The sequence below is a fragment of the Telopea speciosissima genome, chromosome 1, assembly GCF_018873765.1.
Source record: "Telopea speciosissima isolate NSW1024214 ecotype Mountain lineage chromosome 1, Tspe_v1, whole genome shotgun sequence".
Taxonomy (NCBI): domain Eukaryota; kingdom Viridiplantae; phylum Streptophyta; class Magnoliopsida; order Proteales; family Proteaceae; genus Telopea; species Telopea speciosissima.
This window is the reverse complement of record NC_057916.1, coordinates 42,689,031-42,761,119: the sequence shown is the minus strand read 5'-3', so window position 1 is coordinate 42,761,119 and position 72,089 is coordinate 42,689,031. Positions and strand designations below refer to the sequence as shown.

General features: G+C 41.3%; 2 protein-coding genes and 1 pseudogene across 2 annotated transcripts; 1 reads left to right on the top strand and 2 right to left on the bottom strand.

Annotated features, from left to right (window-relative positions):
• Positions 1-6,881: 6,881 nt before the first annotated feature.
• Positions 6,882-10,499, bottom strand: LOC122665217 (terpene synthase 10-like). The gene is made up of 7 exons (XM_043861311.1): positions 10,260-10,499; positions 9,902-10,166; positions 9,422-9,794; positions 8,183-8,401; positions 7,646-7,784; positions 7,296-7,544; positions 6,882-7,212 (listed from the first exon to the last, which is right to left on the bottom strand). The coding sequence occupies exons 1-7, from the start codon at positions 10,482-10,484 to the stop codon at positions 6,913-6,915; spliced, it is 1,770 nt and encodes a 589-aa protein (XP_043717246.1). The 5' UTR covers positions 10,485-10,499; the 3' UTR covers positions 6,882-6,912.
• Positions 10,500-32,066: 21,567 nt separating this feature from the next.
• Positions 32,067-40,677, bottom strand: LOC122649858 (annotated as a pseudogene).
• Positions 40,678-62,059: 21,382 nt separating this feature from the next.
• On the top strand, positions 62,060-62,932 carry LOC122649824 (protein FAR1-RELATED SEQUENCE 1-like). Its single transcript, XM_043843071.1, has 2 exons — positions 62,060-62,463; positions 62,551-62,932. The coding sequence occupies exons 1-2, from the start codon at positions 62,060-62,062 to the stop codon at positions 62,930-62,932; spliced, it is 786 nt and encodes a 261-aa protein (XP_043699006.1).
• Positions 62,933-72,089: the final 9,157 nt, after the last annotated feature.

Genomic DNA, 72,089 nt, shown 5'->3' with positions numbered 1-72,089 from the left:
AACATTTTCAAACCACAAGAAAATGTCACCGGATCTGGGTTTGCGTCCAATATGTCATAGATTGTCTCTCTCTTTGATATTCTCCCAAAAGAATGGACAATGGACTCCTTGTTGGGCATCTCTTTTGACTACATCCAGACACCATGAATCCAATGCACTGATATATAGTCAAAGAGACATCGACCTATGGTTCACCAAAATGTATAGTGCATGACTGCTTCGATAAGGACCCCTCAGGTCTAGGGACTAATCGTGAACTACTTAAGAGAATTTCAATTTCCTTTTAAACCGACAATATCATCACATGTGAAATTCTTGAGTGATCCTGTTCAATGTACACACTATATGTATACTCATACTTGCGCCTTGGAATCAACATTCCTAAGCACACACAGTGTGACCGCCATATAAGACAAGGTGCCCAATCTCGTCCCTAGTGGTGAATAATTTTAGGTAAACAAACCTATGGACAAGCTAAGCTCAATATATGATCATGCCAATAAAAAAAAATTAAATACTTTAATTTAAATAATCAAGTTTGTACATCCAAGCCAATCTCCCATAAACCTAATGCCCATGTTCTTAACATGTTTCTCACATACAATAGGTGACAAACACTTTGTCAAGGGATCAGAAATATTATCTATAGAGTCAATCTTAGCTATGGCTATATCACCATGTTGTATGATCTCACGATTCAAGTGATACTTTTGCTCCATGTGCTTGCTCCGCTGATGAGCTCTAGGTTCCTTTGCTTGTGCTATAGCTCCCTTGTTATTACCTAACAATGCAATAGGATGCTCGACTAACTCAGGAACCACCCCTAGGTCAGTCAAGACGTCTTCTTCGGCTGCCTCACTAGCTGCCAAGTATTCAGCTTCAATTGTGGAGTCAGTTGTTGACTTCTGTTTGGCACTCCTCCAAATTATAGCTCAACCACCTATCATAAAGACCATCCACGATGTAGACTTCCTATCAGCTATGTCAATCTAAAAGTCTGAGTCTGTATAACCCATAACTGACAGCTAATTACAACCATAAACTAGGAAGTAATCCTTGGTTCTCCTTAGGTACATGAGGATCTCTTTAACAACAGTCCAATGCTCTTGTCCTAGATTGGATTGATAATTGCTCATAATCCCTACCGTATGACAAATGTCTGGCCTAGTGCACACCATGGTATACATGAGACTCCCTATAGCAGAAGCATAAGGGATTCTCTTCATAGCCTCAATATCCTCAACAGATTGAGGACACTATGACTTAGAGAGACCGATTTCGTGCTTGAGAGGAACATTTCCTCTCTTGGAATCCTGCATGTTGAACCTATTTAGCACTTTGTCAATATAAGTAGACAGTGATAAGCCTAACATCCTATTCTTGTGATCTCTCACAAGCTTTATCCCTAGGATGTAACTGGTTTCACCTAGATCCTTCATTTTTTTTTTTTACTAAGAGGTTTTTTGCTAAAGATCAAAAAATGAATTATATTACTATCACCAAACCAATAGAATGAAAGAAAACACCATTGAGCTACTAGTCCACCTTTGGCATGGCCATCAGCAGAGTAGTAACCCAATCAAACAAAAGTAAAATTACCAGAACCTATATGTAGGTTTCATAAGAGCATCCCAGGTAATATCATCAGTTAGAAAAGAGGGGAAGCTATCCCAATCTGTGTTAGTCGATGTAGTTGTTGCATGTTTCGCCAGTCTGTCTGCGACACTGTTAACCTCTCGAAAGCAATGGGAAACTCTCTAAGAGATGTTTTCCTGGTACCGCTTGTAATGCCACCATCTTTGTTGATAAATCCATGATATACGCTGATTTAAAATGCACATCACCACTGATAGAGAATCACATTCCACCCAGAGCTTTTCCACATTCAAAGACATCGCATGGTAGATTCCTGTGAAAAAAAGCTTCAAACTGAGCAAGAAAATTGGTTGCCACTCCTATATAATTTGCAAAGCATCTTATAGGGGTCCTCGAATGATCTCGAAAGATGCCACTCGCCCCTAATCACCCTGAAATCCCCAACGAGAAGCCATTAGTGTTTAATTTAAAGCAGCCCTGATCTGGAAAAGACCAACTAAGCTCAATAATATGAGATGGGAGGGATGGAATGGCCTTCACCTTCAAATTTCTAGAAAGCCGTAACTCAGGCACTGACTTCATAGACATGGTACTAAACTGGAGTAATCCGTCAATGCAAACAACACTTGTCTGATCACCATCTTATGTGAGCCGCACCTGTTGTCAAACCTCTTTTGTTCCATTCCAACCACAGGTGATAAGGAATAAGGGTATCCAAGCATTCCACAATAAAACAACCTTCGATTTTCTCTTTCACCAAGAGAATAATTCCTCAATCAAGGGAAAGCCACCCCATTGGACATCAAACATCGTAAGCACCTCTGTCCAAACACTCACACTAAATTCACACTCCAAAAAAATATGGTTGACGGACTCAAGACTGTTTCAACAGAGCTCGCACCTTGAAACCACAGGGTCCTTCCTCTTCATCACTAGATCATCGGTTTGTAAGCTGCCCCAGGCCAGCCACCAACTGAAAGTTGGGATGTGAGGTAGGAGGCCTTTCAACCACACAACCCCGCCCAGCCTTTAATTGAAGCTCAATTCCTGATTCCCTCCCATTCCAATTGCACCGATAATTTTCCAAATTCAGCAAGGGACAAAACTCTCTTATCATCCACCACCACTGAAGGCAGTTTAGTAGCTCTAATCTGATTACAGACAATGGCCAGCTGGGGAGAAGAAACTGTTGGCAAGCTCCAACCATCTGCAATAAAATTTGAAATGGAAGCCTTCAAGTGACGAGAAATTTGCACATCATTAGCTAGCAGATCCAAAATTTTGTTACCCCCCAACAAACGGTCATACCAGAATTTGATGGATGATCCATCCCCAATAATCCATCGCTCGAGTTCTCCTATAAAAGACCAAACCTTTCGTAATCCAAGGAGAATCGAAGAAGAATTCAGCTTTCATAAGGACCCATCATTAGATAAAAACCAGCCTCTCTAGAAATTCGCCAGAATTGATTAAACGAGGAGATACAATATATTAAACAGAGGGAAAAAAAACCAAATTACAAGAAGCACCAAAAAATAAAATCCCCACCTACGGCAAAGCCATCAGTGAGGAAATAAAAAATATAATACCCATTATGGGTAAATCAATCTGAACCACGTCTTTACGGATGGAAGTAGTCCCACATCATTCCCAATGAGCAATATATCATCCACATAGAGGACAAGAAAACACACGCCATTCCCACTGATTTTCTTATAAACGCATGGCTCATCAATGTTTTGTTCAAACCCAAACTTTTTGATAGTTTAAACAAAACGGATGTTCCAGCTCTTGGAAGACTGTTTTAGTCCATAAATGGATCTCAACAATCTGCACACCATATTTTCTTCTCCTGGAGAAGAAAACCTTATGGCTGATTCATGTATATGACCTCATCTAAATGTCCATTAACGAAAGCGGTCTGTACATCCATCTATCATATCTCATAATCATTGTGTACAGTGATCGATAATAAAATCCTGATGGATTTAATCATCACCACTGATGAGAAGGTTTCATCGAAATCAATACCCTCTTTTTTAGTGTATCCCTTCGCCACTAGTCTTGCTTTAAATTGTTCCACTTTTCCATCCACACCTCTCTTCCTCTTGAAGATCCACTTGCATCCAATGGGCTTTACGCCTTGAGGTGGATCCTCAAGAGTCTAGACATGGTTAGAGTTCATGGAGTCCATTTCGGAGTGCATTCCTTCCAACCATTTTGCATAATCAACATCCTTTAGAGCCTCAGAGTAAGTATAGGGATTTGTGTCCGAAGCATCAGACACCATGTGGAACTCTTCCACTTTTTAATCTTCTTTCATAAGAAGATTCAAACAAGTTAGAGGCCTGATAGACCTCCCATTGCATCGAGGCTCTTGAGGCTGTTGTTCTTCAGTGGGTATGTCAACTAAAGGTACTATAGGTGTAGAAGATTCTTGGTCATTAGTTATATCTTTAATGACTACTGAGTCAGATTCACAAGAAATCATATCATCCTCTAAGAATATCACGTGTTTACTTACTATAACCTTATGTCCAACAAGGTTATAAAAGTAATATCTAATAGTAGTTTTAGGATATCCAAGAAAATAGCATCTATCGATACGAGATTCCAACTTGTCTATCTGTTGCTTACGTACATGTGCAATGCAGCCCCATACCCTAATATGTTGTAGACTGGGCTTGTGGTATACCACAACTCAAAGGGTGCTTTGGGTACAGATTTTATTGGCACTCTGTCAATATATAGATTGCAGTCTCCAACGTGAAACCTCAAAATGATAAAGGTAATTATGAATAACACAACATAGACCAGACCATATCCAATAGGGTTCGGTTTCGTCTCTCTGAAACACCATTCTGTTGAGGTGTTCTTGGGGCCGTCAATTGAGATATAATCCCAACATCTTTTAGATAGGGATGTAAATGGATCGGATTCGGCTCGGATAGTGCTATATCCGCATCCGCATCCAATTAGCTATCAGACGGATTTGGATAGTGCTAAACGGATACGGACACGGATACGGATCAGATATTTTATCCGTTTACATGTAAATATAGCTTTTGGGATAGCAATAGCCTATCCGTATCCGCATCCGTTTAGCTTTCGGACGGATTCGGATAGTGCTAAACGGATATGGACACGGATTCGAAAATAGAATTTGGCTATTCATTTACACCCTTATTTTTAGATAGTCCCTGAACTCATCTAATAAGTACTCTCCTCCTCGATCTGATCTGAGACACTTGACACACTTACCCAATTGCTTTTTAACCTCATTGCGAAATTCTTTGAACTTTTCAAAGGTTTTCGATTCTTGGTACATTAGGTATATGTATCCATATCGAAAGTGATCATTAGTGAAGGTTACAAAATACTCATAGGGATACCTCACTTGAACGTTAATGGGTCAACATACATCTAAATGTATCGATTCTAACAAATCTTTAGTCCTCTTGCCCTTATTGGAAAAGGACTTCTTGGTCATATTTCCTTGCAGGCATGATTCACAGGTTGGATAAGGCTCTACCTTTAGACTATCTAAAGGACCATCCTTTACCAATCTGTTTATCTTGTCTATTCCACTATGACCTAATCTCAAGTGCCAAAGATAAGTTGAATTGTCTTGGGCTAATTTTCTTTTAGTAGTAATATTAGAGATTTCATTTACATTAAGAACTGGTTTCAAGAGATATAATCCATTATCAAGGAAGTCAGTAGTAACATATGAACTATTCAACCGAATATATCACTTAGTTCCAAACTAAAAAGTACATCCATCCGAAACTAGCTTCGAAACAGAAACAATGTTTCTCCCAAAACTGGGAACATAAAAACATTCTCTTAAAACCAAAAAGTATTATCAAAAACGTAAATAAAAATCTCCAATGGCTTCTGCAATGGCCTTAGCCCCGGTACCCATTCTAAGATGAAACTCATCCTTACTCAGCTTTCTTGTCAGCTTGAACCCCTGCAACATATTGCAAATGTGGGTGATAGAACCAAAGTCCACCTACCAAGTGTTAAATGGTTCTTCTAACAAATTAGACTCATAAAGGACAAAAGTTTCAGAAATACCTTCTTTCAACATATTTTTTAGAGATGCCAAGAAAGCATGACAGTTTCTCTTCCAATGTCCCTCATTCTTGCAATAAAAGCAAGGTCCCTTTTCAGTTTTCTTGTTCTTCTGAATTCCCTTGGATTCTATCTTAGGGGTCATACCCTTGTTGGCCTTCTTCTTCTTCTTACCCTTTGGCTTACAAGAAGAAGAAGGCTTTTGTTCTATTGTTAAGACCTCCGCTTTGCTTGTCTTTGATGTTGCCTCAACTTCTTACAATATATTGCCAAGCTCGGGAAGTTCTACAGAGATTTTATTGATGTTAAAATTGATAATTAAAGACTCGTAGATATCCCGAGGAAGAGAGTCGAGTATAACATCAGTTTTATATTCCAACTAGTGAGTTGTTCCTAGGGTTTCTAGTTCCTGGAATAAATTTCTTAACTGTATGGCATGGTCAATCACTGGAGTCCCTGGAGTCAACTTTGTAATATGGAGAAGCGAGACTAGTTGATGGTGGGCATGTCTATTCCGCCTACCATACAACTCTTTCAGCTCCTCCAGCATATCCTTTGTCAAGGTAAGATCCTTGACAGAATCAGCAATGGTCTTATCAATAGAACTCAAAACAAGAAGCTTGGCCTTAGAATTATTCTGCCAAAACAACTCATAGGCCTTTACAAGTTCAAGGTTCTTGTCTTTTGGGTATTCAGGCTCATCTTGCTCTAGGAGAGAGACATTAGACCTTCTACGGTCAGGAGCAACTTAATGTTCCTCCTCCAGACAACATAGTTTGCGCCAGTTAAAGTGTGGTCTTTGATAAGGTTAGCATAATTGATTTGGGAAGACATTGTAGCAAATCTATACAATGTACAAAACAATAAATTAGCATGATCTAAAACCATTAAAAAGAAGGGGCATTTTCAACGGTCATTCACACCTTAAACTTCCCTCCAAGGTTTGGGGTGTGCATTGGAACAAATCAACCCTTATGCACATAACTATGCCTGTCGAAGTTCATCACATACATGTTGGTTGAGTGGGCTATTATGTCCGTCACGTAGACTTCCAATGATTTATGGCCACCTGAGTGTCATGTCCATTTTATTATACGGCTTAAAGTATTAATACATTTATTAGGACTATAAGCCAATTAATACGGTTCTGATAGCTAAAAATAGGAGGCAATGTTATATTAGATAATCGACTATTAGAAAGCTGAAAGTAAACTATCATCAACATGCTTTGAGTTTGAGCTACAAAGCTCCAATCGTAATAGGTTTTACTATCAAGGATAACACATGGTCCTTGCTTGTGCTGTTCTCGACACCAAGTCCATCTCCATATTGGTATATACAAAGTGGTGTTCGGGCAAGATTTAGACAGAATTTGACAAATTGGCTAGAGAAAGGAGAATTGATGATAGATTTGTTCATCAATTTCCATGTCTCCATTATCCTATCTCTAATGTATTGACAGGCAACTTGCTCAGAAACTTTATGCTCATGCATGTAACAATGGATTGACGATGAAACATCGCCTCTCTCTAGCTCGGCCTGCAGTAATGAACCCAAAAAATATTATTAGGTTCTGTGCATGATTTCCTAACAATGAAGAAATATAGAGAAGGGTTAGATACCGATGAAGTGGCCAGATCATTCGAAAGCCTACAGATCATGGCAGGACCAAATATTAGGTCCAGATTGCTCCCCAAGCATTCAAGTACTTCTTCATTAATCTCTTGTCCTGTAGCAAAGAATGCATGTAAAAGAAATACTGTTCCAGAAGATGAAACCCATCCATTCTTCAAGTACTCCTCAGTTGATGGAATTTTTCTGCTTTGGTACCACTTGGCCTCAACGAACATTGCCTTAATGAAATCTGCCCACTGAGACAAATTGGAAGAAAAAAAAAAACATGGAAGTTTTAGTAAATTGATTTCAAATTCTATATGTGGAAGATGATACTTTTGTATTAAAGACATGATACCGTTTTCTTCAGGTATGGTAAGATATCCCAACCCTGTTCTTTGAGAATGTCATAGGCCATTTCATTAGTGGTGTTGAAGAGAGCTAAGAAAGAAATTTTCATATAGTCAGGAAGTTCTTTCATTGCCGCAATATCCCATCTGAAACAAAATAAATAGGCAATCATTGTTGTAAGTCATATATATCTGCTTTTTATTTTTATGTTATCAAAGAACAGAATAAGGTTGCTCCATTGTGACCAAGTGGTCACGGGTTCGAGTATGAAAATAGCCTCTCTAAGAAAGTAGGAGTACGGCTGTGTACATTATGACCCTTCCCAGACTCTGTAGTGGCAGGAGCTTCGTGCACTGAGTACGCCCTTTTTATCACAGAGCAGAATAATCTTCCAAAGGGAAAGGAAAATACAAATCTTCAAATGATAGTTCATTCAATTTATTAATTAAAATTGATTCTGTTTAATCGATGATTAGCTTCAGTTTCAATTAATACTAACCTCTTTCTTACCCACAAAAAAGAAAATTTTGAAAAAGATACTAACCTCTCAACTGCTTCAGTGAAGAGCTTAAGTTCATCAAGAGAGCCATGGGCATCATAAATGTCGTCAATTATTAGAACAAAATTCATGACTTTTGTAAGCCAATTTCTGCAGCGCTCATACTGAGGCTCATAGGTAACCCCTATACTAAACAAGAAACTCTCCATAAGACGGTCCCTTGCAAAGTTCAATTTCACTGTTAAACCAAGATTTTTCCACCACCTAAATAGCAAATCAAATGATTTAATTAGTACATGTCACAATAAACAGAGATACACACCAACACAAAGACTCTACAACTCTATGGTGACAACATGAGGGAGGATATTTCAAAAATCTTAATTAACTGGGGAAAAAAATACCCCTTAGTACTGCATCCCCACATGCAATATAACATGGTACTATTTGAAGTTTCATTGTCTAGGCAGGTGGTATATTTCAATCACGAGATTATCTTGTGTAGGAATTATATGTCTAAATATTGAGATATCAAACTTAAATGAGTTGAAAGTTACTTTTTATGGTAAAAGATTTAAAACAATTACTTACACTGCTTCTTTTAGAAACTTGTAGCAAAAACTATGCTAAAAAACCTGATGGGCTAAGTCGTGTCATTTGACTATGGTGCAACCGAGAGTATTGTGAATCGGCCTCCAAATTAAAATAGCCCACTGGCTCCCCTAATAATTGTACACTCGATTATAGACCCCTTCGAATACTACAGGGTTGTGTTTAAACTAAAAGAAAAACAGTCACAATAGGATCACTTTTAAAATTCAACAATAACAAATAGAAGAAATAATAACACATGCTATTTCTTCTATATGTTAAATAGAAGAAATAATAACAACACATGCATTTGCACCAAAAAAACAAAAAAAATAACAACACATGGACATGGATGACTCAAGTAGCATTTGATTGATTGATTGATCCTCGAGAAGGCTAAATTTCCCATTTATTTATGTACGTACCAAGACACTTTGAGAGGACGAGTTAAGTTGTGACTTTAAGAAAAACAATTAAGAGGAAATTTTAAAAAACTAAAGAAAACAATGTGACTACGTACATATTATAGCAACCGAAAAGATTAAGAGCATTGAAGGAGAGGCTTAGCAACTTAAAAACATTCATGGATAAACATTAAGGATCTTGACAAAACTGAAAAAACAAGTGTTTTGAATCTTCATTTATTTTAAAATATTATTTTCAAATCAACATCTTGCCATGTCCTAGTTATACCTTGATGCAAGTTCGAGATCTATCTGATGTACTGCTTGCACCATGTTGAAGTCCAGCTTGGCCAATTCAAGAATGATAGGATTCAAATCCTCTTGTCCCTGGTATGCATCAATAAACCACCTTGTCTCTGCCCTAAGCATCCTCCAATGCAAGGGAAATTCCAAGGAATGCTTCACTTGGGTCTCAAGTTTTGAGTCTTTGTAGTCCTTTATGTCTTCAAGATGTCTTTTAGTAAAGTCTCTGGCATCATCCAAGATGCTTTCACCTTCTGCACCTAAGTATGAAGCTTCATACAAGCTCAGCATTCCCATAGTGTCATCACAGAGGGACTCTTGGAATTTTCCTTTTTCATCCAAGAATCCACTAAACACATCTGCAATCATAAGATCTTGTTATATATTATGGGGTAATTAAAACTAAATTAAAGAAACAACTTTTTCTGATGTCACTCAAGAACAAAATTAAGAACCTTAAAACTACCTTGGGAGAGCAGATATCCATGTTGCCTGAGGAGCCTAAACTGGAGAGCTGTAGCATATAAATCAACCTTAATCCACTTATCAGTATTTCTGTCATTGTATATTGTTTGCAAGCTTCGATCTATCTCTTTATCGAAGAGGTGTCCCAAACCCAGCCTTTGCAAGACATCGATCAGCTTGAGCTGAGCCAATGGTTCAACCTCCTTGTTAAGCATCACCCTGACATCTTCTGTAAGTTCCTTAGCTCTTGATCTGAATGTTTCATCCTACATATATAATGGATTTCTATAATAAGCATTTAAAATCAAGGAAACCAACATGAACAAACTAATTAAGGATAATTAATTAATTAATAATACCACACAACCGCTACGTAAGGATTGGACGAAATCATAATCCCAAATGGTAGGTTGGTAGACAACTGATGGCTTATTATTGTCTTGTGCTTGGGAATGGATGCTGGCATTAGCAACACATCTGATCTGCCTATTCGATCGAACATTGCATGGAGCTCTTAGTATGACAGATCGAGTAGGACGCATTGAAACAAAAGGAGGGTTCCAAGCATGACATTGAAGAGCCATTTCTTGACTATTGTTATGCTGTAATGCTTTGGCCTAAATACTATATTTATATATATAATACACGAAAGAAATAAAACAGAGAGTAGACTGGCCTTGTGTGCAGCATGTGTTACACATGTATACATAATGCATATTGAAGAAGACAAATTAAAATACAGGGAGGAGATTCAGAAAGAGGGGACTGGATTCATGCACGAAACCCTTCTCTCATATTATAAATAGAAAGAGGGCATGGGTGGTCCAAATGATTAAAACCCTTGTCCCTCTTACACTATTCTTCAAGGAGGGCAAGGGTTTTTAATTATTTGGACCCATGTTGGTAAAAAAGAAAAGCAAAGGAAGAAGGTTTGCTACGCAAAAGAAGAGGGTTCTATACCCTACCGATTTTGTAATACTTTGCCGATCCTGATATTGTATCGATATTGTATTAGTGATATAGGACAGACAAATGGTAAAATGGTCAAAAAGTTCTATTTTTAAAAAAAGATCAATGGTAAATTTGTCTAATAAGGTTGATCATTGCCGAAAATGATCCGATACCATATCAATTTCTGAATTAACCGTTCCTATACAATGCACTAGAACCATTTTGCTATGTTGGCAGAGTACACTGGCCTCTGTGACCTTTCTTGTCCGTAGTGCAAGATATCGGAATGAGAATTGATTTCTGCCACAGAAAATTAAAAAATAAAAATAAAAAAAGTATGACCATTGTTTGGTGGTTGGGTTAAACTAGTTCTTGTACACTAGATTCCATCTGTGTGGCATCCAGCGTACGACAATGAACCATTCTCCCATTGTTTATTTGGGCCTACAAAATTTTGGATCATAGGTCTCTCTATTTGACAACATTGTCAAGCTGGAAAACATTGAAGAAACCTAATCTCTTTTTTCTATTCTCCCCATGGCCGTGGACCTTTCAGCCGAGCCACCCACGTAAACTCCACATCTAATTTTTATTTTTTCTCATTGCGATGATGCTCAACAGACACCTTATCAAATCAACGACGAAGACTTGCCCAAAAAAAGCCCAAGAAACTCGTAGGAAATTCATGCATCCCTCAACTCAGCTCCCAATGACTGGGCTTCGGCAGATAAAGCCGAAGTCTTCTTTGCGTTCCCTTTCTTCTTTCTCGTTTCTCTCCCATGACCTTTTGCGCTCGTGGTTAACGTGTGGTCAAAGCATCACGTGTCTAGGACTGAAAAGTGAGGGATTTTTGTTTTATTTCGACAGATGTTGCGATAAGGAATCCTCAGGCTGTTCTCTCGAGAATGACCTGCACAGAAGAATAAAAGGGCAAGGGAGAGCCGGTTTCGATGCCTAAGTTGAATCCCCTTATTTGGATTGTACCTGGTTATTTATAATTTAGAGTCGAGATTGAGGCAGTTATGGAGAGTGGAATAGTAGGTGTTCTTGTTGGAAATGGTGTCCATCAAATCCAAATAAATGATTAATTTTAATTAATTCATATTTATTATTAATATATGGCGATTGTGTGTCCAAAGGTATGACCTTAAATTGTTCGTGACTAGGGACGGAGTTGGGCTCTTTGTTTATATGGTTGCCGTATGTGTAGTTTTGGGAATGGAGATTTTAGACACAAATGTAGGTACAATTTAGTTGTCTATCAGACTTGATCAATTGAGAAACCGGCATGGTCTATTGTTGGATGTTTAATGCAAATGGGTTCTCAAGATAGTTGTATGGTTCCTAGACGTGGGAGGCCTTTATCGTTGCAGACCAACACAATGTACGTTAATGTACAAAAGGTTAATGCCTACATATGACTAGTTACACATCACTTTGTTGGATCCACTATGTCTGCCTATAGCTGAAAGTGACGCTTTATAAGGAGTACACGTCCCATGTATGGAGAATATCTCAAAAGAGAATCTTGAACTTGATTGGACAGAAATTTCGAGCTTAGTGGTTTGTAAAGTGTTTACAAAAGAATTTATAAAATTATTATTGTTTAATAAATATATTTTATAAATGCTTTATTGCGTTGTTTTGTTATCCAATCAGTAATCAAGATGCTTTATACTAGTTGTTCAATGGATAAGTTAGTAAATTAATTTAATTTCATGTACGGAGGTCCATTGTGAGATGTTGTAAAGTGGAAGGACCTATACGTAATGTTTTCTATCAATTACGAGTTTTAGTGATTATTACCAAAATTAACTAAAATGGAGAGCAGTTGCATATAAACCATCCTTAATACACTTATTAGTATTTCTGTCATTGTATACCTCTAGCAAGCTTCGGTCTATCTCTTTATCAAAGAGGTGTCCCAAACCCAGCCTTTGCAAGACATGGATCAACTTAAGCTGAGCCAATGGTTTAACCTCCTTGCTGAGCATAACCCTGACATCTTCTGTAAGTTCCTTAGCTCTTGATCTGAATGTTTCATCCTACATAATGGATTTCTATAATGAGCATTTAAATTCAAGGAAACCAACATGAACAAACTAAGGATAATTAATTAATACCACACAACTGCTACGTAAGGATTCGATGAAATCATAGTCCCAAATGGTAGGTTGGTACACAACTGATGGCTTATTATTGTATTATGCTTGGGAATGGATGCTAGCATTAGCAACACATCTGATCTGCCTATTCCATCGAACATTGCATGGAGCTCTTAGTATGACAGATCGAGTTGGACACATTGAAACAGGAGGGTTCCAAGCATGACATTGAAGAGCCATTTCTTGACTACTGTTATGTTGTAATGCTTTGGCCTAAGTACTATATATTTGTATATATATGTATATATATTTATTGTAATAATACAACATTACTTTTTTAGAGAAAATCAGTGAAGAGCAACTCCAGACCAAATTTTACCGCTACACTTGTAGTAGGAATGTTTCTGGTACAAAACATTCTTAACACAAGGTTAGCAGAAAAGGAAATGAGATCTTAAAGGGTATTTTCAAAAATACTAAAACCTAAAAGGGTATTAAGGCACACAAAAGGAAAATGAATTATTCCATTTCCTTGACTATCAGCCTTGTATTCCGAACATTCTTGCTACAAGTGCAACAGCAAAAAATTTTCCAACAACTCCTACCAACAAAACAGGATACAGGATAAGATTGATGAAAAGGGGAGGGGATTCATGCATGACACCCCACCCTTACACTATTGTTCAAATAGGTGGGCAAGGGTGGTACCAATGATTAAAACCCTTGCCCTCCGGGGAGGGGATTCATGCACGACACTCCATCCTTACACTATTGTTCAAATAGGAGGGCACGGGTGATATCAATGATTAAAACCCTTGTCCTCCTTTAGGAGGGCAAGGGTTTTAATCATTTGTACCATATTGGTCAAAAAATAAAGCAAAGGAAGAGGGTTAGCTACGTTGGCAGAGTCACACTGTACTTGTGACCTTTCGTTTTCCTAGAGCAAAATATCGGAATGTGAATTGATTTCTGCCACAGAAAATGAAAACAAATTATGACCATTGTTTGGAGTCTAGAAAACAATAATAAACCTAATCTCGTTTTTTTTTATTGTCTCATGGCCATGGGCTTTCGATTTGGCTCTTGTCCTGCAGTGGCGGGAGCTGGAGCGTCCAGCCCAGCTAAACGACAACAAAAACAGGGGTTGGGTGGTCATTTAATAGGTGGGTCTCACCTGGGCCCCACATGTGAAATGACCAGCAAAATATCGGAATGTGAATTGATTTCTGTCACAGAAAATGAAAACAAATTATGACCACTGTTTGGAGTCTAGAAAACGATAATAAACCTAATCTCGTTTTTTTTGTTGTCCCATGGCCGTGGGCTTTCGATTTGGCTCTTGTCCTGCAGTGGCGGGAGCTGGAGTGTCCAGCCCAACTAAACGACAGCAAAAACAGGGGTTGGGTGGTCATTTCACAGGTGGGTCCCACCTGGGCCCCACATGTGAAATGACCAGCAAAATATCGGAATGTGAATTGATTTCTGCCACAGAAAATGAAAACAAATTATGACCATTGTTTGGAGTCTAGAAAACGATAATAAACCTAATCTCATTTTTTTTATTGTCCCATGGCCGTGGGGTTTCGATTTGGCTCTTGTCCTGCAGTGGCGGGAGCTGGAGCGTCCAGTCCAGCTAAACGACAGCAAAAATAGGGGTTGGGTGGTCATTTCACAGGTGGGTCCCACCTGGGCCCCACATGTGAAATGACCAGCAAAATATCGGAATGTGAATTGATTTCTGTCACAGAAAATGAAAACAAATTATGACCACTGTTTGGAGTCTAGAAAACGATAATAAACCTAATCTCGTTTTTTTGTTGTCCCATGGCCGTGGGCTTTCGATTTGGCTCTTGTCCTGCGGTGGCGGGAGGCTGGAGTGTCCAGCCCAACTAAACGACAGTAAAACAGGGGTTGGGTGGTCATTTCACAGTGGGTCCCACCGGCCCCACATGTGAAATGACCAGCAAAATATCGGAATGTGAATTGATTTCTGCACAGAAAATGAAAACAAATTATGACCATTGTTTGGAGTCTAGAAAACGATAATAAACCTAATCTCATTTTTTTTATTGTCCCATGGCCGTGGGGTTTCGATTTGGCTCTTGTCCTGCAGGTGGCGGGAGCTGGAGCGTCAGATCGCTAAGCGGCAAAAGCAGGGGTTGGGTGGTCATTTCACGGGTGGGTCCCACCTGGGCCCCACATGTGAAATGACCAGCAAAATATCGGAATGTGAATTGATTTCTGCCACAGAAAATGAAAACAAATTATGACCATTGTTTGGAGTCTAGAAAACGATAATAAACCTAATCTCGTTTTTTCTATTGTCCCATGGCCGTGGGCTTCCGATTTGGCTCCTGTCCTGCAGTGGCTGGAGCTAGAGCGTCCAGCCCACCTAAACGACAGCAAAAATAGGGGTTGGATGGTCATTTCACAGATGGGTCCCACCTGGGCCCCACATGTGAAATGACCACCCCACCCCCTGTTTTTGGGTGATTTCCATGGGCTAGACGCTCCAGCTCCCGCCACTGCAGGACAGGAGCCAGATCCGTGGGCTTCACCCACGTAACTCATCTGTTTTTTTTTCTGAACCCATATCAAATCAACAACAAAGGAATTCCGGAATTAAAATCTTGTGCAGTACCGGTGGGGCGGCGATGCACATCCGGTGGCACAACAGAGGCCACGTATGCCATATGTGCCACCTGACCTTTGCTGTGCCATTGGATATGCACCGCCACCCTATCGATACTGCAGAAGAGTTACGTGCTCCACTTTGAGATTGGTGTGTGGTTTGTGGGATTACATTTTCATAACAAACAATAAATAAAACTCATGCATCCTTAAACTCTCCTCAATATTATTGGACTTCGGCAGTAAACCCGAAGTCTTCTTTCCGTTCCCTGTCTTAGATGTACATGGATTCTTTCCCTTGACCTTTTGCGCTCGTAGTTAATGTGTGGTCAAATCATGACTTGTCCAGTAATTAAAAGAAGGTTGCCTCTCTGTTTGGGAGGAATATGTTTCATCTATTAAAGAAGGTTGCCTCTCTAATGTGTACATGAAAGAGGACCAACTATGATATCTAGTTAAGGACGTTAAAATCTGATTTTTAATGTGGGGATTTGATCAACAATCACTTAAAATTGTTATTTTAACTTTGGACCTCTTTGGTATCACTTTTCATATTCATTTTGGTATATTTAAAAAAATCATTATTAAAATCGATTTTGATAAAAAATGAAAAACTGATTGGTAACTACTAGACATAAAAGAATATAGAATGAGAAATTGTTTGGTAAATACCTATGTGTAAATAATTTTCATAACATTTTTTAATTGGTGGATGAAGAGATTTTCTTCTTCCCTAAATCAACTCTAAACAGAAAAAAATGAAGAGATTCTCTCTGCCTCCAGAACCACAACTGTCTCGGATAGATGGATAAGTAGAGATTAGAAATCAAAAAAGAAATGAACATGGTTCTAAGATTCAGAATCAGATCATCGATTTTGATCGAATCGTCTGGATACGAACCCAATTAAAGTCTGTTTCTAAGGTTCAGGTAGAATCAGAATCGGTCGTCGACGATCCTCTTCCTCAAATAATGCCTCTAGATGAATCACCTTTGCCACTTCTAATTTTATTAAATGCCTTAATTAGCAAAGCCTCTTAATGAGACAACCCCCATTTTCCTCCTTTGAATACAAATTATCTAGCTAACATTTAAGGTGTGACCTCACCACGACATTCCCAAAACTCCCCCAACTCAATCTCTTAACTCTTATCTATAAAGAAGAAAACCCCATAACTTCTCTCTCTTTGGGATACTTCAATTCAATATCAATTAAGAATGTCAGGCCAGCCAAACAGGAAGGCTTAAGTACTCTCTATCATTCCAAGATGAGAGTTATTCAATTCTACTGATTCAAGAAACATCCATCCAAACTTTTCAAATGTTCCAATTAAGGGTAAAAGAGTAAAGTTATTTGAGTTATTGGAGAATGTCTAGGCACTCTTCCAATTGCTTATACAGATGGTATCTTCTAAACCAGGGGAACCACACTACCAAGCCATTCACCGCCCTAAATCACCAGAGTTCTCGGTTTAAGAGAGAACCAGAGTTCTTGTTGCAGGACTTATACAGATGGTATCTTCTAAACCAGGGGAACCAAACTACCAAGCCATTCACCGCCCTAAACCACTAGAGTTCTCGGTTTGAGAGAGAACCCCCAGAGTTCGAAGAAGGAGGGACTTGACTTTCTATTTTAACGACCAAATGTCTATTTTACCCCTCATATTTGCGTCTTATGAGCATGCTCATTAAAGGGCGAAAAAATGAAGGAAATATAGATTTTGACCATGATACACCATGTTTTACCTATCTAATCCCTGCTTGACACGTGGAATGACTTGGATTACACGTAACCCGGCCCACGGCCAGAAAAGAGAAGACAACAAACGAAATGGTTATAAAGGTCTAGACACGTCAACCAGGCCAATTGAGAACTTCCAAGTAGGTGGAGGTTGATAACCGTAATTCAAGTGTAAGAAGATCAAGGATCCCGAGATCTAAGAGGAGAATCCCCCTTTTTTTGAGGGATTTCCTAATCCGAGCATGGGGGGACCACTTAACCAGAAAGGAAAGCTCTCCAGCGGATCCAAGGAGGATCAGAGACAAGGAATTGGGAAGAAAACTGTAGAAATAAGGGTCCTTGCACCCACATAAATTCATTCTTTGATCAATAGAGAAATCAAGAAACACTAAAGATTAGTCTTTGTTCTCCATAATCTTTTCTAGTCCAGGCTAGCTTGAAAGTTGCAGTGTTTGAGGATCTTTCCTCGAGCAACATTCTTTTTGCAACATTCTTTGACGCTGTCTATGGGAACGAAGAACAGAAACCTGCAAGAATTCCACCATGACAAACACCCGGCATCAATCGAAGATTTCTAGGGCCTCTGCTGCTCCTGTCGTCGCTCAGGGAGGAGCTCTGGGCGGACCTGCAGGCTCCCACCATGAAGTAGATGATCCAATCCTTGAGGTGAATGAATCACAGCATGAGGGGTCTCAACCAAGACTCCCCGGAGACCCACCACGGTATGTAATGACAGAACAAGTCGATGTGCTGGAGGCTCGATGGTAGGATAAGTTGGATCAGATGGTAAAACTGCAACGCGATTTCTTACAAGGGATCCAGGTACCACCGGGTCCACCACAAGCAAGGGAAAGAACCCCTTCCTTGAGCACAGCGAGAACCACAACAACGCGAATAATGCTCGACAGAAGGATAAAGAAGTCCAAGGGAACAGTAAGCGACAAGGTTCCCAGATGACCAAGGTCGAACAAGCTTTAAACAATAAAGTTTTGGAGCTACAGGATCAAATTTAGGAGGTCATGAGAGGGAAAAATCTAGCCCTAAATCATGACTTCCAATTCACTACCGATCTGGCCTTTATAGATGAGATCCGAGCGGAACTTCTGCTAAAAGGATTCAAGATGCCTGCGATTGAGCAGTATGTGGGCACGGCAGATCCAGAAGATCACCTGGAAACTTTTAAGTCATTGATGTTTTTTCAAGGCACCTCGGATGCAATAATGTGTAGAGCGTTCTCTTCTACCTTGAAGGGGGCGGCGAGACAATGGTTCTCGTGCCTCCGCCCATGCTCCCTAACCAACTTCATAAAGCTTGGACGGGCTTTCTTGCTCACTTCATGAGTAGCAGGGTCCACAAGAAGACAACCACTAATCTTTTGGCTATAAAGCAGCGCCTCGATGAGTCAATCATGGACTTTCTCACGAGATTCAACAAGGAGGCGCTAGAGGTGTGAAATTTAGACCAGATCGTGAAGTTCCAGGCTCTGCACAGCGGCATTAGTGATGTCGAGTTAAAGAGATCCCTGATCATGGACAAACCGGCGGACATGTATGAACTCTTCTCATGCTGCGAAAAGCAGATCAACCTTGTCAAAGTTCTCACAGCCGAACAAGAAAATGAAGGCAAACCCGAGAAGAAAAGCAAAGAAAAGAAAGATGCACAAGTTGGGGAGAACTGCAGAGAACAAAAGGAGGGTAAGAGAAAGAGAGATGACAAGGCCTGGGTTACAGAGAACGATACAGGACCAGAGTCGGTTTACACGGCCCTCATACATACCCGGGCATATATCCTAAATGAGATTAAAAACCATGTGACCATGCATTGGTGCACCAAGATGGTCAAACCTGCGTACGAGCATAATAAGAGCAAATACTGCAACTAGCAGGGGAATCTGGGACCAAATCAGTCTTATCGATTCTAAGCAGATCAGAATTGATTGGAATTGATCCCAAAAAACCCTAGATTCGGCTCTTATATTTGAAAACTGGTTTCAAGGGATATAATCCATTATCAAGGAAGTCAGTAGTAACATATGAACCATTCAACCGAATAAATAACTTAGTTCCAAACAAAAAAATATATCCAGAAATAGAAACAATGTTTCTCCTAAAACTGGAAACATAAAAATAATCTCTTAAAACCAAAAAAAATATTATCAAAACATAAATAAAAATCTCCAATGGCCTCTGCAATAGCCTCAGCCCCGGTACCCATTCTAAGATGAAACTCGTCCTTACTCAGCCTTCTTGTTAGCTTCACCCGTGTAACATTTGCAAATGTGGGTGGTAGAACCAAAGTCCACCAACCAAGTGTTAAATGGTTCTTTTGACAAATTAGACTCATAAAGGACAAAAGTTTAAGAAATACCTTCTTCCGACTTATTTTTTAGAGATGCCAGGAAAACATGATAGTTCCTCTTCCAATGTCCCTCCTTTTTGCAATAAAAGCAAGGTCCCTTTTCAGTTTTCTTACTCTTCTGAATTTTCTTGAATTCTACCTTAGGGGTCGTACCCTTGTTGGTCTTCTTCTTCTTCTTACCCTTTGGCTTACAAGAAGAAGGCTTTTGTTCTGATGCTAAGACCTCCGCTTTGCTTTTCTTTGATGTTGTCTTAACTTCTTGCAATATATTGCCAAGTTTGGGAAGTTCTACGAAGATTTTATTCATGTTAAAATTGATAATAAAAGACCCGTAGATATCCCGAGGAAGAGAGTCGAGTATAAGATCAGTTTTATATTCCAACTGGTGAGTAGTTCCGAGGGTTTCTAGTTCCTGGAATAAATTCCTCAACTTCATGGCATGGTCAATCACAGGAGTCCCTGGGGTCAACTTTGTACTGTGGAGAAGTGAGACTAGTTGATGGTGGGTGATGAGCACATTTATGTGTGAAATCTTAGGGCATAAAGCATGCATTTTACCACATTGAACAGAGTTACTCGGGTATTTTTCTATGTTTTTCAGGTTTTAGGTCATTTTATGCTATTCTGGGATATCGGGAGTTGTATCTCCTAATCTACACGAAAAGTCACCATATTTCTTTCCATGACTGTAAAGAGGATTGAATTTTGAGCAAGATGGATGTGATGTATTACAAGTACACGTTCGTTTAGGCCATCATGCAAGCGATTATTATTTTTGGGCCAGAAAAGAATAATAGGCCAGAAAATGAGTTGAAGTGCAAGCCCGAGCCCAAAACCAAGGAAGATTGACTAGCATTGATTTTAAGAGGGCGTTGGACGAATTTTTGAAGAGGAGATACTCTCCTATTTTCTCTCCCCTCTATTTATTTCTCTCTCCTAAATTCTCTCCTCCACATTTTCTCTCATGTACTTTCCTTTTTTTAATTATTTTATTTTTCCCAAACCCTTCCATGGCTCCCATCTCTCCTATTTTCTCTCCCCTCTAGTTATCTCTCTCTCCAAAATTCTCTCCTTCTCCACGTTTTCTCTCATCTACTTTCCTTTTTTTTATTATTTATTTTTTCCAAATCCTTCCATGGTTCACATCTCTCCTCTAACTCCCCACCATGTTTTCTCTCTCCATCTATTTTAAATTCCTAAAATCCCATCTATTCTCTAATTCTTCCACATGTCTATCTTGTTGCACAAGTATGTGTCCATCAAACCCGGTTCGGTCCGATTCAACCCAGTTCACCTTTGTATTGAACATTTATACATTTTAGTTTAATATTGTCACATGCGATATAAACTTTTTGAGCATTATGTGTTCGTAAGTTATACTTAAAATGGTAGTCACGACTAGGGTTTGGGCTGGGCACCCTTATCATATGGTCGTCGCATTGGGTATGCCTAGACATATGATGATAGGGTACAAATGCGAATGCTCACATGTTTGATGTGTGCATTGGCGAAGAATCTACTTTGTCGATTCCCTCATGTATTACTGCCAGATGTAGGAAGGGATAGACATGTGTCACCGACACCCTGTACTTGAGGGAACCCTGTCACTACAAAGTGTGATCGCATTCTTTGGTTCATTAATGACTGAGACTCAAGCGAGTCAAAGCCGGTGTTCTGGGAATGCATGAACACTTTGTGAATGAAGGAGTTATCCAACACGGTCACCACTGCCAGATTGGGGAACACCAAGATAGAGACTGTCTGTGCATGGTCGGATCAGAATCTGGATCCAGTGCCGTTTTGGAAATGGTTTTGCAAAAATCTATTTTACATAAAATGATAAATTATTTATAATTATTTGAACAAAGTATTTTATCGAGTTTTGCGGGACCCGATCAGGTGCACAGACGCTCTTATATGGACATGTACTATGGATTGGGGTTTGGCAGTACATGTGTACATGCCCTAGATTCCATAATGATGGTGTTGATTAGTGGGGGGGTTGTATATGATAAATTGTTATCATATAGGGAGTTATTTGGAATTTACTAATTTAATTGGGATTTTATTTAATTAATGGATTTGGTGCTAATTGTAATTATCCATTAATAATTAAATAAAAAATCTAATTAATACTTTCCCTATTTGATTCTGATTCTTCACCTATGTAGCACTTTGAGTTTAAACAAAATTGCCAGATTGAGAGAGAGAGAGTCAGACTCTCACTAGGGCTCTATTAAATCTATGTAGGATTTAATTAAATCCTATTATTATAAATAGGGGACCAACACGCAGGAGGGAGGTGCAGCTCTCCATGTTTTTGGAGCAGACACTCTCTCTCCTGCATTTTTGGTTTCTCTCTCTCCCTTTTGTGATCTCTCTTCTTCTTCTTGCTTCTCTCACCTGTGTTTGAGAGTTAGGGTTTTTGAAACCCTAGATCTGTGCTGAGGAGTTTGAGGGCATCTTGGATTGGCGTGTAGAACCTTGGTAGCACCATTGGAGGTTCAGATCTATTTGCTTGGAGCGCTCACTGGAGGAAGAACCACTGTCTATTGGAGGAGCAACACTTGAGACTCACCAGGTTAGCAATTCTTTATTAATTCCTTCAGTTCATTGATTATTAATAATTATGGGATGCGGAAGAAACTCAAATCGATTTAATTCCGCTGCGCATTCGAGTATGGGATGGACCCCTCTTGCCATGTGATGGACTAGAGATGAATTTCTCCGTCCCTATTGTGATAATTAATTTTATGGGACCCAATAGGGAAGGAGAAACCCTAATAGGGATGTACCAGGGTTCCCATGGGCGACCATGGGAAACCCTAAAATTTAATGGGGCACCCATGGAACACCATGGGATAACCCAGGGCGTGCAAAATCCTAATTTTGTAGTATATTGGTTTTCTTAGGGAACCATGGCTTGATCCCTGGACCGTTGTTTTACCAACAGTGTGGTATCAGAGCCACCTTTCCCACCCATGAATATTAGATAATTAATGCTTTAATATGGTTATCATGAGTGGGATGCAAATTGGCACATGGGTGGTTAGAATATGGTTGTTGTAACAACCTTCCCAAGTGTACATGTGTAGTTACAAGGTTGTTAGTGTAACAACCTACCCATGTGATGATGGATTTGGTTTGTTTTATTTATTCCCATTATTGAAGCATGTATCCAATTAAGGAGTGATTATTAATTTTATTAATTTAAATTTTTTAATCATGATTTATATGTGGGGGGGGGGGGGAGCGCACGCTGCCAAGCCTCTGCACACGCCCTCTCCCTATTGCCTGCCTATGTACGCATTCCCTTTGCGGGCTGTTGCCTGCGGGCAGCAAGCCTACGGGCTACAGCCTACAGGCTACTGTCCGTGGACAGTAAGCCTACGGGCAGCAGGCCTACGGGCTTGGCCATGGGCTGCTGCCCGTGGGCCTTGGGCTTGAGGGCTGCGCAGGGAGTGCCTACAACCTGCGCATGTGGGCTGCATGCACCCCCCTTGTTTTCCCTCCAGTTTAACAATATATAAAAAAAATAAAAAAAATAAAAAATAGATTTTTCAAAATAGAATTTTATTTATTTGTTTTGTTTTTTGGAGGATGAAGATGGGTGAAGGGATTCCCCCCTTTATCCACTTGTAATTAAAATTGTGATTTTAATTTTATGGGCTTAGATATTTGTTATCACATATGATGTGGTGGTTCAATAATTGATGGAATCCATGTTATAATTTTTGTTTACTTGCTTTATTGCCCATGCATGAAATTATATTATGATGTGATTATGGGAATGACATTCTAATAAATGGATGGATTATTTATGTATGTGATACATGAGGTTATGAGTGGATGTGATGCTTCTCTTTCTTTCTCTCTCTCCCCCTATCTTTTTTATAAACAAATGTACTCCACCCCATGGGCAGCCCAAATGGTGGGTTGGTTTCTCCATGCGGGGTTTCTTTATTATTATGGAAAGGAAAGTGTATAGAACTTTTTCCTAGGTTTCCATTATAATTTTAGAGGAGCTAGGACTCCTAGGGCATGTTGATGGTGATCCACATGTGGTGCTCAAAGTTTATGGAGATGCAAGTCACCTACTTTGAAGATGTGATCGGGCGGAGGAGATGATCGAGGCGTGGCATCTATGGCATGATAAATGCACCCAAAGTTATTAGTTTTATTTTTATTGGGAGGGTTCTTTAATTGCTTATGATAAAAATGTCACTATCCCATAATCACTTTTAATTAATATTGATTAATTATAAATGTTTAAATCTGTCCATGATATGTGAGAGTTGATAAATCCCTCTTTATTCACAATACATGTATGATATGAACTAGTCTTAATCGGTAGACATGCCTATGGCCTCCTATTGAAGATAAATGTAGAAAGTGTGTGACATGACCCCGCATAAGCTGACAGGACATTGCCAAGACCTCTGTCACACATTTATCTATATTTACCTCTATCTAGATACGTTAGGGTATGGATAGTGAGAGGGCACTGCGACAGTGGGCCATCTTTCATGATTCCATGATTCTAACTAATGCAATAGGTAAGTATATGACTTGGGTGTGTGTCAGCCGACAGGATCTGGACATGACACCCAGGTGGCCAAAAATGTTGGAAGCCCATGAGGCGGACAGCTTAGTCCACACTACCACGGTGTGTATAATGACTCCCGACAGGATAAGTTATGCATACAAGGGTTGTAGGTATCCAATTCATCTTTTCGGTTATGAGAAAAACCCAAATCATGAAAAACCATTGATGTGTGTGCTCAATTTATTATTTTCAATGGCCATTAATTGGTATGTGGTTATTTACTTGTGCATGTATAGATTAATATATGATGGCTGCCGTTAATTCTAACCTGTTAACACTTATTAGCGAATACAAACTTAATGGTACAAACTATGTCGATTGGTATCGAAGCATTAAGTTGCTCCTGACTGCTGAAGGACTGTACACAGTTCTAGATGAACAAGTTCCTCCTCAACCCGACCCAAACGATTTTGAGGCAAATGAAGAGATGCAGAAGTTCCTCATGAGGGATTCCAATGCATCACTCTATATCCTAGGATAGTTGGAAAAGTTAGTTGTAGACTCAGTCAAGGATATACGTACTGCTGGGGGTAAAATGGATAAGCTTGCTGAATTGTTCAACAGGCAGTTGACACACGCACATTCTGATGCGGTGAGTCAAATTCATAACTCCAAGTTGTCCCAGGGGACTCTAGTAATGGATCATGTAATGAAAATGATCAATCTGTTTGAAAAACTGGAATCCATGGAGACTGATTTTAGCCTGCGATACAAGACTGATGTGATTTTAGCATCACTCACTTCTGCCTACGCACCTTTTAGGATGTCCTATAAGATGTCCGAGAAGGAGATGGAGCTCACCGAGCTTGCTAATGCACTGGTAGAGGCTGAAGCATCCTTGAAAAAGGGCAAGGCTGAGGTCAATGCAACTGAGGCAAAACCTTCTTCAAATGGAAAGAAGAAGAAAAAGGGAAGTAAGGGCAAGACCTTGAAAGCCAAGGGTGGGAAGTCTGGCAATAAAGGCAAAGGCAAGTGCTTCTATTGCATGAAGGAGGGTCATTGGAAAAGAAACTGTCGTGCTTACCTGGCTACTGTGAAAGACAAAAAGTCGGATGTAACGAAGACTGCTAAAGAAGGTACATGTGATGTTCACGTTCTTTATGAGTCTAATTTGTCTTTTGAACCGACCAATTGTTGGTTGGTGGATAGTGGTTCCATTGTTTACATTTGCAATGATTTGCAGGGGTTCAAGGAGACAAGGAACCTAGAAAGAAATGAGGTGCATTTTCGGATGGGCACTGGAGCTGAGACCATGGCAATGGCTGTGGGAACTTTTATTTTGAATTTTAGTTCTGCTTGTTTAGTTTTAAAGGATTTCTATTATGTACCCTCTTTTAAGAGGAAGATTATTTCAGTTTCAAAACTTGTTTTGGACGGGTATAGCTTTTCCTTTAATACTAAGTTAATTATTTGTTTTAATAATTCCTTTGTGGCATCCGGTTATATGAAAAAGTAGTTTGTATTTTTAGAATGCCCTGTTAGAACGAATGTTGTTTCAAATGTTGATTTGAAACGGAAAGCAGCTCCAGTGAACTCAACATACCTGTGGCATCTAAGATTAGGTCACATCAATGTGGACCGAATCAGTAGATTAGTGAGGGATGGACCCTTAGAGAGTTTGAGGGTGGAACCATTCCCCATATGTGAGTCATGCCTTCAGGGCAAAATGACCGAGAAACCCTTTAGCAATAAAGGTGCTAGAGCCACAGATCTGTTAGAGTTGATACATACTGACGTGTGTGGACCCATAAACATACAAGCAAGATATGGGTATGAATACTTTATCACATTCATTGATGATTACTCAAGATATGGTTACATATACTTGATGTGTAGAAAATCGAAAGCCTTTGATAAATTTAAAGAATTTTAAGCCGAGGTCGAAAGACAGCTCGATAAAAGCATCAAGTCCTTACGATCAGATTGTGGAGGGGAGTATCTATCGGATGAGTTTAAAAATCATCTCATATCCCAAGGGATAGTTAGTCAGCTAACTAATCCAGGCACACCACAACAAAATGGTGTATCTGAACGACGCAATCGAACCCTATTGGATATGGTCCGGACGATGCTCACTTATAGTGAGCTGCCTCTCTCTTTCTGGGGGTACGCTTTAGAGACAACGATATATATCTTGAATAGGGTTCCATCTAAGTCTGTAGCCAAGACACCCTTTGAGTTGTGGAAAGGGCGAAAGCCCAGTATTCAACACCTTAGGGTATGGGGTTGCATAGCACATGTGCGAAAGCAACAGACAGACAAGTTGGAATCCAGGACTTCGAGATGCTATTTCTTAGGCTACCCCAAAGGCATGATAGGCTATTATTTCTATGACCCAGTTGACCAAAAGGTCATTGTAAATAAACATGTCACATTTCTGGAGGAAGAAATGATGACGCAGAGGTCCGAACCAGTAGTCATTAAAAAGCTATCAGATAGCTCAGAAACGTCACTTCCAGAAGTGAGACCAACTGACATACCCGCTGAAATACCAACACCTGAAGAACCTCGACGCAGTGGGAAGACTATTAGACCACCCACTAGGCTTACTCTTCTAACCGAAGAGGAAATAGTGGAAGAGTTCCACATGGTATCGGTTGAATTGGATGATGATCCGATGACATACTCTGAGGCTCTAAAGGATGTTGATGCCACTAGGTGGTTGGAAGCAATGCGCTCTGAAATCGATTCAATGCATTCCAACAAGGTCTGGACTCTAGTCGATCCACCACTTAGCGTCAAGCCGATTGGATGTAAATGGATCTTCAAGAGGAAAAAGGGCGTAGATGGAAAGGTCGAGAGATTCAAAGCAAGACTAGTGGCAAATGGTTATACCCAGAAAGAGGGTATAGACTATGAGGAAACCTTTTCACCAATAGCGATGATGAAATCCATTAGGATTTTATTGGCTATCGCCGCACACTTTGATTATGAGATCTGGCAGATGGATGTGCAGACTGCATTTCTAAATGGATTCCTTCAAGAGAAAATCTACATGGAACAGCCAGAGGGGTTTTCTTCCTTGGAGGAAGAAAGAAAGGTATGCAAATTGTAGAGGTTCATTTATGGGCTGAAGCAGGCTTCCAGGAACTGGAACATCAGGTTTGATCAATCAATCAAATCGTTTGGTTTTGATCAAAACATGGATGAACCATGCGTTTACAAGAAGATCAGTGGGAGGGCAATATGTTTTCTTATTTTATACGTAGATGACATATTGTTGATTGGTAATGATGTAGGTTTTCTTTCATCAGTAAAATAGTGGTTATCCACAACGTTTTCAATGAAAGACCTTGGTGAAGCTAGCTATATCCTTAGGATCAAACTCGTAAGAGATGGCCAGAAAAGAATGCTAGGCTTGTCATAGGCTATCTATATAGACAAAGTCCTGGCCAGATTTAGTATGGAGAACTCCAAGAGGGGAAGTGTTCCCTTCAGACATGGAGTCAGTCTTTCCAGATCTCAATGTCCTCAGTCTCAGACAAACATTGAAGAGATGAAGAGGATTCCCTATGCCTCAGCAGTAGAGAGTCTTATGTACGCTATGTTGTGTACGAGGCCGGACATTTGCTATGCAGTAAGTATGGTAAGTAGTTATCAATCTAACCCTGGACACGAGCATTGAAGAGCTGTCAAGAATATCCTCAAGTACCTAAGAAGGACTAAGGAATATTTCTTGGTTTTTGGATCTGATCAGTTGTCAGTATTGGGATACACAGATTCGGATTTCCAAATTGACAAGGATGACCGAAAATCCACGTCCGGGATGGTATATCTAATGGGTGGAGGTGCCATCATGTGGCAAAGTGCGAAACAAAAGTCTACAACTGATTCTACTACCGAAGCAGAATACCTTGCAGCTTGTGATGCAGCAAAAGAAGGTGTTTGACTGAGGAAATTCCTATTAGATTTGGAGGTAGTCCCTGATCTTGTCAAGGGCCTATTCCCCTGTTATGTGACAACAGAGGGGTCATTGCACAAGCTAAGGAGCCTAGGGCTCATCAGAGGAACAAGCACGTGCAGCGAAAGTATCACCTCATTAGAGAGAGTATCCGACAGGGTGACGTGAGTATCTCCAAAATTGACACAACTGAAAATGTGTCTGATGCCGTGACAAAGGGTTTGTCACCAGGTGTGTTTGAGAAACATATGGAGGGCATGGGTTTAAAATGTATGGGGAATTGGCTTTGATGTACAAGTGGGAGATTGTTGGACAAGTGTGTGTCCATCAAACCCAGTTCAATCCTGTTCAACCCGGTTCACCTTTGTATTGAACATTTATACATTTCAGTTTAATATTGTTACATGCGATATAAACTTTTTGAGCATTATGTGTTCGTAAGTTATACTTAAAATGGTAGTCACGACTAGGGTTTGGGCTGGGCACCCTTATCATATGGTCGTCGCATTGGGTATGCCTAAACATGTGATGTCAGGGTATGAATACGAGTGCTCACATGTTTGATGTGTGCATTGGCGAAGAATCTACTTTATCGATTCGCTCATGTATTACTGCCAGATGTAGGAAGGGATAGACATGTGTCACTGACACCCTGTACTTGAGGGAACCCGATCATTACAAAGTGTGATCACATTCTTTGGTTCATCAATGACTGAGACTCAAGCGAGTCAAAGCCAGTGTTCTGGGAATGCGTGAACACTTTATGAGTGAAGGAGTTATCCAACACGGTCACCACTGCCCAATTTGGGAACACCAAGATAGAGACTGTCTGTGCATGGTCGGATTAGAATCTGGATCCAGTGCCATTTTGGAAATGGTTTTGCAAAAATCTATTTTACATAAAATGATAAATTATTTATAATTATTTGAATAAAGTATTTTATCGAGTTTTACGGGACCCGATCAGGTGCACAGACGCTCTTATATGGACATGTACTATGGATTGAGGTTTGGCAGTACATGTGTACATGCCCTAGATTCCATAATGATAGTGTTGATTAGTGGGGGGGTTGTATATGATAAATTGTTATCATATATGAAGTTATTTGGAATTTGCTAATTTAATTGGCTCTTTATTTAATTAATGGATTTGATGCTAATTGTAATCCATTAATAATTAAATAAAAAATCTAATTAATACTTTTCCTATTAGATTCTGCTTCTTCACCTATGTAGTACTTTGAGTTTAAACAGAACTGCCAGACTGAGAGAGAGAGAGTCAGACTCTCACTAGGGCTCTATCAAATCTATCTAGGATTTAATTAAACCCTATTATTATAAATAGGGGACCAACACGCAGGAGGGAGGGGCAGCTCTCCACATTTTTGGAGCAGACACTCTCTCTCCTACGTTTTTGGTTTCTCTCTCTCCCTCTTGTGATCTCTCTTCTTCTTGCTTGCTTCTCTCACCTGTGTTTGAAAGTTAGGGTTTTTGAAACCCTAGATCTGTGCTGAGGAGTTTGAGGGCATCTTGGATTGGCATGTAGAACCTTGGTAGCACCATTGGAGGTTCAGATCTGTTTGCTTGGAGCGCTCACTGGAGGAAGAATCACTGTCTATTGGAGGAGCAACACTTGAGGCTCACCAGGTTAGCAATTCTTTATTAATTCCTTCAGTTCATTGATTATTAATATTTATGGGATGCGAAAGAAACTCGAATCAATTTAATTCCGCTGTGCATTCGACTATGGGATGGATCCCTCTTGCCCTGTGATGGACTAGAATGAATTTCTCCGTCCCTATTATGATAATTAATTTTATAGGACACATTAGGGAAAGAGAAACCCTAATACGGATGCACCACCCATGGGAAACCCTAAAATTTAATGGGGCACCCATGGGACACCATGGGATAACCCAGGGCGTGCAAAATCCTAATTTTGTAGTATATTGGTTTTCCTAGGGAATCATGGCTTGATCCCTGGACCGTTGTTTTACCAACATATCTCCCCTCAACCCTCTCTCTTTATTTTTTTTTCTCTCCCATTCCAATATGTTTTCTCTCCCTAAAAAAGACCCATTTTTCCTTAAATCCAATTCTTCCCTAAAATCTCTCTCTTCTCCCATGTGCTGCCCACGGCTATCTCAACTCCCATCCTATTTTATTTCTAAAATCCCAAACCCCCTCTCACTCACTCCACGATCTCATCTCTCTCACGGACTCTCTCTCTCTCTCTCTCAATTCTCTCGGTCTCTCTCCCTCCTATCTCTTATCTCACTTCTCTCTCGGTTGTATATTTATTTTTTTTTTTTCTCAATCTCCCACAATTCCACTCTCTAACCGTGCTTTCCCTCCACCCCTCTCTTCCTTCTCCTGCCCTTATAAATACATAAGGGGGTTGGGCTGTTGTTGGTGTTCATTGCTAATGAGAATTCTAGTATTCTTCTTATTTTTGACTTTTAGTTTTCTAGTTTTATTTGTCTGAATTTTATTTCAATGGTTGTAATTCCTTTTTATGTAAGTTTAATTCAAGGATTGCTCTTCAAGCAAAGTAGGCTTCATCAACAACATTGGTCCAATGCTCATTCAACATATTCAATTGCATGTTTGGTAAAAGGGAGTATCGATTCTAATTTTTTCTTTCTTTTATTTTTATTCTCTCTATTTCTTCCATCTCTTTATTTCATTCTCATTCTCATCCTATCTATTTGTTCCATTCTATTGAGATTTTATTTTTTGTCTACTCTCATCCTCATGTCTTATGTTAGATTCTTAGTTTGATAATTTTTATTTTATTTTTCAGATTAGGTAGATGTGAATTCAAGTTTGGTAGAGGAATCCTAATCAAGTTCAGTCCTATTCCAGCAATCTTCAGGTTTTATTTCTTTGATCTCTTGGATTTATGTTTTTTTTTTGTTTGTGTGTGGATGTGGCGATTTTAATCCGTCAATCTTGTAATCCGCGTTAGTTTTTGATAGGTTAGATGATGAATGGTTAGGACGTCAAATCGATAGATGCATGTGTAGGACCGTTAATTTAGTTTAATCATCTTAATCTGGTTCACTTTCACGTTACTTTAAATGAGTAAGATAGAGTGGCTTATCTCTTTGTGTTCGACCCATAGCTATGATTGACCCATACACTTACGGTATTATTTCTTGACAAACAGTGGGCATGTCTATTCTGCCTACCATACAATTCTTTCAGCTCCTCCAACATATCCTTTGTCAAGGCAAGATCCTTGACAGAATTAGTGATGGTCCTATTAATAGAACTCAAAACAAGAAGCTTGGCCTTAGAATTATTCTGCCAGAACAACTCATAGGCCTTTACAAGTTTAAGGTTCTTGTCTTTTGGGTATTCAAGCTCATCTTGCTTTAGGATAGACATTAGACCTTCTACGGTCAGGAGAAACGTAATGTTCCTCCTCCAGTCCACATAGTTTGCGCCAGTTAAGGTGTGGTCTTTGATAAGGTTAGCATAATTGATTTGGGAAGACATTGTAGCAAATCTATACGATGTACAAAACAACAAATTAGCATGATCTAAAACCATTGAAAAGAAGGGGCAGTATCAACGGTCACTCAGACCTTAAACTTCCCTCCAAGCTTTGGGGTGTGCATTGGAACAAATCAACCCTTATGCACATGACTTAGCCTATCAGAGTTCATCACATACTTGTTGGTTGAGTGGACTATTATGTCCGTCACGTAGACTTCCAATGATTTTTGGCCACCTGAGTGTCATGTCCATTTTATTATACTGCTTAAAGTATTAATACATTTATTAGGACATTTATATAAGCCAATTAATACGGTTCTGATAGCTGAAAATAGGATCCAATGTTATATTACATAATCGGCTTGTAGAAAGCTGAAAGTAAACTATCATCAACATGCTTTGAGGTTGAGTTACAAAGCTCCAATTGTAATAGGTTTTACTATCAAGGATAACACATGGTCCTTGCTTTTTGTTGTTCTCGACACCAAGTCCATCTCCATATTGGTATATACAAAGTGGTGTTCAGTCAAGATTTAGACAGACTTTGACAAATTGGCTAGAGAAAGGAGAATTGGTGATAGATTTGTTCATCAATTTCCATGTCTCCATAATCCTATCTCTAATGTATTGACGGGCAACTTGCTCAGAAACTTTATGCTCATGCATGTAACAATGGATTGATGATGAAACATCGCCTCTCTCTAGCTCGGCCTGCATTAATGAACCCAAAAAATATTATTAGGTTCTGTGCATGATTTCCTAACAATGTAGAAATATAGAGAAGAGTTAGATACCGATGAAGTGGCCAGATCATTCGAAAGCCTACAGATCATGGCAGGACCAAATATTAGGTCTGGATTGCTCCCCAGGCATTCAGGCACTTCTTCATTAATCTCTTGTCCTGTAGCAAAGAATGCATGGAAAAGGAATACTGTTCCAGAACTTGAAACCCATCCATTCTTCAAGTACTCCTCAGTTGATGGGGTTTTTCTGCTTTGGTACCACTTGGCCTCAACGAACATTGCCTTAATGAAATCTGCCCACTGAGACAAATTGGAAAAGAAAAAAAAAACATGGAAGTTTTAGTAAATTGATTTCAAATTCTATATGTGGAAGATGATACTTTTGTATTAAAGACATGATACCGTTTTCTTCGAGTATGGTAAGATATCCCAACCCTGTTCTTTGAGAATGTCATAGGCCATTTCATTAGTGGTGTTGAACAGAGCTAAGAAAGAAATTTTCATATAGTCAGGACGTTCTTTCTTTGCCGCAATATCCCATCTGAAACAAAACAAATATGCAATCATTGTTGCAAGTCATATATATCTGCTTTTTATTTTTATGTTATGAAAGAGCAGATAAGGTTGCTCCATTGTGACCAAGTGGTCACGAGTTCGAGTCAGGAAACAGCCTCCTCTAAGGCTGTGTACATTATGACCCTTCCCAGACCCCACAGTGGTAGGAACTCCGTACAATGAGTACACCCTTTTTTTTCCCTAAAGATCAGCAAGATTATATTAAGAAGAAAAAATTACAAGTGTTTAACATCCATGCATACATAGACAATACAAGAAAACAAGGAATAGGGTAGATATCCACCTACTACAAAAAGAAAAAAGGTAAAGAACTACTCCACAAGAAATAAAATCACATACCAAATAGTGGGACAAACGATACCTTGGCCGACCCACAAAGTCGTCAAATAGGAAATCCCTAACAGAGGAGCGAAAGATCAGGAAGAAAGGAGATGACTCGCCCCTTTAGGCTACTGACTTTGCCAAGAAATCAGCCATTGAGTTTCCTTCCTTGAAACAATGTGATATTTTCCTTCCCGAGTACACCTTTTTTATCACAGAGCAAAATAATCCCCCAAAGGGAAAGGAAAATACAAATCTTCAAATGATAGTTCATTCAATTTATTAATTAAAATTGTTTAATTTTAATCAATGATTAGCTTCAGCTACAGTTGATACTAACCTCTTTCTACCCACAAAAAGAAAATTTTAAAAAAGATACTAACCTCTCAACTGCATCAATGAAGAGCTCAAGTTCCTCGAGAGAGCCATAGACATCATAAATGTCATCTATTATTAGAACAAAATTCATGACTTTTGTAAGCCAGTTTCTACAACGCTTATACTGAGGCTCATAGGTGACCCCTGTACTAAACAAGAAACTCTCCACAAGATGGTCCCTTGCAAAGTTCAATTTCACTGTTAAACCAAGATTAAATAGAAAATCAAAAGATTCAATTAGTACATGTCACAATAAATAGAGATACAAACTAATAGAAAGACTCTACAACTCCATGGTGACAACATGAGGGAGGATATTTCAAAAACCTCAATAACTTAGGAAAAAAACCCTTAATACTACTGCATCCCCACATGCAATATAACATGGTACTATTTGAAGTATCATTATCCAGGCAGGTGGTATAATTCAATCACGAGATTATCTTGTGTAGGAATCATATGCAATAATATTGAGATACCAAACTTAAATGAGTAGAAAGTTACTTTCTATGGTAAAAGATTTCAAATTGTCACTTGGGGCAACTTCTTTCAGAAACCTGTACAAAAATTATGTTAGAAAAACTGACAGGGTGAGCCGTGTCATTTGACCTATGGTGTAACCGAGAGTATTTCGAATTGTCCTCCAAAAGAAAACAGTCTACTGACTCCCTTGGTAATCGTGCACTTGACTACTAGACCCCTTTGAGTATTACATGATTGTGCTCAACTAAAAGAAAAACATTCACAATAGTATCACTTTCGAAACTCAACAATAACAAATAGAAGAAATAATAACAACACATGCACACAGATGACACAAGTAGCATTTGATTGATTGATTGATCCTCCAAAGGCTAAATTCCCCTTCATTTATATACATAGCAAGCCACTTTTAGAAGATTAGCAACTTAAAAAACATTCATGGCCAGACATTAAGGATCTTCAAAAAACAAAAGAAACAACTGTTTTAAATCTTCATTTATTTTATGGAAAATTTCATAGACACCTCCTATAACTATATCAAATATCACGGACACCTCAAATATTGTCAAAATATCATAGACACGCTTTACTTTATGACTTTACTTCAACTTAGTCCACTCTGTTAGGTCTGTACAATTAAGTCGTTGTTAACTCTTTTATAATGATGAAATTACCCTTACCACAGGATTAACTTCCCAAAATACCCTTAAGGTTAAAGAAGCAAGAACAGGGAAGGGGGCTTCTGCTTCTTCTTCTTTCTCCTCTTACAACCCCTGTCCTCCAACTTCACCCCCACCCTGCTCCTTCAACCTTGTACGAAATTCCTTCCGGCGCTAGATCCAATGGTCTCCCATAGACTAGCATAAGAAAAACCCTCAACCAAAATTCTCCTTCAGTCAAAAACAAAAAGCAGAATTAAATAAAAAAAATCCAGAGAATCCAATGAAGATTGTTGTGTTACAAACTTACAATACCATTGGCTCCGGCATTGGAGTAATAGTGGAAGAAATTATTCAGATCAAAGGCGACAACAGGGAGACGACCTTCGCGAGCATAAGATTTAAGGGCTGCGGCGACGAGCTCTCCCTCATTGATGACGAATCAGAGGGGTCCTGCGCGGCTAAAAATCGCGTGGTTGCCCTCGCAGGGTGTGAGTAAAGCATGAAATCATACACAACAGTTTCCACCATGCAAAACGGCCAGAGTGAAGAAGAGAGGGAATTTGGGATTCTATAAAATCTGAAAGCGAATTGAAATCAGAAAAGGAAAGATAGACAAAACAAGAGAGATTTTTTATTTTGGAGGCTTCCCAATGAAAGAAGGAAAACTATAAATAAAGATAAAGAAGATCATTCCTTATGGCCGGCTTAGGTTTGAGAACAGAAAAGCTCATGCATTTAGAGCTTCTTTTCTCGCCTCCACCGGTCTGGCCATCAATAATTGCAGAATTCTCCTGGACCATTGCTAGGGAAAGATCGTAAATGAGTAAGAAAGATTGGGCGGGGTTGCAGGGAAGGGAGGGGCGGGGTGCCGGAGAGGGTGGAGCTGGGCAGGGACAGGGGGAGCTGGATGGTGTTTTAGGGCATAGTAGAGTTGCAAGGAAGGGTGGGGAGTGGGGTGGTGGTGGCGGTGGCAGTGATGGTGATGGTGACAGTGGTGGTGGTGGTAGTGGCATTAACTGTACGTGTTTTTTTTTTGGTAGAAGCATTAACTGTACTTAACGTGAGGGGGAAGGTTGATATTTTGACACTGTTAATTTGGGGCGTCCGAAATATTCAATATACTTATAAGAAATGTCCGCGAAATTTTTCCTTTATTTTAAAATATTATTTAAAAACAATAACTTTTTATGTCCTAGTTATACCTTGATGCAAGTCTGAGATCTCTCTAATGTACTGGTTGCACCATGTTGAAGTCCAGCTTAGCCAATTCAAGAATGATTGGATTCAAATCCTCTTGTCCCTGATATGCATCAATAAACCACCTTGTCTCTGCCCTAAGCATCCTCCAGTGCAAGGGAACTTCCAAGGAATGCTTCACATGGTTCTCAAGATTTGAATCTCTGTAGTCCTTTAAGTCTTCAAGGTGAAGTCTCTGGCCTCATCCAATATACTCTCCCCTTCTGTACCGAGGTATGAAGCTTCATACAAGTTCAGCATTCCCATAGTGTCATTACAGAGGGACTCCTTGAATTTTCCTTTTTCATCCAAGAATCCACTAAACACATCTGCAATCATAAGATCTTGCTATATATTATGGGTATGGGTTACAACTAAATTAAAGAAACAATTTTTTCTGATGTCACTGAAGAACAAGATTAAGAACCTTAAAACTACCTAGGGAGATCAGATATCCATGTTGCCTGAGGAGCCTAAAATGGAGAGCAGTTGAGTGTAAATCATCCTTGATGCACTTATCGATATTTCTGTCGTTGTATACCTCTTGCAAGGTTCGGTCTATCTCTTTATCGAAGAGGTGTCCCAAACCCAGCCTTTGCAAGACATCGATCAGCTTAAGCTGAGCGAATGGTTCAACCTCCTTGTTGAGCATAATCCTGACATCTTCTGTAAGTTCCTTAGCTCTTGATCTGAATGTTTCATCCTACATAATGGATTTCTATAATGAGCATATAAAATCAAAGAAACCAACATGAAAAATTTTAGAAAACTAAATATATTTATGGGCTACTAAAGATAAATTAATTACCACATAACCACTATGTAATGACTCAGACGAAATCATAATCCCAAATGGTAGGTTGATAGACTACTTGTGGCTTATTAATGTCTTCTGCTTGAGATTGGATGCTAGCATTAGCAACACATCTGATCTGCCAATTGGATCGAATGTTGCATGGAGCTCCCAGTATGACATATCGGGTAGGTAGCATTAAAACAGAGGAGGGAGGGTTCAAAGCATGAAGTTGAAGAGCCATTCTCTTTACTATTCTTTTTATCTTTTCTGTTACAATGCTTATGGCCTGAATCCTACTTTGCAACATCTATCACATATGTATACATATAGAATATAAGGATTGATTACTGCCAGAGAAAATAGATAAAAAATTAAAAAAAAAGATTTGACCATTGTTTGGTACTACAAAATTTTGGTCCATAAGTTTCTCAATGTCGTAGTTACAACAGATATTTTGAGATGAAAAGCCAAACCCATATCAAATCAACGAAGAAGACATGACCATGATTTGGATTTTTATGTTTAGTTAACTAAACCATATATGGATATTAGTAAGCTTGAGAAAATTTCAAGAAGCTTTTGAGTGGCGATATTTAGTAGAATATGTATGGCTTACGTATTTGTGAAACTTTGAGAGGAGGGAGATACACAATTAAAGGTAGGGACTGAGATTTCATGGCTCGGCATGTTGGAGAAATTCTTTCACGAAAGTTCGGTTGGATTCTAGACGTATAAGGATATAAATAACTCAAACAACGGAAAATTATCGCCCCTAGTAAAGATCCCTCATACCACGTAACTGCTACCTAAGGATTCAACGAAATCATAGTCCCAAATGGTAGGTTGGTAGACAACTGATGGCTTATTATTGTCTTCTGCTTCGGAATGGATGCTAGCATTGGCAACACATCTGATCTGCCTATTCGATCAAACATTGCATGGAGCTCTTAGTATGACAAATCGAGTAGTACACATTGAAACAGAAGGAGGGTTCCAAGCATGACATTGAAGAGCCATTTCTTGACTACTGTTATGTTATAATGCTTTGGCCTAAATACTATATTTGTATATATATATATATATAGGGAAGCAGTTTTCTATACAGAAGTGTGGCCTACGGTAGCACTCCCATGTGTCATATATATATATATATATATATGGCAATAATACAACACCACTTTTTCAGAGAAAGTCAGTGAAGGGCAACTCCAGACCAAATTTTACCGCTATACTTGTAGTAGGAATGTTTCTATTGCAAATCATTCCTGACACAAGGCTGGCAGCAAAAGAAATGGGATCTTAAAGGGTATTTTAAAAAATACTAAAACCTAAGAGTATATTAATGAACCCAAAGGGAAAATGAATTATTCCATTTCCTTGACTGCCAACTTTGTATCCCTAACATTCCTGCTACAACTGCAGTAGCAAAATTTTTTCTGGCAACTCTTACCAACAAAACAGGGATACAAAAGAAAAGCAGGGCTGCGGTCGCCACCAAATTATACGGTTTGAATTTAGAAGCACTCTGTTGCGTCAAGAAATCGTTGAGCGGTTCCTCGAGTGTCGTATCCTGCAAAAGGACCAAAGTGACAAAGGAGAACCAGTGTGGTTCCGGCCTAGGACTCTCCGATGCCTAAGTTAGATCTCTTTGAGCAAACAGATGATAAATAGAATTCAAGATGAGTTAAGATGTCCCCTCATGGGGTAGAGTACTTTTCCTTTTATAGTGAAACGTGGCAGTGTGGAGAGTCCCAGTTGATGGTGAGTAGTCCTCGTAGTTGATAGAGTCCCCAGGTAGCAGGGTTCGTCCTTGACTGGTTGTCTTCCCGTGAGACGTAGTGTCATAATAGACTTAGTATCCTTGATGGATAGACCTATCTATGTGGTAGATGAGGTTCCCAATGTATGAGTCCGTCCAGACTACGTGACTGGCGGTGGCCTAGAGTCCTTTGTGGTGGGACCTGTCTTGTTGAAGGTGGTGGTCGTCGTGTTCAAGGGAGACCGCGCCCAAAGGGGTTCGTCCCCGGGGTAGACTGGGCCCAGGGATGACTGGGCCCAAGGGGTTCCGCGCCCGGGGCCCGTGGTCCACGCCCAATGCCTACTGTCCGCTCCCGAGGTCCGCGGTCCATGCCCGGGGTCTGCGCCCTGGTCCTCGTCCGTGTCTGCACCCATGTTCGTTCTGGGTCGAGTCTCTCCTTGGGTCGCCTGTTTGGTTCTAGTCCTGAGCTGGACCTCCTTCCTGGGTTAGGGCACGAGGCAGTCCCTGGTTGGTCAGGGTGATTTTGGGTTTATCATTTGCCCCCCACTCTCTTGGAATGGAGTGCTCAAGAGAGTATCCTCTGTATTTTTGTACCAATTAAGGGGTTCACGGTAAATAATCTCTTCTCGGAGGGTGTGCCTGTAAATTATTTGATGAGGGAGAGGTTGTGGGTTTAAACCTCTCCTCTCCCATGTCTTTGTCTTTTATCTCTTCTCTCTTTTTTGTAGATATATGCTCCTACCTCTCTCTTCCTTTTTCACTTTTTCCATTTCTCACTTGCTTTTGCTTTTCACCTCTTGCTTTTTTGCATCTTCTACTTTTGCTTGGGCTTTCAGCTTGGTTACTATTCTTTGTGCCCCCTATGTGTTTGTTCCTGGGTTACAATGAATAGTAGTGCCTTCTACTTGTTTGCTTGATTTCACTTGGCCATTAGCCTTGCTTTGGTGGCTTGCTTAGTATCATGCTCACGGTCTTGCCCATTGTGCTACGCATTTATCACTCATACCTCGACCCTTGCTCATGTGAGGTCGACGCCCGTCGCATTTTTGGTCCACACCTCTCATCCTGGGTCGCGCCCATGTGAGGCCGATGCCCTTCATTCGAGCCCACGTGGAGGGTCGATGCCTATCCTCCTTGGTCTGCCCCCGGTGCTCTCGATCCACGCCTGAGCCTCGTTCGCGTCTAAGCTTCGACCGCGCCTATGCTCAACCGCACCTGTGCTCGATCGCGCCCGTGCTCGATTCGCACCCGTGGTCGATTTGTGCTTGTGCTCAATTGCGCCAGGAGCTCTATCCGCGCCCATGCTCGGCCGTGCCTGCTCAACCACGTCTGTGCTCGATCCACGCCCGTCTTGTGTTCGATAGACGATCGTCCCCGGCCTGTGCCTGTTGCTTGATTGCCGCCCATCCAGCGGTCAGCGCCTATTGCTCGATCGATGCCCGTGCCTCTTGATCGGCGCCCATGCAGCCTTGATCTGGGTTTGGTATGTGTTTTTTTTTGTTTTTTTGTTACCTTCCTGATTGGTTTGCATGTTGATGGTTGCAGGTTGGCATCGCTCTTCTTGCGTTGGTTGCTTGACTTTGGGAGACCGTCATTCTGATTAAGTAGCTAGCTTGCTTCATTGTCTATTCATGTTGTCGTCTAGCGACTCTGACCTGACTACTGTTGTGGTTGGGTCTTCTGGGGAGTCCTCTTCCGGGTCGTCTTCCCCTACGGACACCTCTCCCTCGTTGTCTTTCCCTACTGCTAGTGTTGGGGAGGAGGAGGTTTCTAGAGACTCCACCCTTAGTAGGGGTAGTAGGGTCTCCATGGCTTCTACTTCTGTTGGGGGTCTTAGGAGTAAGTTGGTTCACATCCCTAGCATTGTGACCACCTCGAACTTGGTGTCACTTCACTGAGAGTTCCATATACCTTTTGAGGTTGTGCTTCGCGACCCTAGACCCGACAATCGTGCTTTTGCCCATCAAGCGAATGAGGTCTGCCTCTACCATATTTTCTTCACCCATGGTCTTCGCTTCCCTGTCTCCCATTTTGTGGAGTTGGTGTTGGAGCACTGGCATCTTACCCCTGGGTAGGTGTTGTCCAACTCTTGGCGAGTCATCCTGGGTTTCTATGTGTTCTTTGCCCGGATGGGGCGTGCCGCTACCATTTCCCTGTTCTCGTACTTCTACGTGTTGAAGAAGGGGGAAGGTGGGTGCTACCACTTCGCTTGTCGTCTCGCTAGGGGGTCTCTCGCCACGCTCGATCCTCTTGTGGGGATCACTAGCTCGGTGAAGTACTGGAGGGACTACTTCTTTTTTACCATGGTTCCTCGGTGTGTACTGCGGTCTTCCTAGGAGGCCATTGATGTCAAGAGGGTGAACCGTTCTCTTTAGTTGAGCTACTTTGAGCGCGACTTCCTCCAGCGATGTCAGGGATGTTATCCGTTCGATGTCCATGAGTTGGATTCTGAGGCCTTCCTATGTCTTTGGAAGCTGAGTCCCGGTAAGATCTTTGGTTTCTTAGTATTTGATGTTTGCATCTGTATTTTTCTTCTAATGTACCTGTTGTTTGACTTGTCTTGTGTTCTTGATTGGATGTCATTGTACAGTGGACATACGATCGGATCTCAGTGTCTTTCGCTCTAACCTGCGGCAGAGAGGTACTCAGACTGCCCCCCCTATGGATGGTTCTTTTGTTGTTGTTCCTCCGGTTCTTACTTCTTCTCCTTCAGTGGTCATTGGGACCAAGCGAAAGGGGGGTCCGGATCCTCCCAGTTCAATGAGAATCGGGTAGCATGTTATCCTTCCGCGGTCACCTCCTATTGCCGCTGCTCCTGGGTCTTCCGCTCCACCCCCCTCCAGAGGCAAAGGGGTGGTATCCTCTTCTGCTGGTGTGACTGTTGATCCGCCAGCCTTAACCCTTTTGGTACTTCCTTGGGATCTTCAGGAGGGAGAGACGTTGACCATTCGTGGTGTGTCTCAAGAGTGGCTGGACATGGGAAGGCTTCCCGTCTAGCGTTCAGTCATACAGGGGTTTAGCGACGCATTCCTAGCACAGACCCTCTATCAGGACATGGCTTCTGTGAGTCGTGCCTCTCGATCCTTTGCTTTTTGTGTTGTTGCTTTTCTTGTACTTGTGATGTTTTTTAACGGTTGTGTTGGTTACAGGTCCAGCATCATGCCACAGAGGCAGTGCTTCATCTTAAGAGTTCTGCTTTTTGGGAGATCCAGCTGAATCGTAAGCTGTAGGGTCTAGAGAAGGAGCTTCTGGGGCACAAGGTTGCACGGGAGGAGGCCGTTGCTCGTGAGAGGAGTCTTAGGGTTGCATCTACTGCGGTGGCCCAGAGCTCGATTAGGGTTCACGTCCTGGAGGAGGAGCTTCGCGCCTTGAGGCAGAGTCATGAGGTTGAGGTGTCTGAGGCTAGTGAGTGAGCAGTAGTAGTGTACCAGCAGTCTCCTGAGGTCATTGCGTACTTCTACAAGTACAACTAGGAGATATATGATGCGGGCATCCGGGACTTAGCAGTTCACGTTCTGAAGAAGACCCCCGATTATGACTTGTTAGGGTTCTTGGAGGTCACTGCGTTGCTACCTACGACCGCGGCAGTGACTCGTGTCTCTCCGGAGGATGGTGTCATGGTGCCAGAGGAGGGTACAACGTTGCCAGAGGAGGGTGTTGCTTGCCCACTTGAGGCCGATATGATGTCCCCTGTAGGGTCAGATGTGACCCCTCCATCAGATGCTCCTTGATTCTATAGGTGTCCTGGACATTGAACTTTTGGATCCCAAACTTTGAGTTGTAATATTTGTGACCTCTTTCCTTTGTCGTTTGTAGTTGATTTCTCTTCTTTCTAGTATACTGTCCTTTATGGCTCGTGCCTATGGTAGTCCTTTGACCTTGGCGACCTCGAGCTTCGACGATCTTTCGACACTGGTGGGCTTATGCCCTGGTGGCTTATAGACCTCGATGGTGTCATATTCGGGAGGTCTATGAGCCTTTGGTGGCCATTGGACCTTGGTGGTCTACGGACCTTGGTGGCCTTGCGGTTTATTGGTTAGCGGACCTTGGTGGTCTACGGACCTCGGTGGTCAACGGACCTTGGGTAGTCTACGGACCTTGGTGGTCTACGGACCTTGGTGTGGTGGACGTGATTCGATTGAGTAGTAGAAGTAGATGAGTGTACCCAAAATCAACTATTTACTTCAAATAAAATTTCAAATTATCCTAAAAAACTGTAATGCATCTACTACTAACATCTGACTATATTACTGCTACTGCTACTGCTATTACGGCTACTACCACTACTGTTACTACTGGTGACTTTGCTGCTACTACTGGCGGTACTGCTGCTACTACCCTTACTGGTAGTACTTCTTCAGGTGCTCTGAGTTCCAAGTACGATCTACCTTCTTGCTGTAGGATTAAGCGTTTGCCAATCCCCCAAAGGACGCCTTGTGAGGGAAGGTGCAACTTTAATTTCTTATTACACACCAGCCAGCTCGCATCACTCCCTCGCCCGAGCTGGGATCTGGACTGTGCATTTTGGGTCACTCCCAATAATCCCCCCCCAAATGCACGCCCAATAACAAAGCACCCATGACACTGGGGAGACTCGAACTCTCGATCACCTGCTCTGATATCAATTGTAGGATTAAGCGCTTGCCAATCCCCCAAAAGATGCCTTGTGAGGGAAGGTACAACTTTAATTCCTTATTACATGCCAGCTAGCGTGCATCGCTCCCTCGCCCGAGCCAGGATCTAGGCAGGGTATTTTGGGTCATTCCCAACACTTGCCCCTCAGAGTTTTCAAGCGGTAGGTCCCTGGACTTATCTGATTGAAAACTATGTAGTTCCCTGTTGGCTGACAGTTTCCCTTCCTTCTGTGGCTGTGATGCGCTGGCCCTTCTTAGGACTAGGTCTCCCTGGTGAATAGCCTCTCTTTCACTGTGGCATTGTAGTACTTGGCAGTGCGTTGCTGGTATGCTACGTTCCTTAGGAGTGCCTTCTCTCGGGCCTCATCTATGAAGTCTAGGTTCGCCCGTAGTCCATCGACATAGGTGCGCTCGTTAAAGTGTAGTACTCTATGGGACATGGCGAGGACCTCTACTGGTGCCAGTGCCTCAGTACCGTATGCTAGGCGGAATGGGCTTTCTCATGTGGGCGTCCTTACTGTGGTTCCGTACACCCATAGAACGCTTGGTAGTTCCTCAACCCACTTCCCCTTGGCTCCTTCTAGCCTTTTCTTTACCCCTTCTAGTAGTGTTCTATTGGTCACCTCCACCTGACCATTGGCCTGTGGGTATGCTACCAAGACAGGCTGATAGTCAATGTTGTAGCTCTGACAGAATGCTCTGAATTTGGGATTGTTGAATTGCTTGCCATTGTCTGAGACTAGGATTTTTGGTACCCCGAACCTGTAAATGATGTCGTTGCGGACAAACTTCTCCATCTCATTCTCTGTTATTTTGGCCAGTGGCTTAGCCTCGACCCATTTGGTGAAGTAGTCTATAGCGACGACCAGGTACTTCCTGTTCCCTGATGCTGCAGTGAAATCGCCTAGGATGTCCATCCCCCACATGGCGAAGGGGATGGGATTGAGGATTGATGTCAGCTTGGTAGCGAGTAGATGGGGTACTGGGGTGAACAACTAACATTGCTCACACTTCTTGGCATACTATATTGCTTCCTCTTGCATTCGTGGCCAGTAGAGCCCCTGGCGGAGGACTTTGTAGGCTAGGGCTCGTCCCCCCATATAGCTTTCGCAAATCCCCTCATAGACCTCTGCCAGGGCGTACTGGGCTCCCTTGGGTCCTAGGCACCAAAGCAATAGTGTTGTGGCCCCCCTCTTGTATAATACTCCATCTAGGATGGTGTACTTTGCAGCTCTCATCCTTACCTTCCTTGCCTCGACCTTATCTTCTGGTAAGACGTCGTTCTATAGGTAGTTGAGTATAGGGTCCATCCAGCTAGGCCCTTCCTCAATCTCATTAACATGTTTCTATTGATATGTTGGCTCATGTAGGATCTCAATGTAGACTGCACTGGCCAAGTTCCGGAGCTTGTCATTGGCTAGCCTTGATAGGGCATTGGCGGTGGCATCCCTGATCCTGGGGACTCGAACCATCTCGAACTTCATGAAGCCTTGATCAGCGCTTAGGCGGGTGCTAGGTATGACGCCATTCGCTCGTCCTTCGCCTCATACTCTCCATTCACCTGGTTCATTACAAGCTGGGAATCACTCCGAACGGATAGGTGTGTTACTTGGATGGCCTTGGCTACCCGGAGTCCAGCTAGTAGTGCTTCGTACTCTGCTTCATTATTGGATGCTTGGAAGGTGAAACGGAGAGCATACTAGATTCAAAATCTCTCGGGGCTGGTGAGTTTGAAGCCAGCCCCACTTCCTGCTGCATTGCTCGAGTTATCCACGAACATCTCCCACGATCCTCGATCCTGCTCCTCTGGTTCTTCTGCTTCTGGTTCGACCTCAGATAGGGTGCATTCGGCGACGAAGTCTGCCAAAGCTTGACCTCTGATGGCCATCCATGGTTGGAATCTGATGTCATGCTCACTAAACTCCACCGCCCAGCTATCAATCGTCCGGAGACGTCGGGCTTGTGGCTTAGAGTCCTTTGTGGTGAGACATGTCTTGTTGAAGGTGGTGGTCGCCGTGTTCGAGGGAGACCACACCCAGAGGGGTTCGTCCCCAGGGTAGACTGTGCCCAGGGATGACTGCGCCCAGGGCCTGTGGTTCCCTCCCAGTGCCTACGATCCGCGTCCAGGGTCTGCAGTCCCGCCCCGGGTCCGTGGTCCGTGCCCGGGCTCTGAGCCCGGGTCCGCGTTCGTGTCCGCGCCCATGTTCGATCTGGGTCGAGTCTCTCGTTGGCTCGCCTGTTTGGTTCTAGTCCTGAGCTGGCCCTCCTTCCTGGGTTAGGGCACGTGGCAGTCCCTGGTTGGTCAGGGTGATTTTGGGTTTATCACACTCAAAGTGAGAAAGTTAGCAAACTAATTACAACTAAAAGGAAGAATTGAGAGGAACATGAAAAAACTAAAACAGAGAGTTCACTGGCCTTGTGTACACAGTGTGTAACGTATACATATAGAATTGTCATTGAAGAAGAAAGATTAAAATAAAGGTATAAGATTCATTAACGAGGGGAGGGGATTCATGCACGACACCCTACCCTTACACTATTGTTCAAAGAGGAGGGCAAGAGTGGTACCAATGATTAAAACCCTTGTCCTTCACACTGTCCTCGTGACCTTTCTTTTCCCTAGAGCAAAATATCGGAATGAGAATTGATTTCTGCCACAGAAAATGAAAACAATGCTGGAAAACGATAATAAACCTAATCATTTTTTTATATTTTCCCATGGCCGTGGCCTCACCCACGTAACTCATCTATTTTTTGTTTTTTTGTTTTTCTGAACCCATATCAAATCAACAACGAAGGAGTTACGAAATTAAAATCTTCTGCAATACGGGTGGGGCAGCGATGCACATCACACAACAGAAGCCACATGTGCCATGTGTACCACTTGGCTTCTGTTATACCGTCAGATGTATACCGCCACTGCAGAAGAGTTACTTGCTATACTTAGGGATTGATGTGTGGTTTTGATGTGTGGTTTGAGCGATTACATTTGCAAAAGAAAAAAAAACTTATGCATCTTTAAACTCACCTCCCAAGATGATTGGACTGATTGGACTTCGGCAGAAACCTGAAGCCTTCTTTCCGTACCCTGTCTTAGATCTAGATGGATTCTCTCCCTTGACCTTTTGCGCTCATAGTTAGTGTGTGGCCAAATCATCAGTTGTCCACTAATTAAATTAAAAGGAGATGGTTGCTTATGTTTCATCTAATAACGTACCCGTGTACATGAAAGAGGATCGGAGGACCCATTAAATTATCTAGATAAGGACGTTAGAACTTGAATTTTAATGTATCATCCCTTAGTGCACATGCATGTTTATCAAAGTGGGTCCATCACATTATCTAGGTATGAACGTGAGAGTTACCTATATTGTTGGGATTTAATCTACAATAATTTAAAATGATTATTGTAACTAAGATTTAATAATTTCTATCAAAAAAAATAAAAAAACCCTAGACTTAATTATGGGTTGATTGAGGAGACTTACTGTACTTTGGAAAACTATCACTACCCCCTCACTAATTGTTTGGATTAGATTTCCTATTTGGCAAGCTGTGGGGATTTGAATTTTAACTTAAGACTTAATAATTTCTATAAAAAACAAACCCTAGACTTAATTATGGGTTGATTGAGGAGACTTGATGTAATTTGGAAAACTATCACTGCTCCCTCCTCCCACTAATTGTTAGGATTAGATTGCCTATTTGGCAAGTTGGGGGGATTTGATCCACAACCACTTAAAATTGTTATTTTAACTTAGACTTACTACTTAAAATTGTTATTTTAACTTAGACTTAATAATTTCTATAAAAAAAAACCTAGACTTAATTATGGGTTGATTGAGCAGACTTGATGTGATTTGGAAAATTATCGCTACCTCCCTTCCCCCATTAATTGTTAGGATTAGATTGCCTATTTGGCAATCCCACTCTCTCTCTATCCCATAATTGAATTCCCGAGAGTTCTCCAATATCCTTTGTGAGTGTGTGAGAAAGTAGGTTTCTTAAACCCTACTTTATGAGTATGGTGATTTTCGTGATGGCCAACAATGATGGAAACAAAAAGCAACGCAATAGAAATAACAGTCAATGGAAGGGGTATATTCCTGTAAAGACCTTACACTTGTGATAGTTGATCTTTATCTTCCTTCATGGTTGTGAAAGTTTTGAATGACACCCCATCAGTAGGGGATTTTTATCCTCTCCCTTTCCCAATCTGTTATTTCTTGTTATTTCCCAATCTGTTATCAAGTAAATCTAATGGTCTTTATTAAATCCCTCCATTTAATTAATAATTAATCTTGGTTACACCAACCCAATAGACTATCTTGGGTTGGTGTAACCAAACATAACACTAACCCATGGTTAGACCAAATTCAAACTTCCCAATCTAATACCACCTCTCTCTCCTATTACCCTCATTCACAGCGAACATCCCTCAACCCTAACTCTGGTCGCGCCCATTGTGCCAGAGAAGGCACCGGAATCGTCAAGGGTAAGAGGAGTCTGCGATGCTAGAGCATGCGATGGAGCTCCAGCCCTCTGCAACTTCAGGCGACGAAGAAGCCTGAGAAAAATCCAACTGAACAGTGAGTGCGAATCCGACCTGTTAGTTGATTTAAATGATTGTGTTAGTTGATTTCATCTCTGGTTAGTCCTCGTAAGATTCCGGTAGTTCACATTGGCACTGATCGAACAAGGAAAAAATTAATAGGGATGAGCCCGGACGCCTATGTCCATGTCCCCAACAGCGGTCCTTTCCATCCACCCACCTGACTCTTCCAGAGCCTTTATCATCCATACACCAGCGGTCCCATTGAAGCCGAAGAAGTGAGGGAGTGAGGAAGTGGGGATCCAGGAAGGGGAAGGAAGAGTCCATTGAACTTAAAAATACATTTTGAAAAGTGTAGTGGCAGTTCACTGCTTATTCCACTTTTTCTCTATTACGTCAAAAAGAATAAGTGGTCATAACTCATAACCTGCTTGCTTATGTATGTTGGTGGAGATGTGCTATCGCCATTTTCTGATACTGAAGGTCAGCAGATATGCTTTGTTGAGCTTAGACCAATGGAGCAGCTAATGATCTTCCACTTCTAATTTTTATCATAGTGTGGTATGATTTAATCTGATGTTCTTCTGTTAAACTTGACCAGCATCACTCATGATGGTACCACTGGATGATCGGTTACACTTTATAAATCCTCCTTTCTTGGTAGGGTCAACTAGACCCAGCTTATCCCAACAAAAAATGGAACGGTGCAAAACAGAGAAGTGTGATGACTGTTGCTGATAGACCTTTTCAACTTGACAACTTGTTGTTGGCCAAACAACGGTCCAGGGATCAAACCATGGTTCCCTAGGGAGACCAAGATATTTATCTTTAGAGTTTTGCACGCCCTGGGTTAGCCCATGGTATCCCATGGGTGCCCCATTTTATTTTAGGGTTTCCCATGGTCGCCCATGGGAACCCTGGTGCATCCCTATTAGGGTTTCTCCTTCTCTATTGCATTCCATAAAATTAATTATCACAATAGGGACAGAGAAATTCGTCTCTAATCCATCACATGGCAAGAGGGATCCATCCCATACTCGAATGCGCAGCGAAAATTAATCGATTCGAGTTTCTTTCGCATCCCATAAATATTAATAATCAATGAACAGAATGAATTAATAAAGAACTGCTAACCTAGTGAGTCTCAAGTGTTGCTCCTCCAATAGACAGTGGTTCTTCCTCCAATGAGGGCTCCAAGCAAACAGATTTGAACCTCCAATGGTGCTACCAAGGTTCTACATGCCAATCCCAGATGCCCTCAAACTCCTCAGCACAAATCTAGGGTTTCACAAACCCTAACTCTCAAACACAGGTGAGAGAAGCAAGCAAGAAGAAGAGAGATCACAAGAGGGAGAGAGAGAAACCAAAAACGTAGGAGAGAGAGTGTCTGCTCCAAAAATGTGGAGAGCTACACTCTTCTGCTTTTTATGGTCCCCTATTTATAATAATAGGGTTTAATTAAATCCTAGATAGATTTAATAGAGCCCTAGTGAGAGTCTAACTCTCTCTCTCTCAGTCTGGCAGTTCTGTTTAAACTCAAAGTGCTACACTGGTGAAGAAGCAGAATCTAATAGGGAAAGTATTAATTAGATTCTTTATTTAATTATTAATGGATAATTACAATTAGCACCAAATCCATTAATTAAATAAAGAGCCAATTAAATTAGCAAATTTCAAATAACTCCCTATATGACAACAATTTATCATATACAACCTCCCATTAATCAACACCATCATTATGGAATCTAGGGCATGTACACATGTACTGCCAAACCCCAATCCATAGTACATGTCCATATAAGAGCGTCTGTGCATCCGATCGGGTCCCGCAAAACTCGATAAAACACTTTATTTGAAATAACTATAAATAATGTATAATTTTATGTAAAATAAATTTTGCAAAACCATTTCCAAAAAGGTACTGGATCCAGATTCTGATCCGACCATGCACAGACAGTCTCTATCTTGGTGTTCCCCAATCGGGCAGTGGTGACCGTGTTGGATAACTCCTTCACTCACAAAGTGTTCACGCATTCCCAAAACACCGGCTTTGACTCGCTTGAGTCTCAGTCATTGATGAACCAAAGAATGCGATCACACTTTGCAGTGACAGGGTTCCCTCAGGTACAGGGTGTTAGTGACATATGTCTATCCCTTCCTACATCTGGCAGTAATACCTGAGGGAAGCGACAAAGTAGATTCTTCGCCAATGCACACATCAAACATGTGAGCACTCGCATTCATACCCTGACATCACATGTCTAGGCATACCCAATGCGACGACTATATGATAAGGGTGCCCAGCCCAAACCCTAGTCGTGACTACCATTTTAAGTATAACTTACGGACACATAATGCTCAAAAAGTTTATATCGCATGTAACAATATTAAACTAAAATGTATAAATGTTCAATACAAAGGTGAACCGGGTTGAACCGGACCGAACCGGGTTTGATGGACACACACTTGTCCAATAATCTCCCACTTGTACATCAAAACCAATTCCCCATACATTTTAAACCCATGTCCTCCATGTGTTTCTCAAACACACCTGGTGAAAAACCCTTTGTCATGGCATCAGACACATTTTCAGTTGTGTCCACTTTGGAGATACTCACGTCACCCTGCTGGATAATCTCTCTAATGAGGTGATACTTCCGCTGCACGTGCTTGTTCCTCTGATGAGCCCTAGGCTCCTTAGCTTGTGCAATGGCCCCTCTGTTGTCATATAATAGGGGAATGGGGCCTTTGACAAGATCAGGAACTACTCCAGAAATGTTAGGAACTTCCTAACCCAAACACCTTATTAGCCGCATCACATGAAGCAAGGTGTTCATAAAAATAGGGATTGACTGTAGATTTCAATTTTGTACTCCTCTATACAATGGCATCTCCACTCATTAGACTCGTAACGACTCATAATACCTACTGTATAGCAAACGTCCGACCTTGTACACAACATAGCGTACATTAGACTTCCTACTGCTGAGGCATAGGGAATCCTCTTCATCTCTTCAATGTCCGTCTGAGACTGAGGACATTGAGATTTGGAAAGACTGACTCCATGCCTGAAGGGAACACTTCCCCTCTTGGAGTTCTCCATACTAAATCTGGCCAGGACTTTGTCTATATAGGTAGCCTGTGACAAGCCTAGCATCCTTTTCTGGCGATCTCTTACGAGTTTGATCCCAAGGATATAGCTAGCTTCACCAAGGTCTTTCATCGAAAACGTTGTGGATAACCACTATTTTACTGATGAAAGGAATCCTACATCGTTACCAATCAGCAATATGTCATCTACGTATAAAACAAGAAAACATACTGCCCTCCCACTGATCTTCTTGTAAACTCATGGTTCATCCATATTTTGATCAAAACCAAACGATTTGATTGATTGATCAAACCTGATGTTCCAGCTCCTAGAAGCCTGCTTCAGCCCATAAATGGACCTCTGTAATTTGCATACCTTTCTTTCTTCCTCCAAGGAAGAGAACCCCTCTGGCTGTTCCATGTAGATTTCCTCTTGAAGGAACCCATTTAGAAATGCAGTCTGCACATCCATCTGTCAGATCTCATAATCAAAAGTGTGTTGCGATAGCCAATAAAATCCTGATGGATTTCATCATCGCTACGGGTGAAAAGGTTTCCTCATAGTCTATACCCTCTTTCTGGGTATAGCCCTTTGCTACCAGTCTCGCTTTGAATCTTTCGACCTTTCCATCTGTGCCCTTCTTTCTCTTGAAGATCCATTTACATCCAATCGGCTTGACGCCAAGTGGTGGATCGACTAGAGTCCAGACCTTGTTGGAATGCATCGAATCGATTTCAGAGTGCATTGCTTCCAGCCACCTAGTGGCATCAGCATCCTTTAGGGCCTCAGAGTTTGTCATCGGATTATCATTCGATTCAACCGATACCATGTGGAACTCTTCCACTGTTTCCTCTTCGGTTAGAAGAGTTAGCCTGGTGGGTGGTCTAATAGTCCTCCCACTACGTCGAGGTTCCTCAGGTGTTGGTATTTCAGCGGGTATGTCAGTTGGTCTCACTTCTGGAAGTGACGTTTCTGAGCCATCTGATAGCTCTTTTATGACTACTGGTTCGGACCTCTGGGTCATCATTTTTTCCTCCAAAAATGTGACATGTTTACTTACAATGACCTTTTGGTCAACTGAGTCATAGAAATAATAGCCTATCGTGCCTTTGGGGTAGCCTAAGAAATAGCATCTCGAAGTCCTAGATTCTAACTTGTCTGTCTGTTGCTTTCGCACATGTGCTATGCAACCCCATACCCTAAGGTGTTGAATATTGGGCTTTCGCCCTTTCCACAACTCAAAGGGTGTCTTGGCTACAGACTTAGATGGAATCCTATTCAAGATATATATCGTTGTCTCCAAAGCGTATCCCCGGAAAGAAAGAGGCAGCTCACTATAAGTGAGCATCGTCCTGACCATATCCAATAGGGTCCGATTGCGTCATTCGGATACACCATTTTGTTGTGGTGTGCCTGGATTAGTTAGCTGACTAACTATCCCTTGGGATATGAGATGTTCTTTAAACTCATCCGATAGATACTCCCCTCCATGATCTGATCGTAAGGACTTGATGCGTTTATCGAGCTGTCTTTTGACCTCGGCTTGAAATTCTTTGAATTTATCAAAGGCTTCCGATTTCCTACGCATCAAGTATATGTAACCATATCTAGAGTAATCATCGGTGAACGTGATAAAGTACTCATACCCATATCTTGCTTGTATGTTTATGGGTCCACACACGTCAGTGTGTATCAACTCCAACAGATCTGTGGCTCTAGCACCTTTATTGCTAAAGGGTTTCTTGGTCATTTTGCCCTAAAGGCATGACTCACAAGTGGGGAATGGTTCCACCCTCAGACTCTCTAAGGGCCCATCCCTCACCAATCTACTGATTCGATCCACATTTATGTGACCCAATCTTAGATGCCACAGATATGTTGAGTTCATTGGAGCTGCTTTTCGTTTCAAATCAACATTTGAAACAACATTCGTTCTAATAGGGCAATCTAGAAAATACAAACCACTTTGCATATATCCGGATGCCATAAAGGAATTATTAAAACGAATAATCAATTTAGAATTAAAGGAAAAACTATATCCGTCCAAAACAAGTTTTGAAACTAAAATTATCTTCCTCTTGAAAGAGGGTACACAATAGCAATCCTTTAAAACTAAACTAGCAGAACTAAAATTTAAAATAAAAGTTCCCATAGCCAACGTCATGGTCTCAGCTCCAGTGCCCATCCGAAGACGCATTTCATTTCTTTCCAGGTTCCTTGTCTCCTTGAACCCCTGCAAATCATTGTAAATGTGAACAGTGGATCCACTATCTACCAACCAAGAATTGGTCGGTTCAAAAGACAAATTCGACTCATAAAGAACGTGAACATCACATGTACCTTCTTTAGCCAGCCTCTATTTCATCCGGCTTCTTGTCTTTCAAAGTTGCCAGGTAAGCACGACAGTTTCTTTTTCAGTGACCCTCCTTCTTGCAATAGAAGCACTTGCCTTTGCCTTTATTGCCAGACTTCCCACACTTGGCTTTCAGGGTCTTACCCTTACTTCCCTTTTTCTTCTTCTGCCCATTTGAAGAAGGCTTTATCTTAGTTGCATTGACCTCAGCCTTGTCCTTTTTCAAGGATGCTTCAGCCTCTACCAGTGCATTAGCAAGCTCGGTGAGCTCCATCTCCTTCTCGGACATCTTGTAGGACATCCTAAAAGGTGCGTAGGCAGAAGTGAGTGACGCTAAGATCACATCAGTCTTGTATCGCAGGCTGAAATCAGTCCCCATGGATTCTAGTTTTTCAAACAGATTGATTATTTTCATTACATAATCCATCACTAGAGTCCCCTGGGACATCTTGGAGTTATGGATTTGACTCACCGCATCAGAATGTGCGTGTGTCAACTGCCTGTTGAATAATTCAGCAAGCTTATCAATTTTACCCCCAACAGTGCGTATATCCTTAACTGAGTCTACAACTGACTTTTCCAACAATCCTAGGATATAGAGTGATGCCTTGGAATCCCTCATGAGAAACTCTTGCATCTCTTCATTTGCCTCAAAATCGTTCGGGTCGGGTTGAGGAGGAACTTGTTCATCTAGAACTGTGTATAGTCCTTCAGCAGTCAGGAGCAACTTAATGCTCTGGTACCAATCGACATAGTTTGTACCATTAAGTTTGTATTCGCTAATGAGTGTTAACAGGTTGGAATTAACGGCAACCATCGTATATTAATCTACACATGCACAAGTAAATAACCACATGCTAATTAATAACCATTGAAAATAATAAATTGAGCACACACACATCAATGGTCTTTCATGATTTGGGTTTCCCTCATAACCCAAAAGATGAATTGGATACCTACAACCCTTGCATGCATAACTTACCCTGTCGGGAGTCATTATACACACCATGGTAGTGTGGACTAAGCTGTCCGCCTCATAGGCTTCCAATATTTTCAGCCACCTGGGTGTCATGTCCAGATCCTATCGGCTGACATACACCCAAGTCATGTACTTACCTATTGCATTAGTTAGAATCATGAAATCATGAAAGATGACCCACTGTCGCAGTGCCCTCTCACTATCCATACCCGAACGTATCTAGATAGAGATAAATATAGATAAATGTGTGACAGAGGTCTTGGCAATGTCCTGTCGGCTTATGCGGGGTCATGTCACACACTTTCTACATTTATCTTCAATAGGAGGCCATGGACACATCTACCGATTAAGACTAGTCCATATCATACATGTATTGTGAATAAAGAGAGATTAATTAACTCTCACATACATGGATAGATTTAAACAACATAATTAATCAACATTAATTAAAAGTGATTATGGGATGGCGGCATTTTTATCAGAAGTAATTAAAGAACCTTCCCAATAAAAATAAAACTAATAACTTTGGGTGCATTTATCATGCCATAGATGCCATGCCTCGATCATCTCCTCCGCCCGATCACGTCTTCAAAGTAGGTGACTTGCATCTCCATAAGCTTTGAGCTTCACATGTGGATCACCATCTACATGCCCTGGGAGTCCTAACTCCTCTAAAATTACAATGGAAACCTAAAAAAATTCTATACACTTTCCTTTCCATAATAATAAAGAAACCCCGCATGGAGAAACCAACCCACCATTTGGGCTGCCCATGGGGTGGAGTACATTTGTTTATAAAAAAGAAAGGGGGAGAGAGAGAAAGAGAGAGAAGCATCACATCCACCCATAACCCCATGTATCACATACATAAACAATCCATCCATTTATTAGAATGCCATTCCCATAATCACATCATAATATAATTTCATGCATGGGCATTAAAGCAAGTAAACCAAAAATTAAAACATGGATTCCTTCAATTATTGAACCACCACATCGCATGTGATAACATGTATCCAAGCCCATTAAATTAAAATCGCATTTTAATTGCAAGTGGGTAAAGATGGAATCTCTTCACCCATCATCATCCTCCAAAAAAAAAAAATTAATAATAATAATAATAAAATTCTGTTTTGAAAAATAATTTCCCTTTTTTTTTTTTAATTAAACTGGAGGGAAAACAAGGGGGGTGCATGCAGCCCACTTGCGCAGGCTGCAGGTACTCCCTGAGCAGCTCGCAAGCCCAAGGCCCACGGGCAGCAGCCCATGGCCAAGCCCGCAGGCTTGCTACCCACGGATAGCAGCCTGTAAGCTGCAGCCCGTAGGCTTGCTGCCCGCAGGTAGCAGCCCGCAAAGGGAATGCGCACATAGGCAGGCAATAGGGGGAGGGCGTGCGCAGAGGCTTGGCAGCATGTGCTCCCCCCCCCCCACATGTAAACATGATTAAAAAATTTTAAATTAATAAAATTAATAATCACTCCTTAATTGGATACATGCTTCAATAATTGGAATAAATAAAACAAACCAAATCCATCATCACATGGGTAGGTTGTTACACTAACAACCTTGTAACTACCCATGTGCACATGGGAAGGTTGTTACAACAACCATATTCTAACTACCCATGTGCCAACTTGCATCCCACTCATGATAATCATATTAAACTATTAATTATCTAATATTCATGGGTGGGCAAGGTGGCTCTGATACCACACTGTTGGCCAAACAATGGTCCAGGGATCAAACCATGGTTCCCTAGAGAGACCAAGATATTTATCTTTAGGGTTTTACAAGCCCTGGGTTAGCCCATGGTGTCCCATGGGTGCCCCATTTTAATTTTAGGGTTTCCTATGGTCGCCCATGGGAACCTTGGTGCATCCCTATTAGGGTTTCTCCTTCCCTATTGCATTCCATAAAATTAATTATCACAATAGGGATGGAGAAATTCGTCTCTAGTCCATCACATGGCAAGAGGGATCCATCCCATACTCGAATGCGCAGCGAAAATTAATCGATTCGAGTTTCTTTCGCATCCCATAAATATTAATAATTAATGAACAGAATGAATTAATAAAGAACTGCTAACCTGGTGAGCCTTAAGTGTTGCTCCTCCAATAGATAGTGGTTCTTCCTCCAATGAGCGCTCCAAGCAAACAGATTTGAACCTCCAATGGTGCTACCAGGTTCTACACGTCAATCCCAGATGCCCTCAAACTCCTCAGCACAGATCTAGGGTTTCACAAACCCTAACTCTCAAACACAGGTGAGAGAAACAAGAAGAATAAGAGAGATCACAAGAGGGAGAGAGAGAGAAACCAAAAACGTAGGAGAGAGAGTGTCTACTCCAAAAACGTGGAGAGCTACACTCTTCTGCATTTTATGGTCCCCTATTTATAATAATAGGGTTTAATTAAATCCTAGATAGATTTAATAGAGCCCTAGTGAGAGTCTGACTCTCTCTCTCTCAGTCTGGCAGTTCTGTTTAAACTCAAAGTGCTACACAGGTGAAGAAGCAGAATCTAATAGGGAAAGTATTAATTAGATTCTTTATTTAATTATTAATGGATAATTACAATTAGCCCCAAATCCATTAATTAAATAAAGAGCCAATTAAATTAGCAAATTCTAAATAACTCCCTATATTATAACAATTTATCATATACAACCCCCCCACTAATCAACACCATCATTATGGAATCTAGGGCATGTACACATGTACTGCCAAACCCCAATCCATAGTACATATCCATATAAGAGCGTCTGTGCATCTGACTGGGTCCCGCAAAACTTGATAAAACACTTTATATGAAATAACTATAAATAATGTATAATTTTATGTAAAATAAATTTTGCAAAACCATTTCCAAAATGGTACTTGATCCAGATTCTGATCCGACCATGCACAGATAGTCTCTATCTTGGTGTTCCCCAATCGGGCAGTGGTGACCATGTTGGATAACTCCTTCACTCACAAAGTGTTCATGCATTCCCAGAACACCGGCTTTGACTCGCTTGAGTCTCAGTCATTGATGAACCAAAGAATGCGATCACACTTTGCAGTGACAAGGTTCCCTCAGGTACAGGGTGTCGATGACACATGTCTATCCCTTCCTACATCTGGCAATAATACATGAGGGAATCGACAAAGTAGATTCTTTGCCAATGCACACATCAAACATATGAGCACTCGCATTCGTACCCTGACATCACATGTCTAGGCATACCCAATGCGACGACCATATGATAAGGGTGCCCAGCCCAAACCCTAGTCTTGACTACCATTTTAAGTATAACTTACAGACACATAATGCTCAAAAAGTTTATATCGCATGTGACAATATTAAACTAAAATATATAAATGTTCAATACAAAGGTGAATCGGGTTGAACCAGACCGCACCGGGTTTGATGGACACACACTTGTCCAACACTTGTATCTTTTCTTGGCCTTTTTTTTTTTTTTTTTTTTTTTTTTTTTTTGGATATCTAGAAAGATACTAAACAGGGACAATTTATTCATTTATATAGCTGGCTTGGCTAAGAATTGATACAACATCATCTGTAAAAATTTCATTGATTCATTTAATGCAGAATTCTCTGTTTGTTTGGTTAATTGTTACATAAAGCTATATCTGGTTTTTTTTTTTTTTAATCATTCTATACCACAACTATCACATCAAGAATTAAACTAAAAACTCTGTTCTTTATAGTTCTTTTTTTTTTGGGGGGGGGGGGGGGGGGCTGTTTTCATTAGCACTATCATGTAAGATTAATTTATACTTGCTATGCTTAATTTTTTTTGAAAAGCTAAATGTGTTGTCACTGTTTAGTGATTGATTTGAGAGACTGTGTAGGGATATGGATGGTTACACTAGATGAGAATAAGCCTCAAATCGGCATGCATTTTAATTTAGAGAGTGAAGCTTATGAATTTTATAACAGTTAAGGGGGCAGATTGGGTTTTAGTGTCAGGAAAGAATTTGGAAATAAGAGCAAAAAAGATAAGACTAAGATAACTTCGAGGAGATTTGCATGTAATAAACATGATATTAAGAAATAAGACAAGCGTGATATTGATACTAATTGCCCTCGAGCGGAGACGAAAATAGATTGTCCTGCTCTCATGGACATAACGCTTTTGGAAAATGAAAAATACCAATGCCATGATTTTGTTGAAGGCCATCATCACGAGCTTCATCTACCATCTACCATCTACCATCTACCACGCACATGATGCGGTCACAACGAAATGTTTCGGAAATATATGGGCATGGAATTGACTTTCACAATCATTCTGGAATCAGACCTAAGGCCGCATTTGAGTACATGTGTAAACAAGCAGGTGGGAGACAGACCCTTGGTTATACACCAATAAATCATCATAATTATCTTTGATTTAAACGTCAGCGTGACTAATGTTGTTACATCCACGTCTCTCCTGTGATGTGTAGATTCTACTGTCGTGTATGCTGGCGAGTTATTTTCACTTGTGGTCAAACCTAGCCACAAGATCATTGACCAGTTCACGGGCTTGCCTGTGGAGGAGAGGTTCCTTAACCGACAGTGGGGAAGGTTTATCGATGGTGATTTCGTCGATCATCCTCCTAGCACGAGTCCACAAAGCGAGGAGTACCGGAAGGCGTTCCCTGTGTCCCCACAGCTAGACACCTCCTTTGGCGATGAGCTTAGTATTGCGATTGGGAAACTATTCGGGATCACGAAGGACATGTCTTGACGGTCGAGGGGTAAGATACTGACCTTGTGAACATTACTGTACCCTCCCCTAGTTGACCTTGGAGTATGGGCCAAAGCCTGATCAATGTCCTTAGGTTTCTGCCTTTACAGTAGCAACAGACGCACTAGCGGACTCACCAAGACTGAATCCACCCATTAGTCCGCCCATGCTATTTTTGGACTTTGTGTGTTTCCCTTATGTGGGACCCATACCCCATGCCCCGAGCACTCTTTATAGTCTTTTGGACGAGGTAGGTCTCATCCTTGATCCCCTTGACTTATGGGCTTACCATTTGAGTGGACCCATTAGCTTGGTAGACCTCTTGAATGAGTTTTGACTCATTGTGTCCAAGCCAAACAGGCCCTAAGTGGGACTTGGTATAAGACTAAGACTTAGTCTTTAAGCCTCATTACTTCATCTACCTACCCAAAACTTTGGAGACTTGGAGCATTCAAGACTTTGGTGGTGGAGAGCTTGGAGGGGCTGTGGAGGTGGAGGATCATCTCTATATCCAACCTTGAGGTAAATGACCTCACTTACCTCCCTCTCTTTTCCATTTCTGAGCTTGGAGATCCCCTTGGGATCGATTCCAAGCTTGGGGGTTCTCATGAAAACCCAATAAACCCTAGTTCATGCTCCTTTAAGACTCACATTCCCTTTCCTTAATGCATTCATGGCTTGAATGACCCTAATGCTGTTCAAGCATTTGAAAATTAGTTTAGGTTTGGGAAGAACCTTGGAGATGGACCCAAATCCCTTAAATCCCCTTACCTTATTGAAGGACCATGTGTATTGGACCTCCAACGAAGGTTTGAGCTCACCTCCCCAACCCTAGGACCTCTATGGATCCATGAATGAAGGGCTGGAGGTGATAATCTTTGCAACTTCCAAAGGAATGGTAGCGGATGAACGACCGGACTCACTATTGTGTATCCGCCCGTTAGTCCGTTCAACCTAACCCGACTGTTTAATCTGGGCGGAGCCACGATCGGACCCACCTAGGTGAATCCGCCCATAGCTTAGGTTGCTCTCGGGTGCATCTCAGGTTTTGGACGGATGCACGAGTGGATCCATGTTCCGTGTCCGCCCGTGAGTCCATTTCATATATTTTCTGGGTATGGCCTGAACGGATCCACGATCGGACTCACCTGGCTGACTCCGTTCCTTCATTTGCTCCAGCTGTCTTGGCCCAAACTTCTTTAAACTGTTGGGACCCTTTGTGGGACCCACCTATATACTTCTAACACTACTTCCACACGTTCTCAGACTTCAAAATCTGTACGGGAGTGCGTACGCTAGAGCAAACCTCACCGAATCGCAAGAAAATGAACAGTGAGTGGGTTTTGGGTGACGTTTGGGTTTGACATATACATATATATATAAAATCATATGGATTATAGAATGGTTTATGTGCGTGCATTCATTCTTGCCATGTTGCAGTTGCATATAAAACCATGTTGGATATGAATGGATACAATGTGGATATGATGCTTTACATTGTTATATTGGGTCATGATGCAGGGTATGCCGGTGTCGGAACCCCATAGTTCTTATGATTACAATCATTGCTTACCATCCTGGTCTGTATGCACCGTGCCGTGCTGGTACCCGGGTGCTAGATCGCATGGACGTTGATGCACCCGGAATACCTCTCGGGACAATAAAACTGCATGTAGTATATCTATGGTTAGGATTTACACTCCCTTGTGCTACGACCCTTGTCAACAGAGATTTACGTGTTGGATAGTCGGAGCACCTGATGTCTGTGGAGGTGGGAGAGGCCAGGTCAGGGGTAGTAATGGCTATATAGGGTCTGCCACTGGGTGGCCCATGGCTTCTACCGGTGCAGGTCCCTTGTGATAATTGAGGTTTCACTAGGGGGATAAGATAAGTGACCCTCAGTGTCTCCCGAGTTATCACAATAGCACATACCACGACTTAGACTGTTTGTTAGGTAGAAAAATGTATGTTTAACATTTCATACATCTTGGACTATGTGTGATTGTATGTATGTGCACTCCCCTTTCCTCTCACTGGCTTAGTGGAGCTAACCCCCTGTGTACACAACTTTTAGATTTTGATGCAGGTGATGGATATTTGACCGGCCTAGATGTACAGCCGATGGAGTATGATGGTATTGGTACAGAGGAGCCTAGATACATGTCAGAGGAACACGACGATGGTTGCCCCTATGATGATTGTGCTTATGGGCACTAATGTTACTTAGGGACTTCCCCTATCTTTTGATTCTTTTGGGGCACTGTGCCCGTTATAAACACTTTCTGTAATAACTTACTATTATTTTGAGTAGTTATGTCATGGTCAGTTGGTGCCAACATTAACTATTATATTATCATCTAGACAGCTGAACATACTGTAACTGCTTATGTAATTACTGCTTCCGCTCTTTATAGCTCTGACAATGATTGAAAATATTTATTCCTTTTGCTCAAATGCATGTATTTGGGTGGGCCCTTGGGTGGTGACCATGCGCTGGGACACTATGTCGTTGATCCTGGTAGGTATTGGGGTGATGCGTGTCATCCTAATCACCCCCTTGATTGTGCTTATGGCATAAGCTTGGGATAGGGGTATGACAAATGTTATGGTGAAGTGAGTAGTTTGTTACAGTATTTTACAAAATAATCTAGGCTAAACCCTTCTTTTAGCTACATTGTGCAGTTGAATATGGATGTGCTTATAACAAATATTTTTTGGACCGATGCGAGAATGATAATAGATTATGCTTTGTTTGGTGATGTTGTTACCTTCGATACCACATTTTGCACAAACAAGGAAAATAGGTCGTTTGGCATTTTTACTGGATTTAACCATCGTAGAGGAGTCGTTGTATTTGGGGTAGCTCTTTTATACGATGAGACGGCAGAATCATTCAAATGATTGTTTAAGGCATTCTTGAAAAGTCATGAGCAAAAGAAGCCTGTAACCATTTTTACAGATCAAGATGTTGCAATGGTAAAGGCAATTTTAGAAGTGTTTCATGGGACATGGCATGGTTTGTGCACTTAGCATTTAATGCGAAATGCGATTAAACATCTAGGTAACTTAATGAAGAACGGATCAAGCTTTCTATCAGATCTCAAAAAATGTGCATATCAGTATGTTGAGGAAGTACAATTTGAGTCTGCATGGGAAGAATTACGGACTAAGTATAGGGTTGAAAATAATTCATGGTTAAATCGTATGTATGGACTTAAAGAGAAGTGGGCTAGATCTTATATGAATAATACATTTACAGGAGGTATGCAGAGTACACAACTGAGTGAAAGTTTATATGCTGACTTGAAGGACTATACAAAATCTACTTTAGATATTGTACAGATTTTTAAGTATTTTAAAAGGGTAGTCAATGATAAGCGTGCTAATGAATTGAAGGCTGACTTTGATGCAATAAATAAGCTCCCAAAGAATATGTTTCTCCGTACAAAAATTATTAAACATGCAAAAGAAGTGTAAACTCCAACAATCTTTGACTTTTTTCAAGATGAGTTTTCATGTGTTGGTGATTATTACATAAAGTGGAAGAATTAAAGTTCTAGCTTGCATGAGTATGGTGTTGGTATAGATGAGCAGGAGATTGAATTTAAAGTTGAGTGTAATCCATCTGACTTTGTGGTTCAGTGTAGCTGTAGAAAGTTTGAGACATTTGGCATTCTATGTTGTCATGCTTTGAAAGTTTTACAATTATTAGATATCAAGTCAATTCCTAAAGCATATGTTTTGAGTAAATGGACATGTGTAGCGAAAAACATGGTGATTGAAGATAGCAAGGAAAAAGAGGTTGTGGAACATGTTAATTTGGTTTCTACACAGTGTTATACATTGCTATGCCATAAACTGGTAAAGCTTGCATCAGAAGCATCCAATTCAGTAGATGGATATGACTTGGTGAGCAATGCTGCTACTGACTTGTTTAAATAATTAGACAATCTTGCCAAGGCTACCCACACCAAACTGAGTTAGCTAAGGAGCCTAATCTGTTTAATGCTAAAAGGCATAAAAAGAAAGAGAACAAACAGAAAAATGGTAAAAATACTACAAAATGACTGAAAAGTTGTTTGGAAACACAGGGAAAAAGAAAGAAAAGCCCTACACCATCTACTTTACTAATTGATGGGTCTCAATTAATTTTTTAATATTTAATTTTAAACATTTTTACTGCACTTTGGTGATTGTTTGTATGTTATATTATAGTCACCTCAAGAGATGAATTAATTTGATGGATCTCAATCCTCTTTTCAAACAAACCTCAGTTTCAGACCACTTGTCACACCCCAAACCACCCCCTGGGAGGATTAGGTAGGTGACCCGGATTGCATAACGGTAATCCGCCAAATCCCACTGATGTAGAAGCAATTAATACATTCACGGACACACACATCCATAACATTACCTCAAGTAAGATCAGAGTGCTGTAGATAATGTACAATTATAAAAAGAAAGGGAAAGCATAGAGATACGGGAAATGGTTGTGATACATATACATAAGTAAGATTTGTTCCATTCCTCCTTACACCCACAAAAAGGACAGTAAGAACTGACATATACATAAGCTGAGGTAAAAGTAGCTATATACAAGGCGAGATAACTCAACCCCAAAAAGAAAAGAAGAAACTGAAATAGAAACAAAGATGGGGATAAACTCCTAACAAAGGTCAAAATGGAGTACCCAAAACAAAAGCATCAAGAGTGCCCCTCACTGGTCTTCATCAATAACCACTGAGAACACTCGGATCATCAGCACTACCTCCGTTGGAGTCCACACCAATATCGTCATAACCACTAGGGCTCTCCTCTTCGTAAGGAGCCTCCATGCCACAGTGGCATCCACATGTAGAATCATCTAATAGAAAGAAAGCATATATAACAGAGTATGAGCCCCACTGAGCCCGTGAGTAAAACATATCATCATGCATGCATATGCAACCACATTCCACATGATCCTATATGATATGCAAGTCCAGATTATTTATTAGTCACCTAACAATACAGCTAAGGCAGGTTAGTGCTACTACAATCCCCAATACATATATCCCTGGTGTGGGCTTGGTTATCCTATCGCATGATACACCCATTGAGTTGTCGAAGGGGACCAGTCAGCTCTAGCGTACTTTCCTTGGTCAGCCTGACCAACCCCCTGTGATTAAACTTGTGAGATAACCGACTTAGTATCAAATTCACCTTTTCGGTGCTTCCTGACATGTAGATCGAGGATAAACTTTGTTTGGTATATAGCCATAATTCACCTATCGGTGCTTCCCAAGAATGTAGCTCAAGGCTTCCTGGCATAATTGCCTTGGGGCATCCCAACATGTAACCGAGGCTTCCCGACATAAACGCCCAAGGTTTTACGATAGTCCTCACAGTTATCCAACACCTTAACCCCTGTGGCAAGGGTGCGTAGCACGGGTGATGAAACTCTAGCCCAACGTTTATATGGCATCGTATGAGTCAGGCGGTGTCAACCGTATCCCATTCTATGGGCTACCACAGGCCTCATTTCCAAGCCGATTACGACATCTAGTCTATCAATCACAATCATCATGATACATTCAAACAGAGTTGATTAACAGTCACACGATGTGTAATAATTGTGAAATTTTAATTGATCAAGTAACAAAGCATTATAATTAAAGAATTTAATTACCGGCATAAGAATATTATTACACGTACATACACGATAACATTTCACTCACCTGGGTCTGGTTCTGGGAATTCAGTTGTAGTTTCAGTTTCGGCTGTAGTCTGGCAGTAGGCCTCAAGCGCAGGATCAAACCCTAAGTATAAATTAGAAATATGTCATTTAATATTTCAAACTATTTTTGGATGTCCTAGGGTTGATCTAGGCTTACTGGGTTGGCTCGGTGTACAGTTGGTCATTACTTGGAATTCTTTGGGCCTTGCACTAGGCCGTAGGCCTATGTCCCAGTGCATCATCCAGAGATTGTGGCTTAGGGTAGAATGGTCATTTACACCTACAGTACCTGTCTCAAGGTCCTAATAACCTCACCACACTGTTCCCAACATAAACAGGGTTTCCAAGCCCTGCGGGGCCCACTTGGCCACCCAAGGTATTCATATTTATGGACAGATGTAAGGAAGGGTATTTTGGTCATTTACCACCTCCCTACACTTTTCACAGTCCAAGGGTGAAGATCCCTAAGACAGATCAGCAAAACTGCCACTTTTCATTCTCTGGGTGATGTCTGCATCGCCCAGTGCATCGCCCAGAGATTTCAGCAAGGCTGATTCTCTTTGGGCTTGCACAGGGGTCTGACCCAAGGTTAGGACCTTGCACCCACATGTCACTCAAGGCCTCTTACACCTATTTTCAAGTGTGGGACCCACATTCATAGAGAGGAGAGAGAGTACCTGGAGTCTAAGAAGTACATTATGCTATGGGCAGTGCATCTGTAGGGGTCAACAATCCATCTTCTGAAAGGTATGTAGGAGGACATCTTTGGTGGTTCTCCATTAAATTCAATCACTGGGGTGATACTCCATAGTGTGCTTGGTGCCATGTCAGGGGTTCCTGTCCTTCAAACAAAATTCTAGCCAGTCAAGGGCAGGTTTGACATTTCTCCCCACCTTACAAAAATTTCGTCCCCAAAATTTGCTTACCTTGTAGTTCAAAGAGTTGGGGATACTTTTCTTTCATTTCTTCCTCCCGTTCCCACAAAGCCTCTTCTATGGGGTTGTTTCCCCATCGAACCTTTACAAAGGCAACCGTGCGGCTACGGAGGTTATGTTCCTTTCTATCCAATATCTCTGTAGGTTGTTCTTTATAGGTCATATCCACATCTAACTGTTCTGGTTCAGTTGAGAGTTCATGTGTCGGATTATTGATGTATTTTCTTAGCATCGACACATGGAAAACATCGTGGACGCCCAATAAAGATGGTGGTAATGCCAATCGGTGTGCTACGGGTCCCACTTTGTTGAGAATTTCATATGGACCAATGAATCTTGGGCTCAGCTTGCCCTTCTTGTTGAAACGTAGCAATCCCTTTGTTGGGGACACCCGGAGGAATACTTTTTCCCCGACATTAAATTCAATGTCCTTCCTTCGATTATTGGCATAACTCTTCTGCCTTGATTGGGCAGCCTTATTTTTCTCTCTAATGATATCCACCTTTTCACAGGTAGCTTGTATCATCTCTGGCCCGAGATATTTTTGTTCTCCAACCTCGTCCCAATATAACGGGGTCTGGCACTTCTAACCATAGAGAGCTTCAAACGGTGCCATGCCAATGATGGAGTGGTGACTATGGTTGTATGCAAATTCCACCAAGGGTATGTGGGCATCCCAACTGTCGTTCATTTTCAGGACACAGGCTCTGAGCATGTCTTCCAGAGTCTGGATAGTTCTTTCGGATTGTCCTTCCGTCTGTGGATGGAAAGTCGTGTTAAGATTTAGTTGAGATCCCAGTGCCATTTGTAAACTTCTCTAAAACCTTGAGGTAAATCGAGGATCCCTATCAGATACAATATTGACAGGCACGCCGTGTAAGCAGACTATGTTTTCTATATACAGTTGGGTAAGCTTTTCCATTGAGTAACTTATTTTGATTGGTATGAAATGGACTGCCCTTGTCAGTCCGTCTACAATTACCCAAATTGCATTCATCCCCTTCCTGGTGTTGGGCAGATTTGTCACAAAATCCATAGTGATCCTTTCCCACTTCCATTCAGGTATAGGGAGCGGTTGTAACAACCCATACGGTTGGTGTCTTTCTGCTTTAATTTGTTGGCAAGTGAGGCATTTGGACACATATATCGCTATGGTCTCCTGCATTCTAATCCACCAATAGTACTTCTTCAGATCCTTGTACATCTTCGTGCTTCCAGGGTGGATTGAATAGGGTGAGTTGTGCACCTCTTTAAGGATTCGGTCTTGGATATCATAATCATCAGGCACGTACAATCTGTCTCTAAACTTCAATGCCCCATCTTGGGCCAATGAAAAATCTGGGTCCTTATGGACTCCTTGCTGTACTTCCCAAATTATTTTGGCCAACTCAAGGTCCAATGGTTGCTTCGTAATTACCTCTTCTCGTATCGACGGCTGTAAATCTATGGCTACTAATTATATAGCCGTTCCAGATCAAACTTTTGAGCTTCTTTTATTAACTACTCGTTTACGACCAAGGAAGCAAGGGATGCAGTCTGAGATTTCCTGCTTAACGCATCCGCTACTACGTTAGCCTTGCTGGGGTGATACTGGACCTCACAGTCATAATCCTTCACCAGTTCTAACCACCGCCTCTATCTCATATTCAATTCCTTCTAGGTGAAGAAATACTTCATGCTTTTATGATCGCTGAAGATTTCACTCTTTTCACCGTATAGGTAATGTCGCCATATCTTTAATGCAAAGACTACCGCCGCCAATTCTAAGTCATGAGTGGGGTAGTTCTTTTCGTGTTCCTTCAGTTGTCTTGAGGCATAGACGACCACTTTACCCTTCTGCATTAAGATGCCACTCAATCCCGTTCTGGAGGCGTCAGTGTATACCACCATTCCTCCAGTGCCATCCGGGATGGTCAACACCGGTGCTGTTACTAGCCGGTTCCTTAACTCTTGGAAATTTTTCTCGCATACGTCATTCCATTCAAACTTGGCACCCTTCTTCGTTAGCTTTGTCATGGGTGCCAAAATGCGTGAGAAATTTTCAATCAATTGACGATAATATCCTGCCAAACATAAGAAACTCCAGATCTCGGTGGCACTCTTCGGAGTCTCCCACTCAAGAACCGCTTTCACCTTGTCTGGGTCCACTTTAATGCCATCCTTGCTGACGATGTGCCCTAGGAATCCAATTTGGTGAAGCCAAAATTCACACTTGCTAAACTTGGCATAAAGCTGGTGTTCCCGCAACCGCTGCAACACGAACGTAAGGTGCCGAGCATGCTCTTGTTCACTCTTAGAGTATACCAGAATGTCATCATTAAACACGATGATGAACTTATCCAATATATCATGGAATACTCTATTCATCATGTCCATGAACGCTGTCGGGGCATTGGTTAACCTGAACGATAAGACTAGGAATTCGTAATGTCCGTATCGAGTTCTAAATGTTGTCTTGTGAATATCGCCGCCCTTGATCTTCAATTGATGGTATCTGGACCTAAGATCAATCTTGGAGAAGACTCTTACTCCTTGTAGTTGGTCAAATAGGTTATCAATGCACGGCAATGGGTATCGATTCTTGATGTTTAGCTTATTTAGCTCGCGATAGTCAATACACAACCACATGCTACCATCCTTCTTCTTTACGAATAGCACAGGTGCTTCCCAAGGAGACATGCTGGGTCTTATAAAACCTTTCTTCAGTAGGTCTTGTAACTGGACCTGTAATTCCTTCAATTCGATAGGTGCCATGCGATATGGTGCCTTGGATACTGGTGTTGTACCAGGAATTAGATCAATCGCAAACTCTATCTCATGATCAGGCGGTAGCTGGGTCAGATCTTCTGGAAAAACATCAAGAAATTCTCTGACTACGTCAAGTTCCTCCAAGGGCTTTACCTTTGCCTCAGTGTCCATCATAGTGACCAAAAAGCCTTGACATCCTTCATCCAGCAACTGTCGCGACTGGGGGCGGATAGGGTTATCCTTCTGGGTTTCCTCACTGGTTCACTTTGATAGGTGAAAATTGACCCATCCATCAATTTGAACATTATCTTCTTCTCCGCACACATGACGTTTGCTCCATAGTAGGATAGTCAATCCATGCCTAATATCACATCAAAGTCCTTCATATCGAACTTTATTAGCCGTGCGGTCAGGTTTCTCCCATAAACTTCTACCTGACAAGGGTCGTAGACTTCCTTCAAGCTCATGACACTACCCGTTGGTGTGCTGACTACTAAGTTGTGCCCGATGTCTCTTGGTTGATTTTCCATCCTACTCGCAAAGGTAGTAAAAACAAAAGAGTGGGATGCGCCCGAGTAGAATAGCACTCGTGCAGGGATGGTTGAGACACTCAGGGTACCTAGGGTTTGTATGCAATTTAGGTCACAATATACAATGATTTCTCCTACCATTTAGTAGAGTTCAGTGGACTTACCTGTCATTACATCGGGGTTCACATCAGCTTCTTCATTAGTTAATGCGAACACCTTTCCTCGCATCCGATTGTCTCGTGGCTGAAAAGGCCTAGTGTAGGACTGATTCGGCGAGTTGTTGTTGTACCCACACTGTCTGCATTCTTTGGCCATGTGCCCTTCTTTGTTGTACATGTAACACTTATAGGGTGGGACAGATGGTGTTGAGGCTTGGCTCACTTGGCTTGTGGCTGGTTGGGCTGGCGAAGCTACTGTTGTCGCTTAACTCATAGCCGATTGAGCAGGTCAATTAAAAGTAGGGCAGAAAGGATTCTGACCCACATGTGGCTTACGGTATGGAGTCGTATTGGGGCTTAAACTGGTTCCTCAAAAAACCTTGTTTGGCTAACCAAAAGTCTGGAAATTATTAGGCCTTTTGTCTAACCCGGGCGACATCGTAGTCTTTTCTTTTTCTTTCTCCTTCAATCTATCCTCCATAGTCTTCGCCTTATCGACCATCTGAGCATAATCCCGAATGTCCATTATTGATAGAACTAACCCGATCTTGGGTTTGAGTCCCTTCTCAAACTTCTTCGTCTTGCTAACTTCCCCTTTCAGGTGCTCGGGAGCGAAATGAAACAGATCTTCAAATCGTTGTTGATAGTCTAGCACTGTTTTGGTTCCTTGTACCAGTGCAGAGAACTCAGCTTCTTTCTTGTCCCTAAAACTCTCTAGGAAGTAGTTCTTGAAGAAGACTTCCTTAAATTGCTCCCACATGGGATTCGGATGGGCGGCTTCAAGATTTGGCTTAGTAGCCTTCCACCAGGCTTCAGCCTCATTCTGTAGCTGATAACCAGCACATATCAGCTTTTGCGCATCCGAACAATCGAGCACATCAAATGCCTTCTCTAAGGCACTAATCCACCGTTCTGGCTGCATTGCCTCGGAATTCAACTTGGAAAACACAGGTGGTTGGAGTTTCTTGAATCTCTCCATTACCTTAGCGGTAGAGTTTTCCGTCGAGTGTTGAGGCACAGGTGGTGAGAAAAGTATGGGCCGATTGGGTGGCGGAGGTGGTGCTGCGTGCTCATGCATCATGGCCGTAAATTGCGTAGACATTTGGCCCAACAGTTCCTGTTGTTGCTGCATGGTCCGCATCATAGTAGTCATGAATGCAGTTACCTCACCGGCTGCTCTACCCCGCTAAGGTGCCACAACAGTGGCTTGAGCAGCCGCTGGTGCCCCTAATGAAGCAGCCAATGCTTCAGAATTTTGGGCCTCGATTTCATTTGGCAGTTCAACCTCTGGTATAACACGAGGGTGTTTTCCTTTACGACTACCTCGAGAACTTCTGGCGTTGACCATGGTTGCTTTTCTTAAAAGAGCAACATGTTCAATAATCCAACAATCCTTATCAAGGTCAACAGAAAATTCCTAGTTAATACCTGTACATACCTATTCCACAGTTCCAGTGAATTTATGTAGTCATACCAGCAAGGTGTATTATTATATATATTTAATTTTTTTTTCTTTTGTTTATTATGAAGTGTTTCTTTTACTTGTGTTCTTATCCTTTAGGTATTTTATGCGATGTTTTGCTATGCATGACACTAAATAATAAACTTTAAATTTTTTTACAAAAATATTTTAATTATGTACCTGAGTCTAACAGGCAAGTCTCTGTAACTGCCAACTGGTGATAATGTTCTGCACGTAAAGGTAGGCTATATCACCTCTAACCTCATCCACTAGGGATAGATAAATGGCTCGATTCATAGGTTCACTGACGTCCACAAGAGCTAAGTAAATTACTAATTGGTTCTCGGCATAGTCTTGTACCACACGTATCCGGATCAGTCTTCTCCTCAGTTGCCTAATGTATCGCATGTTGTTGGGGTCTCCAGGCTTAAATGAGGTAGTAAGATCCTGCCATGAAGAGGTTCTAAGTATCAAGTCACTATAGATACTTAATTAAAAGAATTAAGTACATGGCTACAGGAATAACTTATGAGTAGGAGAAAATAAATGGGTTGGCTCGAGGCATCTTAACGTCTAGGGATTCAACTTGACTGGACAACCTATCGGATCCTATTCTTGGTTGACCTAGGTTGTGGGTAAGGTGAGTTCTAGGTTCCCCAAGATCTCATAAATACATATTACAACATACCTACTTACCTATGTTCAGTTTGCACAGCATCACTCCAACTTGGTTCATACACGCATCGTACTCAGCACATAATATTAAATATTTATGTACTCTCTACTTACGTATAGGTAAGGGCATAATTATTTATTATCATTTAGCTCAAACAAGGAAAGGAATTTCCTAAAATCTCTATGTTTCCCCTTTTTTTTTATAACAGCCCACAACATTATCTTACCCAGTCATGGGTGTATTATTAATTTAATTATTTTCGATTTAAATTTATTATTATTATTTTATTATCTTCTTTACATCCATATATTTATAAAATTTATATTTTTGTATTTATTAAGTCATTTCTAAGCAAAACTCATAAATTCATGAACTTTTATGCAAAAATAGCAAAATTCTATTCACTGGGCGATGTCTCTAGGCATTAGATGCATCGCCCAAAGAATCGAGGCCCAGCTATAACAGTCCAAGAGGGTCCCATTTCATTTCATTTCCTCTCTAAAGCTTCCTAAACACCTAGGGCAGGGCTTTGGTGCCTAGTGTGACTTCTTTCACACCATTTCCACCCATTTTCACGGGTCCCCCGCGATCCTATTCGATCTTGGGTAAGATTCTTTGACTTTTCTCTTTATTTTAGGTCATTTTCCATGTCTTGCTTGTTTTGGCTAGGGTTTTACTAACTTTTCTTTCCCTAAATATTTCTATTCCTTCCTTTTTGCAGCCCCATGTCTTCTAGTCATAGAACGGCGAGGAAATTCGTAGCACACAAGAGGCTACGGTCCGAGAGCGAGCATTCCTCATCTTCCTCTGTGCCACACACCTCATCGAGAGAGGATTCTTCATCAGAGGAGCCGGATTTTGATCGGTTCCTATT

Excerpts from the sequence above, each read along its gene's own strand:
- LOC122665217 (XM_043861311.1), bottom strand. The coding sequence starts at position 10,484 with ATGGCTCTTCAATGTCATGCTTGGAACCCTCCTTTTGTTTCAATGCGT. Across the intron at positions 10,167-10,259 it reads CCTTACGTAGCGGTTGTGTG|GATGAAACATTCAGATCAAG; the intron begins GTATTATTAATT and ends TTATATATGTAG. Across the intron at positions 7,545-7,645 it reads TACCATACCTGAAGAAAACG|TGGGCAGATTTCATTAAGGC; the intron begins GTATCATGTCTT and ends AATTTGTCTCAG.
- LOC122649824 (XM_043843071.1), top strand. The coding sequence starts at position 62,060 with ATGAAGAACGGATCAAGCTTTCTATCAGATCTCAAAAAATGTGCATAT. Across the intron at positions 62,464-62,550 it reads ATTAAACATGCAAAAGAAGT|CTTGCATGAGTATGGTGTTG; the intron begins GTAAACTCCAAC and ends TTAAAGTTCTAG.